The following is a 72,089-nucleotide window of genomic DNA, read 5'->3' on the forward strand; positions in this document are numbered from 1 at the left end:
CTTTAGGAGTTATTGCCCTTCATAGTGAATTTTTTACTATTTTCTAAAATTTTGTAAATTTTTACAAAATATTTTCCTCTGAAACTACTGGGCCAAGTTCATTATAGATAGAAATAATTGAAAGCAGCAAGAATGTTCAGTGAAGTAAGATCTACAAACACATCACCATCACCAAAACACAATTTTGTCATGAATACATGTGTGTCTTTTAATATGCACATAGACCAAGGTGAGCCACACAGGCTCTTTGGAGCCTCTAGTTCTTACTTCAACTCCTGAAACCTGTAGCCCTATGTCATCTTGTGAATTAATTCAATTAATGTTTAGATATGAGGTGCTTTAGAGCATGTCCACCCTTGAAGGCTGTACGGTGCCAATTTTTGGTACCAGTAAACTCTATTCTTTGGTTCTGTCTCATTGCTTTTTACTCTGTACCCATTTCTCCTTTTATTGAGGTGTGTCTTATAGATCATAACTTTCATATAAATGTATTTTCTTAAAACTATCTATACTGTTTTAATACTTAAAACTGAATAAAATAAATCTAAAGAAAAAACAAGAATGTGTCCATAGTACATGGATGCCCCACTCACACATCATTTTCTACATTCAGTGGACCATGAAATTAGGGTAAAACTCTAATTTGGCATTAAAATTAGAAAGATCATATCATAGGGGACATGTATACTAAGTTTCAAGTTGATTGTATTTCAACTTCATCAAAAACTACCATGACCAATTACTTTAACCTGAAATTTACACTATCATTTTCTATGTTCAGTGAACCGTGAAATTGGGGTCAAAACTCTAATTTGGCATTAAAATTAGAGAGATCATATTGTAGGGCACATGTGTACCAAGTTTCAAGTTGATTGGAACTTCAACTTCATCAAAAACTACCTTGACCAAAACCTTTAACCTGAAGCGGGACAGACGGACGAACCGACTGACGGAAGAACGAACGAACACACAGACCAGAAAACATAATGCCCCTCTCCTATCTTAGGTAAGGAAAGAACGGACGCACAGACCAGAAAACATTTTGTCCCTCTTCTATCGTAGGTGGGGCATAAAAATTACACAAATAACTTTGTCAAGACGCTTCAAATTAAATTGATCAATTTGAAGGTCTCTTAACTCATCATTTTTTATTCAATAATAGTTGCTGTGATTTCTGACATCACCAAGACAAATGTTCCCTTCAAAAAATGAATCATATTTTTTGTCATTCAGATAACAGAACAAACAGGGCTTGGATTTTTGTTCATTGGCTAAAAAAAGCAACAAAATGTTTTATATATTTTAATGGTTTTACTTCTTATGCATATACAAGTAATGCAGATGAAAATGTAATGTACGAAAGGAACATTCATAATATCTGCGTAAACAATCAGAAAAGTGCAGTATAGCAACTATTGTAATTGGGAATTTTACATCAAATCTGCAGGAGGTATTGTGATGAAAGGATGAGTAGCAGCACATTTTTACATTGAAAAATTTGCAACAGGTCTGTAAAAGTACATACGAATGGTTTTTCTAAATATTTGTTAATGAAGTTAATGCAGTTAAATGTAATTTTTCTGTATCAGTTCGCAACCCAGAAAATAACATTATTTCTCTGAACACCAATCAACTACTACCTCATGCAAATTTGACAACTGCTAGCTTAGGACTGTTCTAGAAATTATTGTATGTGGAGGAAAAATTAAAAATGGAGGGTGGGGTCCCCACCTTCTGATAATTTTTCCTTCACAAAAAAAAAAAAGAATTTTACAGAATTTTTATATATTGTATTTAGGGTTCTATAAAAAAAACAGATTCCTCCACTTACAATAATTGAACTTACATAAACTAAAATCACAGCTACAGTATGAAAAAAATATAATACATTAATAAGAAAACTAGCAAGACACATTAATCAATAAATGCATTCTGAAGTAAAGTAAAACAAGTTAATTGCAGACACATGTATACATGTATACATGTACATTCAATATAGAAAACAAAGTAATCCATACTTTAAATATTATACAATTTTTTGTAAAACTTCAAACATAAAAGGCAAGAAAGAAGTTGAAATTGGACACTGCACATAATAAATAAATAATTCTATAAATAGATTTTTACATAAAATACTTTTGTGCAGATAAAACTGCATAAATTCATCTATCTAAAAAATTTCTCAGTTTAAAAATATTTCTAAAATTATAACTTTAGAAATTTTATGTGAATAAAATAGTATTCATACGTTATAAAACATTTAGAAAGACATGACAGATAAAAGGTGAAATAGAAAAGTAATAGAAATTAAGGCTGAAGGTAGAAACTATTACGAAAGTGGGTATATTTGAAAGCACAATAGAATTTTGACTTAGTATTTTGTGAGGGTTAGTTTTATAATTATATTTAATGTGTTTCCCTCGGGTTTAGTTTGTTACCCCGATTTTGTTTTTTGTCCATGGATTTATGAGTTTTGAACAGCGGTATACTACTGTTGCCTTTATTTATACATCAAGTATATTAGTAGTATTAAGGCCACCTTTGATATGCTTACAATTGGTTTTATTTATTGTGTGTAAGTTGTTTTATCTGTAAGCATTGCATAACTATTTGCAGTTTTCTTTGTGGAAAGAAAACTGCCAAAATAATTCTTTTCAGCTGTAACTGTTGAAGTCATATTGACAGGCGAAAAAATAATGAAAGATGGTTTCTAAATCTCTAGCAGCATATTACATGGATGTTTTATAGAAATATAAAAAAATGATGGAAAATAATACACTGCATATTTGTTCTTATTTACAAAAAATACATGGATATAAAAGTATACAATTTGTTGATAAATAGTCTTTCATATTTCAGAAAAACAAACAAATCTGCTGCTTATTTAAATTTGAACACATCAACTGGTATTGAGACATAAGTTGTGTAAATGTCTGATTGTACGGTTGTAATACAGGATATTGTAAATTCAGAAATGAATGCATGCATTTATTTTTGCAAGTTTTATGAATCAACAAAAATGCATGTTTAGTTATTGCTATTTTGGAAAAGCTACATATATATTTGATATCAAAATGCGCTTTCTTACTATTGTGATACTCCAGTAGTTGCATTATTCGCATCAATAAAAATCTAGCACTAAATTCTAAACTTTCAGTATCTCAAATGTGGCAGTGAGTTTGACTATATTTTAAGCTTACTTCATGATTTTGTTTTCAAATTATTTTAACCAAATATTTTATGAAAACTCCCTCTTCAAAAAAAATCTATGTGTATACACCCAGTGTTCTCCCCAGAAATTTTGGATAGCATCACATTTTGCGTAAATAAAAATAAATGTTTTTTTTTTAATTTCGTTTGTCGCGTCGCGTTGATGCTCTATTTCTTTAATATGTTTTAGTTTATATTGTTCAATTCATAACTGAGAATACAATTAAACTATAACCACAAAAACAGTTATTTCAGTTTATGTTTTCTTTATTCATTTATAGTTACAGAATTATTTTTTTCCTCTTGTGCCAAATAAAAATAAATATGTGGTTTCAGTTACCCAACAATAAGTCAAATGCATGAATGGTTCATTATAGATCAACCTGTATATATACAAAACTAAATATCTAGAACACAAAATTAACTATTTTTTATAGTATGTCAAGTAAAGATAAAGTAGCAAAAGTATATTTTTTCTGTCTACTGTGCATCTGTTGTCATTATCGTGAAAATGCGGATTTTTGTCATATCTGGTCTGGTTCTGATCCGTAGTTTTCACAAAAATGTGCAATGGCGGCCGTAGAAAAATTTACGAAAATGAGTCCGAGAATAGACATTGTTTGACAAGAGATTGTGAATGAATAAGACGCTTTTAATGCATTAAATGGATTAAACATAAACTTAAGCCAATTATGATAACTTTTTAAAGAAGTATTAAACTTATTTTAGCTCTAAACCAAAATTCTCGCTCTCGCATTACCGGAAGAGAAAGAAAATAATTTTTGGAGAGTTGCACAAATAAACGACCTTTTAAAAAAAAAAAAAAATCGTTTCAATCTTTGAAGTTTCGTAATACAAAATGTAGATTTCGAATTGTTTTGTGATTGCATTTTTCCATGTCGAAATTGATTATTGCAGACACGTGGTATAGTCGTGTCTCAAGTGTCAGCTTGGGATATTCGCATCCAAACAGTTATCACCCTGAGGGCAATTAACACCTAGCTATTTAATCTCTTAATTGCCTTTAGTGTCGGACTTAAAGGGATTACAATTAAAGGTGATATAATTTTTATGATCATAATTGATAATAGATGAAAGTTTAAAATTGAGGACAAGTAAAATAGCATCTTCAAATATAATTATAGCGTCGCGGGAATTATTATAGCATCACGGTGAAAAAATATAGCGTCGCGGTACCGCGACGCTAAAACGGCCTGGGGAGAACACTGTATGCACCTTTATGTGAATATTACATTTTTAATATTTTGGTTTAACTTTTACTCAGTTTTTGAATTTAAAACTAAACTTTTTCACTGGGATCGTAATAATAATAAAATTATCTATAAATTAATACAAACTGAAACAGAACATCAATAGAAGGAAGAGACATACAAAAACATATTTTAAACAATGTTGATAAACTTAATATAACAAACTAACTAGCAGTATACAGTGCTAGAACAAAACATACCATTACAACAACATAAAGCAATATAGCACTACTAAAATATAACATGTATAAGCTGTTATATATTGATACAAAAATAACAATGACTAAAATGCAATTACTGCATAAAGCCTCATCATTGTTAAATTATATTTACAACTCTTGTATACAAATTATTTACAACAAACCAGTAACATTTTCAATACCTCCATAAAACTTAATTAGGCAATTTTACATTAGAATAGATTATCATATGTCTAACATGCACAGAAAGACTGTTCTTCAAATGCCAAAATTTATTTTTGAGTTATCTCCCATTAAAGCAAGTATTTTTGTGAATATTCAAATGTTATTGACTTATTGACTAGAATGGGCAAATCTTAGGAATTACTGTAATAACAATAATAACTCTTATGTAAAAAATAATCAGTATAAAGAATAGTATGTACTTGTAGCTGATAATATACAAAGCAAACACATATATACACATATGAATATTTGAAAAATAGATGCCCTGTATGATAGTGTGATCTTTATGTAATAAAGTGCAATATTGCTTTTCAATTAAAATGAATGAACCTGAACAACAACTTTATAATTTTTGTTTGAATTTTGCATTAAGTACAATGTAGTTCTGGTTTAAACACAATGCAACTGAGTGCTTAGTTTTGGTACAAAACATATACATGTATCAACTACATACATGTATCTCAGACATTTTTAAATGCAAGTCAGAATATGTGGGTAATAACATCATTAAATGCAGGACTCTGTATTAGTCAAAATGCATATGAAATCAATATGCAATGTAGTTTAAAGTCTACTGTGTCATTCAATTTTCTAACAAGTGAACAAAATAAACAAATCTGGTATGAATCAAATTTCCTGAGTCTATATGACACTAGTCTGTAATCAAAAGTCTATTAAAATAGTCATTTCATTCATTAACAATATATACATATAAAACATTTGTACAAATCAAAAATTTACACTGTCAATAATAAATTAGCTGCACCGAGAGTTTGCTGAATCTAACAACTTTACTGATTCTGTGATTTTGCTTGTACATGTATCTTCATCATCAGTTTACTGAAAATAGAAATCATTCATTACTGTACATTTTGCATCAAGCACACACTAATATCAATTATGGCTCCTTTAGTACTAGTACTGATGTTAGAATCTTTATATAAATTTCTAGAAATTAATTTGACAATTTGTGATGTGTTTTTTTGTTGTTATTAAATATCTTTTAAGATCAATGATAAAGTACAGTTAAGAAAGGCTAAGACACAATAATCGACTTGTAAGCAATATCCGGTAATGCCTTTGATGGTACATTACATTTGTCAAACAGTGAATATATGCATGTCTTTTGGTTTAAATGGAAAATGAAATTTTAGTTGTCTATGAAGTTGTACTTTTAAGAATAGTTATAATATAAAAAAGAAAATGAAATACAGAAAATTAAACACTCTCTAAGAGCAATCGGCCTAGCCAAGATCAGATGTGCATTTCATATTGGGTCTATGTTATAGGCTTGTAAAGACAAAAAGATAAACTTTACATAAGTAATACATCTTTGAACTGAAGAAGAGAATGTAGGGTTTCACAATGAATATCAAATATCATGTATAGGTGTTACCGTTTTGAAAAAAAAACACTAAAATACACGCTGAAAATGGGCAAAATTACACGTTATGTTGTTTCATTTAAAATTTACCTGTTTTTATCAATTGATAGTTAATAAGTGAACTTAATTTGAACTACATTATTGGTTCACTGTTATAGACAATTTATTCTTCTTTCTTTTGCTGGTTGTTGCAACAAAAAATCTTCAGTGGTTACAAAGTTATGATAAAAAGTTGAATACTATGCGCTTGTTATGCAATTTTGTACTTTTGTTTTTAGCTTGCTCAGTGTAGTGATAAAAGAGAAAAATAAATCAAATTTATGCTATTATGTGTTTTGTTTTCTCTTCTAGTATATACATTATCAAAAACTACCTCATTTATCAAAATTGCAGTACCCTAGCTGGAGATATATGCCATTAAAGTTGGATATACAAATAAAGTGAAAAAATGTCTTGTCCGTAGACATGCATTCCCTAGTAAACTGGAAGCATAATTACATTAATGTTGCATTGCTAAGTTCCTGTTCTTTTGTAGATATGAAAACACTACTAACATTTTTTGCTACCATCTATTAATAGAGGAAAAAATTCAAAAATATGTCAGAATGTCTTGTCCGTAGACACATGTCTTGTCCGTAGACATGTCTTTTTATCAATATTGCTTGGCTTTATGGGTCTTAATTAGTTCTATGTGTTGTTTAAACTTAGAAATATCTTATTTTTAATAAATAAATGGTAATTTAAGTGTTCTCAATTTTTGTAAAATTACTTTACAGCAGTGGATTTTAAAAAGTGTCAGATTATCAGTCATAAAAAGCATACCTTATTTTACTTCAATATTGTTTATTCCAGTTGATGCATACCTTAAAAGATTAACTGAATCAAATGAAGAAAAAGTATTTCTCTCTCTCTAACTCTGTCTTTTGCATTTCAGTATTAACAGCAGATGAGGAAGTGTCTACGGACAAGACACTTGTACATAACAAGTATTAAATTCAATTATTTGTCTGCTATGGAACTTAAATCTTATTTATAGGTGATGAAAGTTATCTATTCAAATTAAAACTCAGTATTTTCAACATGAATATAGTCACAATTAATTCTAACAGATTTTTTTTTTAACTGAAATTTGTCTTGTCCGTAGACATTACCACAATATATTTGTATCCAATTTCCTTGATTTCGGCCTAATTTGATAGGTAAATTGTATGTTATTTTTTTAAGAGAACACATTCAACTATGTCAAAATTGAGTTTTAATAATAGTTTGATTGTTTTAAGCAGTCAGATATATGGATTTCAGTTAAAAGAATGTCTTCAGTTTGGCTAAATCAATAAATTATTGAGATATGTATATGTAAAGAATTATGGTTACATTTTTATATTTTCCAAAATTTTAAAAACACAGCTTAAAATATAATTAGTAACTTTTAATCTTAACTTTAACAATCATCTTTGAAAGCATTTAATTGAATATCAATAAAATGTCTTGTCCGTAGACATTATCAAAATGTATTTGTTTCCATTTTCCTCGAAGTTAAGCATCATTTGATAGATAAACCTGATAAAATGTATGGTTTTTTTTCAAGAGAACACTTTCAGCTTTATCAAAATTAGGTTTTAATAATGCATTTCATTAAATATGAATACAATGTAGACAAAACATATAAATTGTATTGCTAAGTTTGATTGTTTATTGTAAGAATATGCATCAAGTTATTTTAATGTTCTATACACCAAAAGAAAGGTTTTTTTTGGAAGTTTTGTTATTTATAGATAATTTTAGATACAGTTTTATCAGATAAGATTAATGATCAAAGAAAGCTACTGTTGTTTGAAATAACTGTGAGTTAAACATGTTCTTGTCATTTTTTTTTCAATTAAAATGTTTGATATTCAATAATTCTAAACATATTTTGTTGTCTTTGTCATTGACCTAAAATCTGACACTGGTGACCATGTCTCAAAGCCAACCATTAAAGAAAATTATACAGTTTTTAAACACCATTTATTTAATAAAAATATTAAATATTTCTTCCAAAAACTGCATGTAATTATATAAATGCTTCCAGTGTTAGCCTAACGATAGCAATTTTTCATAATTTAAACCATTTTTGAACCAAAATATCAAAAGAGTTTTTCCCTGAGGTGATACTCATTTTTGACTTCATGTGAAACACAAAATGCACATCTGATCTTGGCTTAGTTGGCTAGGCCGAATATTAATGAATGTGCAGTCATGAGAGAAAAATAAAAATAAAAATATGACTATCCTACTTATATGAGTGGAAACAACATAGATAACTAGGGGAGATAACTCTACCTCCAAAATAAGTTACAAGTATTAGTAAATAATATTTACTTTAACAAGTATCACTCCAGACTATTTTCATGTATTCTTATGACTTTAGACTTAGAGATTTAATTTGTGTTCTATATTGTGAGTGGATTTTGAACAATGACTACACTTTATATGTTAACATTCTATATATAAGTTATGTTGTAAATAATGCATACAAAGACATACATGTAGCATGTACTTACTTGCACAACATTTTAACATCCTTTAACTGATCATACAGATCCTGGTTAATTCTGTCTTGTTCTACCATCTGTCTTCTTAAATCTTCATCATTCTTCTTATACTTCATCAAACTTTCCTTTTGTTCCTTGATTATTGACTTCTGTTCTTCAAGTTCTGCCTTCTGTTCTTCAATCAACTGACTCTGTTCTGCTATAATCTGTTCTTTGGTCTGACCGACATGAACTTCCATATCAATTTTACTTTTCAGATTGTCTATTGCTTTGTCCTTTTGTTCACTCATTTTAATTATGGTTTTACATTTGTCATGATTTTGCTCAATGAGATCATTAATTGTAGCACTCTGTTCATTAATTGTTTTCACATGTTCTTCATTTTTCACATTCAGTTCTTCATTTTTCACATTCAGTTCATTAATTGTTTTCACATGTTCTTCATTTTTCACATTCACTTCATTAATTGTTTTCACATGTTCTTCATTTTTCACATTTATTTCATTTATTGTAGCACTCTGATCATTAATTGTAGCACTCTGTTCATTAATTGTAGCACTCTGTGCCTTCACTTCCTCTTTCTTCTCTTTAATCATTAACTTCTGCCTTTTAATAACCGACCCATACTCTCCCTTAGTATCCTCTAAATCCCTCAACTGACTACACTGATCACATATCTGTCTATCCTTCTGTGTTATTGTCCTCCTTAACTGGTAAACATGTCTACCTTGTATACCAGTTACCTCCCTTAAATGATTAATATCTTCCCTATCTTGTTCTGCTCCGTTTTCTAATTGATGTATATTATCTCTCAGGAAATTATTATCTTGTTCTAAATCATGAACACGCCTCAACTGACCGTTGTAAATATGATTGACCAGTTCCAGTTGAGAATGTAATAATTGCTGCTCATCTCTTTCATGATAAATTTCATCATCTTTCTTCTCTAAAGCTCTCATCATTTCAGCTGCAAAATAGAATTTAAAAGTATGATTTCAAACTTTTAGAAAATTTTCATAAATCTAAAAATGGGGATAACTCTATTTTTAATAACACCAGTTTATTCATTAAATTGAAGAACTTAAAAAACTCTATGCAAATTCGATTTAACAATTTGATTTGATTAGATATAAGAAGATGTGGTATGAGTGTCAATGAGACAACTCTCCATCCAAGTCACAATTTGTAAAGGCAAACCATTTTAGGTCAGATTACGGTCTTCAAGACAGAGCCTTGGCTCACACCAAACACATAAATTTGTTTACATCCATTATCTTTTCCAAGGTTCTACCCTTTGTGAAGAATCTTATAAAATACAGACTTGTCCATTGACATAGTATATACGGAACCTGAAACCACCAATTGAACAAACCTATGACTAGGAAGTTTTGACCTATGCATATGAACTAGTAACTGAAATAGTATGTCCAAAGCTCAAAAGAATACCTTCTCCAAAGAAAATCTTATTAGGTATTATGAGATATTTGTGTTGTAATTTTTTCACACAAACTGATGAAGCTACTTGTATCTGGTTTCAATATTTTAAGTTTGAAAGATATACAAAACTCTGAACATTACAATGAAATCAAAGCATTTGAAATATAAGAATACATGTACAGCATAGTAAAATTATTTGAAATTTCAACCAATTATATCATTTAACATATATTTAAGGATTCTTAACAACAAAGTTTCTATTTTTAAAACAAGAAGATATTTCATGACTATGAAATGTTTGATTTCAATGTACTATCAGAGTTTGGTTGAAAAATCCAAACATTTACTATACCTAATGACTGAGTCCTTCTTTTAGTTTTATTACCTCTCCAGTTGTTGATGAAGATCCTATACTGTGAACAGTTTGGTAGTTCTCCTTGAAATAGAAAATAAAATCAAAAATTAAAAAGAGGTTATTTTGTTCAGAAATATAGGCATCCTTGATTCCTTATTTTTCATCTCTTTACTCTCCTTTGAAGCAATATTGACTTTCAGATAATAAAAAAACATTCATTGTCTCTCCAAACCGCAAAAGAAGAACTGTAAGTGAACTCACAGGACAATGCCCATTCCACATATTACTAATATATTGAGAAAAAAATAATTATCATCCTTTAAACATGTTAGATTTTGATTAAATTCTGTTAGATTATACCTTTATAGTTCTTCACAACCACACTGAGTATCATTAATATCAGTTAAGCTATTTTGCAATGACAAATGGTCAGACAGACTGACAGTTTGAATTCGATTATCTCCCTTTTTACATGTTAAAATGGTAGGATTAAATTTATTGATGCACATCCTCAGGTACTATTCTACAAATGTATATTAAAGGTTCATTAATATCAGTTTAGCTTTTTTGAAGGAATTGTGATTACATGGTACATGAACAGACGGGCCAATGGACAGGGGGAATTCCTACATGGGGATATACATGAACCATCCTCCCTTCTCCCTCTATTGATGTGAAATGAGATAAACAACAAACCAAACAGACACATACCTTACTATTAAGGTCACAAATTAATGTGAACTTAAAACTGGTTCTCAAACTGGTGATAGTTTCAATCTGATCAAATAGATACCTATCAGGGAAATACAGAAGTAAGGTTCTTTTGTAGAAATTTTGACAACAAAGTGATTTTGTAATACTGGGATGAATTGTTTGCAAACAATTGCTTATGAATTTCTTCTGTTAGTAAGATTTCAAAATAGATACAATGGACCATGGGCACTCCAGTTTTAAGTCACTCTATAATTACTGGTGATTATAATTGCTAACTCTCTCCAACTCAAAATTCGAACTACAGACCAATTATAACATCATTTCCATCCATAGTTAAGTTAAGTTTAGTAAGGCTTTCACAGAAAGCAAGGCAGGTATAAAAAATGTGACAGGGTCAGGGAAATCAATTCAAATTACTTGGTTTTCGTTTGCATCCAATGAAACCATCTCCAAAGTGATTTTTTAGTGAATCAACTTTAATTCACTGTCCAAAATAAGGATGGTATACTAATAAAGTGTTAGTCAACCTCTGTCTTAAAATGGTCAAAATGTACTAAGTAAATGGTTGGAAATTGGATTTGACTCCTTAGAAACCTTGCAGTTTATTACATAATGAAGTTTCATTTTTTTTACCTTTCTGTATATAATACTGGTCCCAAGCTAACTGTAAATCTTCTACACTAAATCTTGTTAATAAAAACTCTTTATTCTCATTTTGTTGTTCCTGTGTGAGCGATCTCCAATCTAAAAAAAAGACAGATTCAATGTGGAGAAAAATTCATCATTAATAATCAACAAATTTTTAATTGGATGCCATTAAAATCAAATATCTGTGCATCTCAATATATGGATACCAGTAAAATCAGTTCTTTGAGTGCCCAGAAACTTTTTTTTATTTTGATTGTGTGCCATGTTTTTAAAGATATTAAAAATGTACATGTGTATTTATCAACATGCATAATTAACATGTCAAATGTATTTTTAAATTTCAATATCAACAAAGAACCTTGGAAAAAATGCAGTTTTTATTCGTATGCAAGAAGACCTATATTGTAATTATTTACTGTATGTCAATTTTTGCCCTGATGTTTTAATGAATAATAAGAAACAATTTTGTTCAATTTTTAAATTGTTGATACTCATATGTGTTACCTCATTACTACTGATCAGAACATCTACTGTGTATTTTTGTTAGATGTATTTTTATTTGTATCCATCTGATGAGTTAAGCCTTTTTCAACTTTTATTTATAGTTCGTTTTTATGTTTTGCTGTACGTTACACCACTGTTCTAGGTGAATTGGAGGATTGGGATATAGCCTTCGTGTTTAACCTTGTCACATTCTGTATGAATGTGCCTGTGCAAAGTCAGAAGCCTGTAATTCAGTGGTTGTCGTTTGTAGCTGTATTACATATTTGTTTTTCTTTCATTTTTGGTTACATAAATTAGGCCGTTACATGTAGTTTTCTCATTTGAAATGTTTTGTATTTGTCATAATTCTTAATGCAGCTTTTCTGAAATTGCAAGAAGTAATCTCACATTCATTTTACATATAATTTTTGTCCATTCTTCAAAAGTGGCAATAATAAATGCATGCCATTATTTCTGAGTATAAGGTACATTTAATTTTATTAATTTAACACTGTTTATTTTTGTAGACCCTTCATTCACCTCTAGGTGTCTTTTTGTTTATTTATGTTGTGTTGTTATTTCATTGACAAATACCCCACATCTGTTTTTTTCCATCCCTCATTACCTGGTTGCAATGTTTTACCAATTATAATAATACCTGAAAGTTTCCCCCAAATATCACTATCTACAGGGACTGTCCCACTTGTATTCTGTTGGTGAACTACACCATCCAAGTTTGGATGAGGAAAGGTTTCAATCATATGCTTCACTTCTTCTATATGGCTTGCATCCTTAGGTGGTCTGCCTGTTTTAATGAAATGAAATTTAAATTCACAAAATATCTTGCAGCATTGATTCATTGAAAAATCCTATTGATTATATATTGTACATTGATCATGAACATTTTTATTTGGCAAATATACATTACACAGATTGTTTTATATGAAAAAAAAAAATAAAACCAAAATGTAAGGGAACTTCTATACAAAAAGTCCTTAGTATAATGACAAAATCAAAAGCCCAAACACATCTAACAAATTGAAAACAACAGGCATATAAATTTGTAAACTCCACATGGTGATTCAGATAAAAAAAATAACCACTCTTTGTTGAGGAATTTCAAAAGTGAATGCTGGTGTATGGGTAATTCACTGTAAAACACTGTCATTGGTTAAAAACATTATGTCATTTTAGTTAACAACCTTTTGATTTTAACATATTGAGAATGAATGAAACATCTGAAATTTTGAGACTTATAAGTTTTATTGGAAGAAAAATATACATATATAATAAAAATTTCATAACTACCTGTGAAAGTCATAATTGTCTCCCTTGTCTGTAATATTTTTCTTGTATTTAAGTCCTCTGTAACTTGTGCAACTATAAAAATTAAAAAAGAGAATATATAGCATATCAAAAGTAATAAACCAGAAAAATTAAAATGTGTGACACATGGCTTAAGAGTAAAAAGGCATTTCGTCAAGTTCTGAATTTGTTTGTACCTGTTTTACATACTGTTTCCATATGCATGCATGTACCTACTAGAACTTCATTTACTTCCGTTGAATATCAAGCAACATGTCTTTAAAATAACATGCCAGCTTATCTGATGTATTTTTGCTCTCAAAATTTGCATGTTATTTTATGTATAAACAGTGATGTTAACATACTGTTTACATATGCATGCATGTACCTACTAGAACTTCATTAACTTCCATTGAATATCAAGCAACATGTCTTTAAAATAACATGCCAGCTTATCTGATGAGTGTTTGCCCTCAAAATTTGCATGTTATTTTATGTTTAAACAGTGATGTAAACCTCTTGACTCTTGCACATGTATGTATTTTTGTTCTAAATTTAAAATTATGAAAAGCAGTCAGGCCTGGGGCCATTACTTTGCAATGTAATGAATTACATTACAATTACTTTGTGATTCTTCCATTACAATTACAATTACAATTACATTTTTTCTCACATGTAATGCATTACATTACAATTACTTTGCCTATGTAATGCATTACATTACACATTACTTTTTCAATATAAAAACTAAAAACATTTCAAAAAACAGATTTTTATAAGAAATTGATAAATAATACAGGGGTATATGAAGATATGTATACAGTGTTAGTGACATAGACTTCAAATACTGGTTAATCAATATGTCCATTGAACTTTATTATCATAAGAGGTTCAAAAGTGGTGTCATTAAGAGAACAACGATCAGTTCTATACACCTTTCTGGCAATACTAAAAAGCCTTTCTACAGCAGCTGATGTGTGTGAAATGGCTAAATACTTGATAGCTGTATTAGCCAAAGAAGAAAGGCACACTGAATTTGACTTCCATCATTCCAGTGCATTGATTGAAATTTCTTCACATGGCTCAGACAAGTAGATGTCAACATCATGTACTGCACTATACCTGTGTCTATACTCTTTGATGGAGTAGTAGGAGGCATGAAACTGGAAAAGTCACTTTTAAAATTCTTAGGTGGCGGTAAAAAAATAAATAAATTATCATATAATTTTGTTTCTTACATTGATCACTTAATCATTAAGACATCATTAAAGGATTTCAAAGGAATATAATAAATGTGTCATTAAAGGATTATCTTTTGAAATGCTTAAGGGCTCTGTGAGGCAAACATAAGTTGAGAAGATTTGATTGCAATAAAAACATTTTGATATTAATTAGGTGAAATAACAACACAGACAGGACCCAAACCACAGTTTGGTTTAAAAATGTTGTTTGACATATTCAATCTTTCACTGAAATACATGTAAGGTGTGTATAGAATTATGAAAATTTCATCTTCATGTTTTTTCCATTCATCTAAATTTTTCTTTGATAAATTTTTATAAGACACCAAACCACCAAACAATTCCTAATATCATTTTAAACAAATATCAGAAACCAAAATTCAGACTTGATAATTTTAACCATTTTATATTTATTACCTTAATGTGTGTTTTAAAGATTGATGTAATTTATTTAATACAGTAATTAACTGTGACAAAACTTTTATTCCATACTTTCTTTTGTTTTTGTTAATATTTTATTTTTATTATACAATATTCTTCAATTTAATGTATTTTACCAATTTGTAATGAAAAGTAATGTACTGTAATGGAGGCATTACTTCAATTTTTAACTAAAGTAATCATTACATTACATGTAATTGTAATGCAGAAAATGTGCATTACAAATTACTTTGCATTACATCCAAAAAATGTAATATTACAGTGCATTACAATTACAAATTACCATTACCCCAGGTCTGAAAGCAGTCATGGCAGTGTCATAATCATTTTCAAGAGATTAGCAAAATGTTGATGACCCATATTAATCTATTGAAATATCAATCATACAGCTCTCTCATTAGTATGCAAACTTCCTTAACATATTCATGTACATGTACAAACGTTTTCCTTCTCTTGTAATTTTTTCTCATTTCTAGATTTTAATTATTATGTATATTATCATGTTTCTTCTTCCATATAAACATAATAACATGTATAATATCATATAAGAGTTTGATTCTTAAAGAAATGTTTAAACTCTGAGGGACTCCGCAAGGTGACATTACATATCTAGTTCCCTAAGTTACAATAAAATCAGATTGATACCGTTAAAGCATGTTTACTAGAATAATATTGTTAAATCAAAGTTTGCTACCTTTTCATAACATATAACCAAGCAAGTGTTATTTAACAAACATAATTTCTACATGTCGTATATGAGCAAACATGTACAATGAATCATGCTGTTGTAAACTTCATGTATAGCTTTCCAGAAAGTTTTTCTGTGTTCATGATGTTTGTCAACTTTGTTTCGACATTGTACTACCAAGTTCCAACAAGAAAAAATTATATTGGTACAATTCTATGTGGTTTTCTCGATAATTGGTCTTACATTAATTTTTAGTCTGGTCCCAATTAAAGGCCAAGTCGATTGGGGTCGTAAGGACAATGAGTCGACACTAGATTGAAATTTTTAATTTGTTTGACTAATAGACGTTTTTTTTTAGCTGTGTCGTTTTGTATAAAGATTCATTTTAGATTAGATGAGTGTATATAATAACATTACAAATGCATACGGCAAATATAAACATAACGAAATACATTTTGTAAACAATGTGGAAAAACTCCGGGAAATCTTTGGACGATATTTTTGACTGAAAATCATTAACTGGCAATACTGAGTATGTTTGCATCATTTCATCCATGTATTAAACAAAGCATCCAAGGTGTTTTTAAGACTGTTCATTCTATATTTGCAGAGATATTAAAGAAAAATGTATGTTTACCAAAAGGGATATCCATTTTGATAAACAAATCAAAATCAAACCGGAAGTGCTGTTTCTATTCGACCAATAACCAAATCTTAAAACCGATAAACTTACAACAACGGACGCAAATGAAAATTCATTGTTCTAAAACAGGTTAAAAAGTTGCCAATTTTCAAATTAAAAAAAATGGCAGTATTTTATCCAGTATATAACCACAGGTACTTTGGACATGAATAATTTTGCCCTCCCACTATTAAATTTCAAAATCTGTCATTTTATCTGGGTTTTCTACCCATTTTAGTACTTTTGCAAATTATATCAACTTACTTTGAGACGTACATTGAAAAAGACGAAAATAATAGAAGTTGAAAACATACTTGATTTTGGAAAAAAAAGGGAAGGACAAAAGAAATTATCTTGTCATCAAAAGCTAAAAGCTTGCGGACAAATGGTGCTTAAATCTCTGAAGAAACGAAGCGTCAAAGTGGTGGTATTTGATATTCTTAATTATTAGTTTTCTTTATCATTTTCATTGATTCTGCAGTCAATACGGAATGAAATCATGAACTTTAAATTGATTTAAGGGGGTATGGGAGTTTTAAATAAAAATGATAGAATTTGTTCATACTTTGAAATTGTAGTATCTATTGATATATGTTCAAAAATATAATAAAAATGATAGGCCACCGCGCATTTTCTCAAGCTACAGAATGTGACAAAATGACGCATTTTGTATGGATTATACAGGAAAAAACACCATTTTGTGATTAGAAACTAAAAAAATTGATAGAATTGTAAAATAAACTAGGAAAAGATAGCTTTCAGACAATGCTTTGAGAATATCAAAAGATAAGACAGGGTCACCGTACGTTTTTTCCGCCTAAACTGAATACAAAATAGGAAAATTCCATGTAGATTCCTTCAGAAAATGCACTGTTTTAGAGTTACCTCCCCTTAAAATGCCAACATTAAAACATTTAAAAACAACCTTATTTGATTCGCATGTTTGAGTCAGGCTTGATGCAAATCATAACAAATTCATTTTATAACCCCAACAAAAAAAAAAAAAAAAAAAAAAACAACAGAAAGAGATATTTTATCACGTTCTTTTTTTTTTTTGTAAAATCATACCGTGAAGTGTTGACCGTGAATAGAAAGCAGTGACGTTACGCACGATATTGCGTCTCAAATGGTATTTAGTAAAATTTTTACGTTTTACGTCGATTAATGATTATTGGGGATATGTTTTTATTTCGCTTGCTATTTTTGTTTTGCACATCAATATGGATACTTCTTCATTTTTGGTTGTACTGAATATGCATGAAATATTTCCCACTGAAAGTAACGTAAGCAACAAACAACAAAATATATCGTATTTGCGTAATGCATAAGTCTATATGGAATGAGAAGATATTTACGGTGTGATGAGTATCAATGAGACAACGCTCTACCAGAGACCAATTGACATAATATGTAAAGAAAAATGCAATGTTTCCAAATTAGATCCGAAAAGAAAGAAGATATATATTTTGCTTTAATTAAAAAAGTTTGACGGGAATTAAAAGTTAGACGGGTTTTGTCATAAAATTCATATTACTTTCTTTAAAAACGGAACAATTAAATTAAGAAATGAAAGGATTGTCAGGAAAAAAGTTAGTTTTATTCATCTCATATGTTTACAAGCTTTGTATGAAAAGGAGAGGTATATAGCCACGCGTCAGGCCCAAATTTTATTTTCCCTTTCAAGTTTTCTATACACATGAATTTTGATGTAGAGAAATAAAAAAAAATCGCATTATTACGCTTCCCAAATTTGAAAATTTGAAAAAAAAAGATTTTCTATCCTATCGTAATACACAACCTTTTCACAACTTAAGAACCTCATCTAAACGAAGAACCCCAGTCATCGGAGATTTTTTTTTATACTTTGTGGTCTTGTTGATATTATCTGACTATCAAGAAAATTGTATCTGAGGAAATATATGCAGATGATTCACCATATATAAATAGCGTCCCGAATCGACAACGTTAAAAACGTATCAAAATCGTCCAGTGGATAAACTTGCAAGACATTTCATTTCTTTGAAGACTTGCTTTGGTCTATCTATGTACTTTTATGAGCATGATTTACACGAACGAAATATCATATAATCTTATATTTTAAAACCTATAAATTTTGATAGCTTAACATTTTCCTTAATCTGACCACAATGAACACTATTAGTTTTGCCAACATTTAGCGTTGGTCGTTACAGGAACGCATATTCAGTAATATTGTAATATTCTATATATCAAGGATATCATTCATTCGAATTTTCGCGGATATAACACTGTTTTGAAGAACACAAACACTCCTGCTAAGGTCATTATGTGTATAGTCTGTTACGTCTGACACGCATATTTTTGACGTTTTGTCTATATGTTATCTTTATATATTTTATACTATTGTTAAATATGATACAACAAATTTGTAGTATTTTGGGGAATAGTACTTATACCTGTCTAGTCTACGGATATAAATTTTATATAACTTAACTGTTATGATTTTATAGAAAAACTTTTTATTATTGTGAACTGGTTGATTACACGGTATTGACGCAATAACGTGCTTAACGTCAATAGACAATTTTCTTGCTACTACAAATGAAATACAAACATGAAAACAAATATAACGTTCATTTTTTTCTTGTTATTAATCTAAATAAATATCCTTTATGAATCCTGCTTTGTAATATACCGATATGCACAACCGAGTTTTGAACGTGTAAGTTCACATCATGATTTAACAAGAAGACACGTAAAATTAACTGCCTGGAAAGATTATTCTGACCTCGAACCGAGTAGATTTTGATTTTGAACTTAGTTTATAAAATAGAAATGCAGGTGCCAGTGATGTTTCATTTGGTTAAGCCTCATAAGAACATTCCAGATATCATCATCTATCTTTTAATCTCGATTGATTAGTGTAAACTTTATACTTTGTATAATTCTGTTTATTATTTCCTTTCTTTTTTTTTACCCCAGTTCTATGTGGATTCAATTATACATGAATGCGTAGCTCCTAAACACGTTGCACACACTTCATCAAATGCATTAAATTACACCTAGCGAAGAAGCCCGGGGAAGGTAGAATTGACCCCCTCCCCCCCAAAACACACTCTTGTTGGCTAAAAAAAAAATAAGGCTCCAATAATGAGCCTGTGTCGCTCACTTGATATTTTTATTTACAACATACAATTGATGCGTGAAATATTGCAACCTTTAGACTTTTGCTTTAGTTTAGAGATATAACTTCAAAAACTGTATTTCCTCCTATGTTCCGCTATTTTTAGCCATGGCGGCCATGTTGGTTGGCAGGCCGGGTCTTCGGACACAATTTTTAAACTAGATACCCTATAGTATTGATTGTGACCCAGTTTGGTTATTTGTTTCGGTAGTTTCAGAGAAGAAGATTACAAAAATTGGTTAAAAAATTACTATAAAGGACAATAAATCCTTCAGAGGTCAATTGACCATCAGCGTGTGAACTCTTGTTAAGATTACTTGTACTTATAATTAAATCGTGCTGTGTAAGCCTAGGATCCTTGTTGAAGGCCGTAACTTAACCTATAATGATTTACTTTTATGAATTGTTACTTGGATTGAGAGTTGTCTCATTGGCACTCATACCACATCTTCCTAGCTCTATGTAGATATTGTATTCATGTTATTATTGTAGATGTAGAGAGGTGAGATTAAAGTGAAAAAATTGATTTGATTTTATTTGATACATTCCTCGATCATTTCCGTTTTTAATTTTACCCAAAATGATTTCCCGTGGTATTAAGCGAAAAATCTACGTCGCTTTCAATATTCTACTTTCAAATATTTCAAAACTGTGATCATGTATGAAAAAGTTTTAAAAAGGGACCAGTCTATAACTTGTTTTTTTTTAATGTAAATAAGTCGATAGAAAACATCTTTTTTTTTTATTGGCCACTGATCGTCAACACATATGATTTATTTGTGGAATCATTTGGAAAAGTTTGTTGATTTTTTTACATCGTACGACGACAACATATTGTGTCCTGCATAGCTCCAATAAGAAGTTACTTGTGTTTTTTTTTTTATCCACAAACAGTATACAAATGATCTCATGCATTTATAAGATGTAGGCAAGTCTGTTCGAAAAGTCAGACCAACGTGCATTTAATTTGTTCACACATCGTTGTAAATATAATGGAATTTGATGCGACTGTCATACAAGTGAGAGGTTTAGCGCTATAAAACCAGGTTCAATCCATCATTTTCTACATTCGAAAAAGCCTGTACCAAGTCAGGAATATGGCAGTTGTTGACCATTTGTTTGATGTGTTTTATCATTTGATTTTGCCATTTGATTAGGGACTTTCAGTTTTGAATTTTCCTCGGAGTTTAGTATTTTTGTGATTTTACTTTTCATTTTACATATATAAGTCAGGTAAAACTATGAAGTTACACTAAGTCTTTTTATATCGATGAAATCCTCTACACTCTGAAAAAATAAATAAATCAGTGTACACATGGTAAACATATAACACTACAAAGATGCTTTTAACAATATTTCATCCATTTTGTTGATTGACAGAACTGAAGTTGAAGATCATCATCTCTGTTTTCAATGTGTTTAAAAAAATAAACACAAATTCGGAAAGAAAAAAACCAATTTTCACTGTTAGGTATAAAACTTCAACTATTTTCTATTATTGTGATTTTCTGACCGGAATAATGTTGATTCGCAAGAGGGGATGCACGGTACGCTTCCCACGCTAACGATTCGGGTTTCGCTCCGATCAGAGTTCATGCAATCTTTTTTTCTCTGTTTTTGTTTGTGATCCCGAATTTGTTTCAGTTAAATCGATTTATGAATATTGAACAGCAGTATACTACTATTACCTTTATTTTTCGTGATTTGTATAGTTGTACTGTACATGGTTTGTTTTTCATATAGTTAATCCTCTAAATTTGATAAACTTTCAAAAATTGAGTGAGATTATGCAAAAAGTTTTATTCACCTTTGTTCGCATACTATCAATACGATCTGTAGAAAGTATGTAATATGGTAAGCATCGCAGTTACATTGTACCTTCTTAATTTCATTTTAAATATTAAAAGTGGTGAATGATAACAAGAGGACACTCAGACTCATTAGTCGACGAAAAACTAATATATCGTGGCATAAAACGACGAAAATGCGAACAAGTCAACAAATTACTACATAGAAAAGTTGAGACTGTGCAACACAGACCTCATTAAAAAACCGGGGTTGAACTATTGTACTCCAGAAGGTTATAAAAGACTGGATTGCTTGATCGTGCAATTTCCTAATATAATTGGCTGATATCACAATCGTGGAAAAAAGGACGGCATTGTTGTTACAGCAATTTGTTCATACGCGTGATCATTTTAGACACACATAGTCCATCACTGTTAACAAACTCACCTTCGCGTCCGTTTCAAGCGACCGACATCTTCATTACCAATGGGAAAGTTTACATATAAAAGATATGTTATTTCTACTGTTATCTCTTGATGGTCTATATCAGGCGATTGTCTGCTACTGGTATTCAATTTTGGTTGACTTGATGTGTTTTCATCAGTAAAAACAGATACAAATTTATGGTTATATGCTTCTGCTTTCCCTTTGCTGTCTCCTATTTGAACGATTAGTGGTGCTATTCCACACGAGTCTCTTTTCTTTGATTAAACATATTGCCAAAAAAAAATAAAAAAAAAATCCAACAACGTGTGCTTTTCTCTCACCCTCTTCCGACTAATTCCAATATTTGTGAAATAAAGTTATGATGTGCTTCTTCTAATTCAGTTTTTCATTGTTCGTATGTTTTCCCTGGTTGTAAACCTTTTGTGTAGAGCATGCTCATTTTAGACACAAATACTCCATCACTGTTAACAAACTCACCTTTGCGTCCGTTTCAAGGGACCGACATCTTCATTACCAATGGGAAAGTCTACATATTAAAAACACTGTTATTTCTACTGTTATCTCTTGATGGTCTATATCAGGCGCTGCTTTTACTGAATAAAGAAAAAAAGTAAAAGAAATTACAGAATACGATATGAAGACATCATCTTTTCTCTCAACCTTCTGAATACTTTTCCTCCTGATATTCCCTTAGTTGATCGTAAAAATAATTTGTTAATTTCTCGATCTAGTCCATGACCATGTGTTCTAAAATTTGTCCCTTTAACGTTTTCAATTTGTAAGTATGCAAGGCAATTTGGTGTGCTTTCCTCGAGTTCAGCATTTGAAAGCTGATATAAAACTAAGTTACTTCTAAACCGTATAATTCCGATTTCAAGAAATAAGTTTCCATTTTCTTCTTCAATCTCTATTTTTTTGTAAATAGAATAAGTAATATTTTTGTCTCCAATTTTTGATTCATATAAGTTTCATATTTAAAATTTATTTCTAAACTGCATAATTTATTTCAAGAAATATGTTTCCCTTTTTCCCCTTCAATTTCTGTCTTTTTGTAACTAGAATAAGTAAACAATTTTTTTTTATCAATATTAGTTTCAAGAAATGTTGGCAAATAATTTTTAATTGTATCAAAATTCGCCGAGCGCAGCTGGATAAGACTGTAGAGGTCCAACCACGATCAATTGGGGCAAACATTTACACAAAATTCGCACTTGATACAGGTCTGAATATGGATTGTAATTTAATATTTGACACATAATAAGTGTCTGACACAAAATAACTGTAGCCAAAGAACTTGAATTGGTTATGTGATTTGAATCATATTCAGTTTTTTGCTTTTGTCAGTACACTATGCTTTTTGGGAAATTGCCACCCCCCCAATAACAAATTTATTTTAACCCCCCTTTTTCGCAAAATTTATGAAATCTTGAGAATAAATTGCCCCCCCCCCCCTTCCCCAATTTTTTTTAACCTCTATGCAACCCCCCCCCCCTTTTTACCACAAAAAAATCTTTCCTTCAAGAAATGGTCAAAATCTCAATTCAAATTTCCAATGGATTTTCTTAATAAAGTTTTTTAATACATTATTAAAAACAAAATCCCTATCTCTTGTATTATAATGTATTATTAAGTTTAATTTGTAGTTGCAATAGCCTATATTAAGAATCTAAACAAGATTTTAATGACCACAAATAACATTGGTCATACCATAAAACATTCAGGACTATCCAAATAGACCAATATAATAACACTGTATGGATTTTTTTCTTCCCAAATGCAATACCCAAAAATATTGCTTGCTAAATTTTGGTTCAATACTTCAATATTGCATGTATGGAGCTGTAGCTCTTGAGATACACATGTATTGCCATAGATGGTCTGCAAATTCTCAAAGTTATCATCAGGACATGATAATAAGATATGATTAAGCAACTACCTTTTATGTTGCTGTACAACCATTCATTTTGTGTGTCTGGTATTAATGGTTACAAGTATCAATATTTTTAGTTTTTTATGGTTGATTTTTAATATGCATGTTATAATGTACTTGTTTTTTTACTGACCAAGTTTGCAAATTCTGCCTACAGAAAATCCATCAATTTTGTGTGCCTATTTCTAATCATGTATCTTAGAACATGTTGATTTATAAATTTTCTTGTGTCCATCTATTAGAGCTGAATGTTGATTTCAGGTCCTAAGTCATCTCTTTAGAATTAATCAATAAGTGTATAGATATGTGGTGTGTAAGAGCATGTCCATCCTTGAAGGCTGCATGGGGACACATAACTGTGGAACTGCAGCAAGGTGACACACAGATGTCTATTTTTGGTAAACTCTCGTTCTCTGGTTGTCTCATTGCTTTTTACTCTGTACCCATTTCTACTTTTATTGAGGTGTATCTTATAGATCATAACCAGTGGCAGATTCAGAATTTTTCATAAGTGGGGGCCCACTGACTGCCTTAAGAGGGGGCCCCTCTAGACATGCTTCAGTGATTTCCTGTATAATCAACCAAAATTTTTTTCCAGAAAAGGGGGGCCTAGGCCCCTGGAAAAACCTTCTTAATCAGCCTCTGATAACTTTCATATTACTGTATTTTCTTACAACTATTTAGACAGTTGACTTAAAACTGAATAAATAAAATCTGAAAAAATGACACAAAAATATGGACACCTAAGAACGCTATACTTTAATCTAAACTGAACAATTTGAAGGTCTCTCAACTTGTTATTCAACTCAATGACAGTTGCAGTGAATTCTGACTTCACCCACAAAAATGTTCCATACAAAAAATGAATGATATTTTAGTCATTCAGAAAACAGAACAAAGGGCTAGGTTTAGTTCATTGATTAAACAATAATTTGTATTTATATATTTTAATGGTTTTTACTTCTTATGCATATACAGTTAATGTAAACAATGAAAGTCATGTACTAAATGAATATTCATAATATCTGCATAGACAATTAACAAAAATGCAGTAAAGTATCTATTGTGATTGAGTTATTTTCTTCAAATCTGCATGAGGTATTGTGATGAAATGATGAGTAGCAGCAAATTTTGGCATAATTTTTTTACAATTGGTCTGTAAAAGTACATGTTTATGGCTTTTCTAAATATTTGTTACTGAAGTTAATGAAATTAAATGTATTTTTTCTGTATTGAGCTGGTAGCCCAGAAGAAAATTAATTCTGAGCACCAATCAATTAATACCTCATGCAAATTTGACAACTACTAGCTTATGACTGTCCTAGAAATTATTGTATGGGAAGAGGAAATGAAAAATGGTGGGTGTTGATATTTTTTCAATCATACAACAACAAAATTTTTTTTTTATAAATTCATTTGGGATTCTAAAAAAAATATTTCTCCACTCACATAACTTTGTGGAACAGTCCTTCCAACCCTTTTACAGATAAAAACTAAAAGCACAGCTTCAGTATGAATAAAATGTAATACATTTATTAGAAAACTAACAAGACACATTAACTAATAAATGCATTCTGAAGTAAAGTAAAACAAGTTAATTGAAGTACATGTACTCTCAATATAGAAAACAAAGTAATCAATACTTTTAATATTTTACATTGTTTTGTAAAACTTCAAACTTAAAAGACAAGAGAGAAGTTGAAATTGGGCACTGCACATAATAAATAAATAATTCTATACATAGAATTTTTACATAAAATACTTTTGTACAGATAAAAGTGCATAAATTCATGTATCTAAAAAATTTCTCAGTTAAAATATATTTCTAAAAGTATACCTTCAGCATAGGCATAAAATAGTACATGTAAACCATTTAGAAAGACATGATAGATAAAGATGAAATAGAAAAGAAACAGAAAATCAGATCATAGGTAGATAATAATATGATAATCAGACATTGGACATTTTTTGGTTGAAAAAAAGGGTGGTGGTAATTTCATTCATCTGGTTTATTAGTAGAATTAGGGCATCTTTTCTCTAATTTTTGTGCTATTTTCACATTTCTCGATCGGTGTGAAAAAAATATTTCTCCTCACTAGTGAAAAATCTGTTCTCGGCAAATGATTAGTCGAAATTTGATTATGACGTCTTAATGTTTTGTTTTCTTCTGAATTTTCCTATTGTGACGTCATGAAAAAAGGCGACAATGCCTGATGACGTCGCATATAAAAAACACAAGTTTCTGGAAACTTTGAAAAAGAAGGATAAAAAGCATTAGAGAAACAGATTCCGACACTATAACTCGTGTATTACGATATTTCTCCACTCTCGACAGTTAAATTTTATTATTTAAAGAGCTCTGCAAGCCTCACGCTTTAAATAATAAAATTTAACTGTCTCGAGTGGAGAAATCTCGTAATACACTTGTTACAGTGTAGGAATCTATATTTCATAGTCTTACAATTGGTTATATCTTTTGTGTATTATTGGTTTATTGTTAAGCATAACATACATATTTGCAGTGTTTTTTGTAAGGTGAAATCAGCATAACAATACTATTGCAGTAGTAGATTTTAATTTCATATTGATAGATATAGAATAACCATACCTTGTCTCGAAATATCAATGTTATTTGTACAAGGCTTAGAAACAGGTAGAAAGCGAGGCTGTGCCGAGCATTTCTACCTGTTTCGAGCTGAGTACAAACAACATTGATTTTTCGAGACAAGGTATGGTTATTCTTTATATACTGCAACTTTTAAAATTGTTCTAAATGAAGTATTTAGGGTAAAAACCATCATTTTTTAATTTTGCGCGGAAGACGTAAATTTTCCACGAACCTGTATGTTTTATTGACGTCATAAATAATATACTAAATAATATACTACGGAAACGCATTGTCAACGTCATAAACCAGGCGATATACGTTCAGTGACTGTATATCACATATGAATATACGGTCAATGCAATTTGACTGCTCAAATAGCACAGCTGCAGTATATATGGTGTTAAGATAATAATAGATTAATTGATTGGTGGTTGCTTAATCTCCAATAGCATCTATTACAATTTAAATGCATGTGATTTATAAAAATATAAAAATGATGGAAATTATTATTCACTGCATATATTTATACTTTTATACAAATAATACATGTATATGGATATCAAAGTAAAAAAAAATGTTGGTATTAAAATAGGCTTTCATATTTCAGAAAAACAAACAAATCTGCTGCTTATTCAAATTTGAACACATCAACTGGTACTGAAACATATGTTTGAATGTACGGTTGTAATACTGGATACCTTAAATGTGGCAGTGAGTTTGACTATATTTTATGTGTCTTAATGATTTTCTTTTCAAATTAATTCGACAATATATATTATTAAAACTCCCTCTCATGAAAAAATTCTAATTATTTTAAATTTATGTGAATTTTACATTTTAACTGTTGTGGTTTAACTTTTTACTCAGTTTTAAAACTCTAAACTTAATTTCTTCACTGGGATCATAATTTATATAATTTTTTTTTCATAAATGAAACACAATTAAAACAGTGCAATAAAAGAAAGAAGAGAGACATACAAAAACATATCTTAAACAAAATTAAACTTAATATAAGAAACAAACTAGCAATATACATTACTAGAACAAAACAAAAGGATTACAACAGCATTCAGAAAAATAGCACTACTAAATTATAACAAATGTTTAAGCTGTTATATATTGATACAAAAATAATAATGACTAAAATGCAATTACTGTATAAAGCCTCGTCAATGTGAAATAATATCTAAAATTCTTGTTTACAAATTATCTACAACAAACCATCTGCATTTTCAATACTTCCATAAAACTTATTCCAGCTGCTTTCCAACAGAACAGGTGATCCTAGATCTAACCTATGGTTGCACAGAATGCCAAAATTTATTTTTGAGTTATCTCCCATTAAAGCAAGAATTTTTGTGAAAATTTAAATTTTATTGAATGGACTTGGTAAAGCTTAAGGATTACTGTAATAACTATAATAACTCTTCAATAAAAACTGTAAATCTTAAGCTCTGTCCATTCAGAAAGATCAACGCATTATAACATATCATACAACCATGAATTGGTATGGAACAAGCTGAATTCTTTTTTAATAACTGAATTCTTTTTTTGATAACTGAATTTTGAATACTATACAAATCATCAAGGGTCCGGAAACGGTCATATATGCCAGACATGACCGATTCGGACACTCAAAAGTCCTAAATCATTTATTGGGATTTAGGTCAAATTTTATTTTTCAACAGAAATAATTTCGGTCATTTCGTTGAGATTGAGTTTCAAATCGCCATTTTAAACATATTTTTTTTTGTTATCAATTTCATGTAATTAAACTGCCACTCCAGTAAAGTGTTATAATCCTGAGGGCCCTTCTAATAACTATATTAATGCCTCGGGGAGCTATTGGCTAATGATCGCTAATCTCTTTACCTGTGTTTTCAGTTCACAACTGGCTATTTTAATCACAAGCTCCGAACTAATATTATAAAGAAATTAAAATTCTATACCAACTGTCTTCATTATTTAATTACTTTTCAGCTAAGACAATTGTCAATAATGATTTAAAATTAAATTAAAACTTGATTTAATTTACGGATTTTTTTCACTACTAACACGTGCTTTGTTTACTATGATACGCATGCCTGAAATTCTCTTCCGCAGATTTGACACTAAATCGTAAATTTAAAATGATTTCTTGCTAAATAAAGCAAGTGCAACTATTTTCATTAATATTCTTACACTATTAAAGGTAAATATTAAAAAAACGATGTTTTCCTGTGAATTTGATAAACAAAACTAATCCCGGAAATAAGTCCGGAATTGTTCGTTTTAGTATTGTCGTATTACATCCGGTTTGAATTTCGACTTCAGAATCGAAAGAAACGTAAGCGATGACTGAGAAAATTACGATATTGAGTCATTAAAATCATTTTATTCTTAAACTGTTGCCTTGCCTTAATTGCTTTTGATCGATTTTAGGAAAATGGTAGGATAAATCATGAAGTAAACGCGATGCAACAGTGAAACAAGTTCGTTGATGCTACGAGTATGAGCATACTCGTGCAGTAATGAGATTTTGACAATCTGTTTTTGAAAAGGGGCACCAACTTTTATGTTATATGAAAATGACCGAAATTAGGTGAAAAAATTTCCGGATCCTTGCAAATCATAACATAAAACTTTTTGGGATTCAGCCTTATGTAAAATAATCAGTATTAAGAATAGTATATATGTACATGATGCTGCTAATATACAAAGCAAACACATATATACACGTATGAATATTTGAAAATAGATGCCCTATATGATAGTGTGATCTTTATGTAATTAAGTGCAATATTGCTTTTCAATTAAAATGAATGAATCTGAACAACAACTTTATAATGTTATTGATTTTTGCATAATGTAGCAACATAATGCTTCTACAGAGATAAATTTTTTGTAAAAAAACATATATGTATCAAGACAACTATATATATCTCACACATTTTTAAATGCAATATTCAAATTATAAGCATGACAGAATCGATCATCAAATGCAGGATTCTGTATTTGCTAAAACACATATGAAATTAATATTATTTCAAGTCTACTGTACCATTAAAATTTCTAACAAGTGAAGGAAATAAACAAAACTGGTATGAATGAAGAACACAAGTTTCCTGAGAGTCTATATGACACCTAGTCTGTAATCCAAATTTTTATAAAATGGCCATTTCATTCATAACAAAATATACATATACATATATACATTTGTCCAAAGTAAAAATTTACACTGTCATTAATAAATTAGCTGCACCAAGAGTTTGCTGAACATAACAACTGCTACTGATTCTGTGATTTGGCTTGTATTTTCATCATCAGCTTACTGAAAATAGAAATCATTCATGAATGACATTTTGCAACAAGCACAAACAATGATATCAGTTATATTTCTCCTATATTCAATAATGTTTGAATACTTATAAACGCTGAGTCTGACTGTACCTTTGTTTGATTGGTTTTCAGAGAAGTTCATAAAATTGATAGAATTCATTTAAAGTCAGTTGTACAACTTATACAAGTATTTTCTTATTTATCCTTGAAGACATTTACTGGCATGTGTGAACAATTTTCTCAGATTTCTTTTCAATGTTTTGAATTATCTCCCCTCATCCTTCTCCACAGATTTACTTTTCCAGTAATTCTCCTGATATTAAATGTTTAATTTGTTGTAAGCAGGTATTTATTTAACATGTAAAAGTGAGGACACTGTATATATTAATATTATATACATAAATGTTGTAAATGGTACATACTAAGGTGCAGCATGTACTTACTTGCACAACATTTTAACATCCCTTAACTGATCATACAGATCCTGATTAATTCTGTCTTGTTCCACCATCTGTCTTCTTAAATCTTCATCATTCTTCTTATACTTCCGTAAACTTTCCTTCTGATCTTCAATTATTGACTTCTGTTCTTCAAGTTTTGCATTCTGTTCTTCAATCACCTGACTTTGTTCTGCAATTATCTGTTCTTTGGTTTGTCCAACATGAACTTCCATATCTATTTTACTTTTCAAATTGTCTATTTCATTTGTTTTGCTGTCATTTTGTTCTGTGAGTTCATTATTATTTTCAATGAGTTCCTTGATGGTTTTACATCTGTCATGATTTTGCTCAATGAGATCATTAATTGTAACACTTTGTTCTTCATTTTTCACATTTAGTTCATTTATTGTAGCACTTTGTTCTTCATTTTTCACATTCAGTTCTTCATTTTTCACATTTATTTCATTAATTGTAGCACTCTGTACTTTATTTTCCTCTTTTTTCTCTTTAATCATTAACTTCTGCCTTTTAATAACCAATCCATACTCTCCCTTTGTATCCTCTAAATCCCTCAACTGACTACACTGATCACATATCTGTCTATCCTTCTGTGTTATTGTCCTCCTTAACTGGTACACATGTCTACCCTGTACTTCAGTAATGTCCCTTATTCGATTAATATCTTCTGACTTTTGCTCTACTTGGTTTTCTAGTTGGTGTACATTATCTCTCAAGAAATTGTTATCTTGTTCTAGATCCTGAACTCGCCTCAACTGCCCGTTGTAAATATGTGTGACCAGATCCATTTGAGAATGTAATAATTGCTGCTCATCTCTTTCTTGGTAAATTTCATCATCTTTCTTCTCTAAAGCTCTCATCATTTCAGCTGTAATAAATTTTCAAACTATGATTTCAAAGTATAGTATATTTTGCAAGACAGACATTTTTCATCAATCTTAAAATAGGGGATAACTCTATTTTCACACGTAACAAAAGCTCAATCATCAAATTGAAGAATTTTGGTAATGTACATGTAAATGCAATATGATTGCTAGATCTTTTAAGTTTGTTTTTATCCATCATATCTTACAAAAGAGTCTTTCCTTTGTGTTGAATCTTAAGAAAAGAAATTGTCCATTGATTAAATATATACATAACATGAAACCCCAAATCTCATCAATCTATAGCTTTAGTGTGAAATCTTATGAAAAAAAAATTTCTCGCTTGATTTAATAAATACAGAACATGAAATCCCAAGTGAACAAACCCATAAATTAGAAGTTTTGAAAATCTGCATATAGAATTTCAAAAACATTCTGCCATAAACCTTATAGAATAACTAGTTCAAAGACACTCTGGTTCGCTTGTAAAAAAGTATGAAATACTTTTGTTACAAATTTTTCAAACAAACTAAAAAAAAACTGTCTGATTGGAATTTTTTTGGAACTCTGTATATATCAATGAAATCAAAGCATTTATACACAGCATAGTAAACTGATTTGAACTTTCAACCAATTATATCATTAACAGAATATACACATTTTTTAGCATTTTTTTAAGCAACTAGATTTTTTAATACTATGAAATGTTTGATTTCATTGTAATTTCAGAGTTTGGTTGAACAATCCAAACATTTACTATACCTAGTGACTGAGTTCTTCTTTTAGTTTTATTACCTCTCCAGTTGTTGATAAAAATTCTATACTGTAAACAGTTTGGGATTTCACCTGAAACAACAAAAATGAAAATTATTAAATGAGCATAAGTTTGTTTATAAGAAATACAGTCGACTCTTGTTATGAAGAAGTCAGCTGGAACCAAAAATATTAAAAGTTACCCGTTGTTCGACTGAAGTTTGACAAACCAAGGGACACAACTCTTGCTTAGCCTGGTAAAACTAAAATAAATCTGGATGAATATGGGAAGGGGATTAATATTCTGGTCTCAGATTGATGTATTTGCATGTCAAGGTTTTTCATTATTATAATAACATTGTTTCACTTATTTAATTATTCAGTGTATTGTCAGACATTTAAATCCTGGAGCTCATTTTTCGACATATGTGTATTTTTTTTAGTTCGAGTTGAATAATGAAACCTTGGGACTGTAAATTTAGCTAGACTCAAACAAAATTTCAACTCATCCAGTTTTGACTTATCAGGAGTAGAAATATATACATTTATATGAAACAAAGTTTGGGAAAACTTCGACTCATCCAAAATTTTGAGTTGACAGAGTTTGAGACAACAGTATAGGCATTATCATTTTTCACTTCTATAACCAACAAATATAAACATTCTTCATCTTTCCCAACAATAAAACAGATAAACCTTTTTTTTCTAGTAAATATCAAGTATTGACAAATGCCATTTCTGTTTTTTTTTAAATCATCCTATGAATATAAAACAATTAGTCTGCAAACCCACAAAACACATGAACAAAATCTTAAATTCACAAATGTACACGAGTTTATAACCGTAACTCAAAGTGGTGGTAGTGTTATCAGAAAAATTAAAGGCAATAAGGCCTTCATTGTTTTGTACAAACTTTGGGGAAAGAGATTGTATTATTGTGATACTGAGATGAATGTTGACATACAAAAGCTAATTTATCATAAATCTACAAAATATGTATTTTTGTTTTAAAGATTCTATGATACAAATAATGTAGTTTTATCTTTAAGTAACTCTTACTGGTGATTAGTTCTGATTCTGAAATTTATCTGATATATCTTTCATTATCAGTTGTACCTAGTTTTATTGAATCTAATTGTGTCTAAACTTAGATCAGCAAATTATCCCCATTGCATTGCTTTCTGTTTTTATAAATTTTTGTTTGTAAATATGAGCTTTTATAAATTGTTATTTGGATGGAGAGTTGTCTCATTGACATTAATACCACATCTTCCTATATCTATTTGGAGATTTTAATATAAAGCCTATTTTGCACATCAAACAAATTACATACTAAGTTGAAATACAAAGCTTACTATCACACACACAAACATGTTTAATTCTATATTTGAATTGATAAATTTTTTTTTTACCTTTCTGCACAAAATATTGGTCCAAAGCTAACTGTAAATCTTCTACACTAAATCTCATTAACAGAAACTCTTTGGTTTCTCTTTGTTGTTCCTCAGTGAGGGATCTAAAATCTGAAAAAAAGAAGTAGATTGAATGTGTAAACTTATTTCTAATTGAGATCTTTTAAAATTAATTACAGCTGCCGGTAAAACTAGTCCCTTCAGTACCATATAACTTTTATTATTTTGAGCTATGTACTTAAAGATATTCAAAATGTATATTTACGCACATGTGTAATTGACATAATAATACAGATCTAGAGCAGTCATTAAATATGTCAACAATGTAATATGAACTAAGTATCTTTAACAAATGCACTGTTAATTTATAAAATTGAGAATGGAAATGGGGAATGTGTCAAAGAGACAACAACCGGACCAAATAAAAAACAACAGCAGAGGGTCACCAACAGGTCTTCAATGTAGCGAGAAATTCCCGCACCCGGAGGCGTCCTTCAGCTGGCCCCTAAACAAATATATACTAGTCCAGTGATAACGAACGCCATACTAATTTCCAAATTGTACACAAGAAACTAAAATTAAAATAATACAAGACCAACAAAGGCCAGAGGCTCCTGACTTGGGACAGGCGCAAAAATGCGGCAGGGTTAAACATGTTTGTGAGATCTCAACCCTCCCCCTATACCTCTAACCAATGTAGTAAAGTAAACTCATAACAATACGCACATTAAAATTCAGTTCAAGAGAAATCCGAGTCTGATGTCAGAAGATGTAACCAAAGAAAATAAACAAAATGACAATAATACATAAATAACAACAGACTACTAGCAGTTAACTGACATGCCAGCTCCAGACTTCAATTAAACTGACTGAAAGATTATGATTTCATCATATGAACATCAGGCACAATCCTTCCCGTTAGGGGTTTAGTATCATACCATCATAACATATATGAGAAGAACATAACCCGTGTCATGCCAACAACTGTACATGAATGTAACATTGATTGTATTATTTTGTTAACTGTGTGTAAATTATGGCACATATGTTTAAAAGAAGTCCATGAAACAATTTCAAATTAATATTCACACTGAAATACAATAATACATGTACATATGCTATTAACATCTATACTCAATATTAAAAGCTATGCAAGTGCATGAAGTGTAAATCCCAAATTTGATGTTTGGGTGGTGCTCCCGATAATTCAGAATCATAAAACTGTATTTTTGTGTGAGAATTTGGTGCAGTGGCGGATTCAGAACTTTTCATAAAAGGGGGGGGGGGGGGGGGGGGGGCCCTCTCCAGTCATGCTTCAGTGATTCTCTATATAATCAACCAAATTTACCAAAGGGGGGAACATCCCCCCCCCCCTGGATCCGGTGTTACATGTAATTGCAGATGTGCATGTGTATGTAGACACATGGCAATTAATTTTTACCTCTATTTGGGTCTTATCATTCTTATATGGTTTAAATAGTGTTTAGTTGTTGCTTCACTGACATATACTTCACCATGATCACATCTCCAGTTATGCTCCTCTTCTTTTTCTTAACTGGTTGTAATGTTATACCTACATTTTGTATATAGCTATGAAATTACCTGATAGTTTTCCCCAAATATCACTATCTACAGGAACTGTTCCACCTGTGTTCTGTTGGTGAACTACACCTTCCAAGTTTGGATGTGGAAAGGTTTCAATCATATGCTTCACTTCTTCTATATGGCTTGCATCCTTGGGTGGCCTGCCTGTTTTAATGAAATAAAATTTAAATTCACAAAATATCTTGCAGCATTGATTAATATTCATTGAAAAATCCTATTGATTATACATTGTACTTTGATCATGAACATTTTTATTTGGCAAATATATATTACACAGAATGTTTTATATAAAAAAAACCACTGAACTGCAAGGAAAATTGAAAAATATACAAAAAGTCCTTAATATAATGGCAAAATCAAAAGCCCAACCACATCTAACAAAAGGAAAACAACTGTCATATAAATTTGTAAACTCCACATGGTGATTCAGTTAAAATAACCACTCTTTGTTGTGGAATTTCAAAGTGAATGCTGGTGAATTCACTGTAAAACACTGTGGTTGGTTAAAAAAAATATGTGTCATTTTAGTTAACAACCTTTTGATTTTAGCTTATTGAGAATGAATGAAACATCTGAAATTCTGTGACTTATGAGTTTTATTGGAAGAAAAATATACAGATATAATAAAAATTTCATAACTACCTGTGAAAGTCATAATTGTCTCCCTTGTCTGTAATATTTTTCTTGTGTTTAAGTCTTCTGTAACTTGTGCAACTACAAAAAAACAGAGAATATAAAGCATATCAAAAGTATTTAACCAAAAAAATTAAAATGTGTGACACATGGCTTAAGAGTAACAAGGCATTTCGTCATGTTTTGAATTTGTTTGGACCATTTGTGGACCTGTTTTATATACATGTATATATACTGTTTACATGTACCTAGAACTTCATTTACTTCTATTGAATATTGAGCAACATGCCTTTACAATAACATGCCAGCTTATCTGATGAGTGTCTACCCTCAAAATATGCATGTTATTTTATGTATAAACAGTGATGATAACCTCTTGATGCTTGCACATGTATGTATTTGTGTTCTAAATTTAATAGTGCGAAAAGCAGTGTCATAAACATTTTCAAGAGATTAACAAAATGTTGATGGTCCATTTATCCACTGATATATCAATTATACAGATCTCTCATTAATATTCAAACTACTTTAATATGTTCATGTACAAACATTTTCATTCTCTTGTAACTTTTTCTTCTGGTTTATCATCATTGATCATGTTTCTTCTTCCATAAAATTGTATATTTATATACACATGTAAGAGTTTAATTCTGTACTATGCATAGGGTGACATAACATACATTTATGTATCTAGTCCCCTAAGGATATTCAGTATTTACAATAAAATCAGACTGATACAGTTAAAGCATGTTTTATAGAATAATATTGTTACAAATGTAGATTGTACATGTAAATCAAAGTTTGTTACTGTTTTTATAAAATATATGATATAATCAAGCAAGTGTTATTTTATTAACAGAATGTCTATATGTATTATATGAGCATACATATACAATGTATTGTGCTGTTGAAAACTTCATTAGCTTTCCAACAAGAAATATTTCTGTGACAGTCAGTCTGTGTTCATCATGTTTGTCTACAATGTTTCGATATTCTGCAACCACGTTGCTAGTGAGTATTTTGTATAGCTGTGGCGTTTTATATAAAGCTTAGTTTAAGAATTGATCTAGTGTACATGAAAACTGCATACAGCAATCATAAATATAGTCAAATACATTTTGTAAACAATGTGGAAAAACTCCGGGAAATCTTTGGACGATATTTTTGACTGAAAATCATTAACTGGCAATACTGAGTATATTTGCATCATTTCATCCATGGATTAAACAAAGTGACTAATGTGTTTTTAAGACTGTATATACAATATCTGCAGAGATATTAAAGAAAAATGTATTTTTACCGAATGGGGTATCCATTTTGATAAACAAATCAATCGGAAGTGCTCTTGAAATCAATTAATAGCCGAAATCCAACAACTGGCAAACAATTCAACAACGGACGCAAATGAAAATTCATCGCTTTAAACAAGGATTTGTATAGTATCTTACTATACAAATGCTTGCTTTAAAACAGGTTAAAAAGTCGCTATTTTCAATATTTGTTAAAAATAAAGTGTTTTATCCAGTATATATAGGCAGTGGCTATCTGACCGGCACCGGCAAAATAGCAAATTTGCTATTTGACCGGCACCGGCTAAATAGCAATAATTTAAAATCATTTTATCACAATATCAAGCATTAAAAATATATTACAATAAAAAATAAGATTTTCATAAATAAATAATTTATAACTTTATAATATTAATCAAAAGCATGAAAACACATTTGTAAATACATTATTAAATATATTTTTTCTAAAATATTTATAACAAAATGTTGATTTTCAAATTTAAATCTGTGTAAAATCTATAGTTTAAATATTCTGCCAGTGATAAAAATAGTGTTATGCAAAACTACATCATAAAACAGATATGACAGACAATATTAATAGTTGTTTGCTATGAATTTCAAATGGACACATGATTTAACATTTGCAATTGTTACAAAACCAAGTCTTTGCCTTTGGAAGTTGTTTAGTCTAGCACAAGATAAATGTTGCCACCCAAAACGTTAACAGGAACTACACATTACACTGGCTTCCTTTGAATCTACATCTTGTGTGCATATGTTACATATGTAGATAGGGTTCTTTTTCTCCTCTTTATATACACTCTAACCAGCCAGGGGTGTAGCTAGGCCAAAATGATATGTACTCAAAGCTGGGGTAAGTCATATGGCGAGGGTCTTGGGGCCCCTCAAGGCCCCTGGAAGCTCTTGTGTTAATAGTGAAAAATTCTGCTTTTAAACAAGCTGCACATACTTCAATCAATTACATTATTACTAGCGAAGAAATCCGGCGGGGAAGGTGGATAGGCCCCCCTTCTCATCACTTTTTGGCTACACCGAAAAAACTGAAAGACGACAGGATGTAACTCCTAGACCATTATCATATATGCTTAACTTGTCACTTTACGAAGTTTGCCCTAGGTTGAGTCTACTACTCCACCACTTATATTCATATCTCCAGTGAGAGCACACTTGTACAATGAAAGTACAAAAAAAAAAACAATAAGTGTGTGTGTTTTTTCATTTACTATATAGCTAGAAACTGAAAGACCAATGTCAGACGTCTCCATAAAAAGAAGACGTGATGTGATTGCCAATCTCTTCCTATGAAAAGTTTACTGACCGGGTATACTGAGTATAAAGTTTATAATAAACCATATAGAGAGTCACTGACTGCCTGTATTCAGATTATAATAGTCAAGGGGACATAACTCCTACTTTAATTTACTAATTGTGAAACAAGCAAAAAAAAAAGAAGAAACAAACAAATTCGCAACACAAAAATACATGTAAAAAGGTAACTGATTTACAGATGCAATGTATATGTTCTTCAGAGTTTGAAAAACATACATGTAATAACTGCGACTGGACGTTTAGCAGTCATCAATCATGGCAATTAGTTAATGACCGATATAGGTATACACCTGAAAATTGCCTTGAGTTGTATATGGAAATTTAGTTTTGATTATACATGCATTGGTTTTATAGTTACCCAAATCGGAACGAAATATTCCTTTTTGAACGATTATCCATGTAGGAGTTTTAAAAGGGAGCAGTCTAGATCTGCAACTTGTTTTCTTTTTATGTAAATGAAGAAGACATTTTTTATATTGGCCGCTTGATCTTTACGTATTTATAAGCATAATAAAGACAAGTACTGAAGAAGGGATCTCCTCGGACCAATTAATGTGTATTCAATTCTGAATTGTAGAAATCTATATATGTATGTATATATTAAAGCGAGTAAGGATTTGAGTAACAAGATACCAACTATAATTTAGATTGACGCCTTTTTACTCGAATCTACCCTATACTGACGGCAATGCATATATATTCATAATCAACTAATAAGCCAATCTTTTGACAAATATATGTATGTGATTTTAAAATGAATAGAAATACGAATAAAAATAGGAATATTTTAATCAAAGTAATATATGTACGATTAGAGCAATCGGACAGTTTGGCGAGATAAAGGGGAATTTTGTGAGTGAGACAAGTGCTAGATGTTGACTTCTCCTTTTTATAAGGCAAAACATACAAAGAGAAAATTGTGAAAGAAAAAAAAAGGATAAAAAAGTAAGTTAAAGTTATGACATTAACTTCATGAGGGTTGGATTTTACCATTATATAATTATATATGCGTTTCACAACGATTTTAAACGACTAAATGTAGAAATGCAACACCTCGAAGTCACATTTCTTTACAGGATTGTGAATTGAAAATGTAAGAACCAATCATTTTACATTGACAAAATAGAAATTGATATTATATATATGCAACTTTGTCATGCGGGTTAGGAAAAACCAACAGCGTGTACTTTAATTTATAATTGTAGATCAATTTTCTTTTTAAATTTCTTTTGTTCGCTTATTGGAAAGAATTTTCTGCTCCGATTCACTGAAAATCGGTACATTTGGACTTCCTTGTTGAGGTAGTTCCACATTAATCAGGATCTATAATTCAACGTTACAAGATGTCTAAACTACCAATAATTTGTATTTTGTTGGTGATTATTGTAGTCAGTGTTGATGTTGAAGGCCATAAAAGGTATATATTTTCATTTTAGTTCATTTGACATAGCAATGTATAGAGGTATACTTTCGTTCTTTAATATCTATTTCTCTTAGAGAATATTTATAAAAGTTGATATCTATAATTTGAATACAATATACTTTTAAAAAGTCAATCTACAAAGCTTAAGTTTGTATCAATATTCATTTCCAAAATGTAAATCGGTAAGTGTAATGCACATTTTTAGCGGCACTTTTGATTTTGAATTTGAAATTTTTACGATTTTTTTGTAAACTTTACCACTGATTATAATTAGAAGGGCATCACATAAAGAATGAATGAGTTTGTATTTATAAAACAACAACAAAAAAAAAAACAACAAAAAAAAAAACAAGAAAAGCAATATATAATTTCCTTTCCGATAAAAGTAGGTCTATTATTTTTTTTTCTTATTTTTGTCCTTTAGAGAATAAGATTTTACTGACATAAATTTCAATGAAGGAGATGTGGGATAGCCGTCATGCACACGTCTTTTTAGTAGTTTTCGTTTTAAATATTCACATATTATATTGACTCTAAGCTATTTGAAGGTAAATACGATGTTTGTCTGTTGTTATAGACACTGATGTCTACACTGGTTTTATAGTTTTGTTCGGTTGCTGTCTTACTAAACATTACCCCACGCACCGCCGCTTCTCAGTATCAGATTATAATACGAAAGCCAACTTTCATATGGAGGGTTAAAATAATTACGTATGAGACATTCCCTTAACCACAGAGAAAGTCGCAAGGAAAACAAAGATCAATTTAGGGGCATCATAAACTGCATCCGAAATGAACCAGGTTTTCTCTAAATTATGAAAAATTAAAAGACAGACATCGTCAGAACAAATAGTTATAAATGTGATCATCAAAATATGATTGTATTTGTGCTAATGCAGAATTAGATGATATACCAAACACCATTTATATATGTATATACAAATATAAAGCTGGATAATCGAGTTTCTGTGCCAAGAATTTTACACAAGTATTTTAAACATAGCGAAGTCAAAGTGTTAATTTAAATTGAATTACAGTCTACTTTTGGGACTAGTAAGTAAACAAATATTTTAAAGTTCAAAGATTTTAATGATTTAAAAACCCTAAAAAATGAAATACGATATCGATATGCATATATTTTCTTATACTTGCAGTCAAATGGATTAAATATCGATTTATTGCTACGTTTTAATCATGGCACCCTCAACAGAGTTGGGGAGACGTTTTGTTATTCTACGTTTCTTTTTCTTTTTCTTCCACACTTTTTTGTCCACTCTGGAATTCGGAATTGAATGGACCCAAGTTGGTGGAACTATATACTATCATACCACCATGCCGGTGAAGATGTGTTTGGGAGTTGGCATATTTAAAATGGATGCCGTTGCCATGGAATTGACAAAAATGCTAAAAAAATAATGGAAAGTGTTCCAAACTTTTTCAAAATGGCTGCCGTTACCCTGGCAATGGGGGAATGGGGTGCCATCCGTTATTGCTAGCAATTACAAATCTAGTTTTGGTTTACATTTTAACTATTATTTTTTAACCTTTGGACTTCTATCTCGTTTTCTAGCTATTCACAGGTTATTTGTGATTTTTCATAGGATAGAAAAGAGAATTTGGCGACAAGAGAGATGTTTTTTTTTTATTGCAATGCACAAAATACAAGACACAGTCGCCACAAGTCTTGAATTATTATCGCATTGAATCAGATCGACGATTAAAACATACTTTTCCATTTGAACTATTTTTAGGGCGAAAAAAAAGTAAAAATAAATCTTTACTTAAGGAACTTTGTAAATTAAAAACTTAGCCTTGTTAAAAATTACAAGGAACTGTGAACAGAATATAAACCAATTCATTTTCTGAATACACAAAAAAATATATCATGTCACTGTTTCACGTTTGAGTATGAAAAGAATCAATTTTAAGTACAACCCATATTTCAGTCACAATCAATTTCTTTTGTAAACTTAAATTTTTCACGTTTATATAACTTAAAATTAACCTTCTTTATGTCATATTTGTCTTGGACGTGTACCATACAAGATGTCCAAACTTCCAATAATTTGTATTTTGTTAGTGATTATTTTCATCAGTGTTGAAGTTGACGGCCACAGACGGTAAATTATGACATTTTTATAAACTGTAAAATTTTATTTTGTATTTAATTTTGATTACAGTCTCACTAATATTAAAATACTATATTTGCTGCTACCGTAATAATGTAAATATAACATGCAATATGAAAACGAAAATATATGATATAAACGTTTAAGAAATATGGAAATGTAGTTCCACATGTTTTAGAGGGACACTAGCTGTCAAATTCATGTTCACCAATTTGACTCAAATTCTCATATTTGATTAAAAACCATATTAAATATTTATGAAAACTATAAACAGTCTAAAATAAACAATTTACAGGGCATGGACTCGATTATATGTAGTTTCGTTTCGTGTGTATTTTAGTCTTGAAGCCATCTAATTAACTATCGGTTTGACCTCCGAATACCTCTGATGGGTGTGGTCACGTTTCTCCAACATTTGGTAATTAGACTAAAACAACATTAGGGATTATGGGGTCCTCTTCAGGAATGGATCTTGATATCTACCTGTAATTCACCTGTTCTTGACCAAAATATTGTTAAAAAAGGTATACATTTTTTAACGATATATATATATTTTTAATAGTCTCCCAAAATTGTAAAAGTCCATATAGTCTAACACAGTCACTCAGTGATGTAATTTTTTATTTTATATAAAAAAAAAAAAAGATGTGCATGGTATGATAGACAATGAGACAACTCTCTACAAGAGACCAAATGAAACAGAAGTAAACAATTATACATAAAAAAGAAGATGTGGTATGATTGCCAATGAAACAACTATTCACAAGAGACCAAATGACACATACATTAACAAATATATATCACCGTACGGCCTTCAACAATGAGCAAAGTCATACCGCATAGTCAGCTTTAAAAGGACCCGAGAAAACAAATGTTTAACAATTCAAACGAGAAAACAAACGGTCAAATTTATGAACAAAAAACATATTACACAGCAACGACAACCACCGAATTGCATGCTCCAACTCTCCCCTTATCTTGAGACATTGGTGCAACAGAACAATAAAAAACTGTACAAAAACATACATAAACAAGCAACAAATAATCTAAGACTAAATTATAAATCACTACACATCCATTACAATGTTGCGATCTTGAATAAAAATTATCATTTTATATTTTGATAGCTATTAAGTTTATATATCGTGAGTCATTAATCTTATATAAAAGTACAAAACGCAGCTTATTATCACCGATACAGTTTATTCAAAATTCTTAGGCAACTTGCATTAATTGTCCAAAGCTTAAGTAACAAATCGAAAATACTAGTAGTGCACAATATTCACCAAGCCAGTTCCCGACACTATACTAGATCACGACGCAACGTGATGTACCTAATTTGTATCAGCTCCGTTTTCGTTGAAAAAGTGGACAGATATAGTACGACTGACTATTTCATCTGCTAAGACAGCATACCACGAAAACTGGCTTCGGCTTTCTTTAGTGATATACAGACAGAACGACTAGGTAGATATATGGTTCTTCGCACTAGAAGACAATCGCTTTTCGTGACTTTTTACATAAATAAAACTTGGCTGTTTTGCATCGGTTTAGATTTTAACATCTACATGTAACACAAATACAAAAATATATAAAGTAATTATAGAATAACTTACTAAAATGAGGTACAGTCAGTGAACATTTCGATTTTTCATGTTACTTCTAATAAAAAAATAATTTCGAGATTATTTCTGACTTCATAATTTTTTATGAAATTTACAGTTTGATTAGAATTTCCCTTGTTTTTAAGGATTTTTTTGTTACATAAACCTTTTTAATTTTGTTAATCAAATACGGATGAAAATAATTACGTAACCGTTTCGGGTTATACTCGACCAAAAATATATGGTTTGTTAATGTTTTGATATAAATATATTTTTTTAAATACCCCTTTTTACAATATTTCAGTTAAGACCTGATAAAGGTGAATTACAGGTAATTATCACGCTGCAAGTCCTGATGAGGACCCCCTAATCCCTTATGTTGTTTTAGTCTAATTATCAAATGTTGGAGAAACGTGACTAAACCCTCTGATGGGGCGCATTACGTTTGCGCGCATTTGGGGATTAAAATGTTTTACGTTTGCTCGCAGCTTTCGATTACATTTGCGCGCACTCATTTTACAGGTAAACTCAGGTAAAAATATAAATAAAAATTAAATCAAATTGTAATTGACTATATATTATTTTTATTTTCATAAAAATATATATTGTTCATTGTGAATATTTCAGGATGAAAAGTGTTTCAACTTATAGTGTTCGTTTTTAAAATTAGTAAATAATTCAAATTAGTTTGTGAAGTTACACCAAGGTACAAACGTGGAGTTTCGGCACGTACCGACATGTAAAGTAATGAATTTATCAATACTTTTAACTTTATTAAAGATAACAGCTATGTTTTAACATTTTAACATTTTCATATGTATATGTATAAGTATTTCTAGGATTTAGTGCTTGTGCATAATAAAACGGACTTATCTTGCTCGAAATCCCACTTCCATCTCATCGTTGGTGAGCAGGGGACTATGACTAACAGGATTGAGTACTTATACTTATAAATAATTGAACAAATTATAAATAAATAAGTGTTATTACCTGGATTTACCTGAGTTCACCTGTCAAAAAAATGCGCGCAATTGTAATCAAAAGCTGCGCGCAAACGTAATGATTTTTGCGCGCAAATGTAATGGTAATGCGCGCAAACGTAATGCACCGCTCTGATGACCATATAAGCGATATAAACATAAATATAGCTATAAATGTAAAGCCAATAGTACTGTACGTTTGCGCGCATTTGGGGATTAAAATATTTTACGTTTGCACGCAGCTTTTGATTACATTTGCGCGCAATCATTTTACAGGTAAACTCAGGTAAAAATATAAATAAAAATTAAATTAATTATAAGTGACTATATCATAATAAATATGACTATCAATTATCAATTTTGAAAATATTTCTTAATTCAAATTATATATTTTCATATTAAATTCTAAAGCAAATTATAAAGTGATCTTTATAAACTCGTATAGCTTAAGACATACATCTAACTTCATTGCGAATATCTCAGTTAAAAGTGTTTCAACGAATAGTGATCGTTTTTAAAATTAGTAAATAATTTAAGTTAGTTTGTAGAGTTACACTAAGGCACTACATGGAGTTTCGGCATGTATACCGACATGTAAAGTAATGAATTTATCAACACTTTAACCTTTAAGATTAGGTATGTTTTAGCATTTTAGAATTTTTATCTTTATATATTTCTGGGATTTAGTGCTTGTGCAAAATAAAACGGACTTATCTTTCTCGAAATCCCACTTCAACCTCATCGTTGGTAAGCTGCGGACTAACACTAACGGAATAAGAACTTATACTTGTTAATAATTGAACAAGTTATAATTAAATAAGTATTATTACCTGTATTTTACCTGGGTTTACCTGCCAAAAAAAAATGCGCGGAATTGTAATCAAAAGCTGCGCGCAAACGTAATGATTTTTGCGCGCAAATGTAATGGTAATGCGCGCAAACGTAATGCACCGTGATTTTTCTAGGTCAGTTTTAATTTCATATTATAGATTACGTTTTTACCTGTATAAGAATGATTTGTTTGTGGATTACACAAGTCAATGAAAATTTATAGGTTGGCTTAATATTTGGTATATTGTTGATGAGATGATATTCCGTCAACTTCAGCTGAGGACCCCATTTTTCCCCTCGAAAATAACCGTGTAGATATAAAAATAATTGATACCTTTGGAATAAGATGTTCATTCATTCTTTGTTAGTTATTTGTTTAGCTCATGTAGTCGTTTCTTATGTTAGAATAGACTCAATAAAATAAAATATCTTGTTGATTAAATAAATGCTTGTTTATAAACAAAAGTGTATTTATACCTTGTTACAGAAAAGTTTCTAAAAAGTACACCGAGTATATATAATTATAATAAAAACATAATGACCGCAAAGCATAAACATTTTAAATCATAATAGGAATTTGAATACCCGTGGAGTAATGTGACAGGTACAGTTCAGCATGTCAAGTTTTGAAAAGTATTATACTTAGATCAAATTAAAGATAGGCGTATTGTAAGTTTGTAATTTGATAAATTTTCAATTACTTGGTACAATTATATATAAAAATGGAGAGTAACACTGTAAAGTATTACTATCTTTTTTTTTTTTTATCATAATCGGTCAAAAGAATATATTTGTTATTGTAATTCTAATTATGAATTCGGGTTAAATTGAAAATCAATTGAAAGTGACATAATAGCATTTGCAACGAATATATAAAACTTAAACAAGAACATTTATACTAAACCCCATATATACATTTATTTATTTATTATAAAGTATCATATTTTTTATTTTACTATGTACTTCCAGTGCATTTCCTTCATTTTACAATACATTTGCTAGGGTTAAGTGCATGTTTTCATGTTTTGATGCTAGATATACATGTCTCTCGTATCTTTGTCGATTTTTATTAGTCTATAACCAACCTTTTTACTCAGTTTGTTAATTTGATAACTTTTACAGAGGCGGTAGAAAGAACGGCAAAGACAAAGCAACTGAGTGAGTATTTTGAATTCTTAGAGTCTATAAGATTTTCAAACGGCACATATAACTTTTTCGACCATGAATTTTGTTAGAAGAACATATTAACTTATATAAAATAGTACATGTATATCAAAATGATATGATCTCTGGCCTTCAGATTGATTGATTACGTTTTCCTTGCTCAGTGTCCAGCTTCAAATATTTTCATGCATATTTGGGCTGAGAACAAATTAACAAGCAAGGTTCTGATTGACACTGGAGGACATGGGTAGAAGTTTTGCCTTAGATTAGGCCACCAACTAAGTTAAGATTGTAATTAACACGTGTTCGTCACAGATTTGTACATACAGGTCAATGTATAAACTTAAAATTTGAAGTTGGCTTGGAAATATTATTGCAGATCATTAGATTTTAAAAAAAGTAACTCAAATCATGATGTTGTTCGTTCTAATGCTCTCGAATATAAGAGGGAGTAAGTATTTCGAAGCTCTCTCTTTTATGTACGTATTATTACTGACAATTTTATGTTCCTACGAGAGCAACGGTTTAGAACATAAGAGAGTTTTTCTATTGTTGACCTTGAAAGCTGATAATAATGACAAGACTCTAAACAAATGTTGCAATGAAGGTTGCCATCTATTAATCAGCATTAATATTTTTAATTTTACTTGCGTTTAAATATATTGTTTTTATTTTTCAGGACAGAAGTTAGTGAGAGTAGCGAGTGAGTTTCTTTATCCGTGTTATATTTTCTTTTTTTAATCCAAACACTTTTATTTTTATACACATGTCTTAAAGTCTTAAAAGTAAATTAATAAATGGAAACTTGTATCAATATAATGCAAGAACAAAATGAGAACAACTGCAGAAGAGCAACTTCCAAAGGTATTCATGCCTCATACGCCTGGATGCGAAACACCGTGGCTTATTAAAGCAAAGTCGTACTCTAGATAACATGATTTTGTTTTTTTTTATTTGTAGAAAAAGTCCTGGTAGTCAAAAGAAGGGTAAACAACAAACTGGGTAAGTGTGCCGTTCGGAATTCAATGAAATTTATTAATAGGATAGAGAATGGAAACGAGGAATGTGTCAAAGAGACAACAACCCAATTAAAGGGCACACAAAAAGGCAACAGTAGTATACTGCTGTTCAAAAGTCATAAATCGATTGACAGAGAAAAAAATCCGGGTTACAAACCAAAACCGGGGGGAACTCATCAGCTATAAGAGGAAAACAACAGAAACAACAGGAAACAGTTCAAGATCATCGATAGGTCTTCATTACAGTGAGAATATTCCGCTCCTTGAGGCTAACTGCAGCTGCTCTATTAACAATAAGGTTTATTAGTTCAGCAAAATGGACATAACTTTGAAACAAACAAAGGAACCACATTTAAAAAACAATCACGACTAACAAATGCTAGAGGCTCCCGACTCGGAACAATCGTAGACATATTTTGAGATGTCACCACCTTTCCCCTTTACAGTTAAATAACCAAACACACAGCAATGCGCACGGTTAAATTCAGTTCAATTAAAAGAAATTTGTGTATGTGAATAAAGAGCACTGTAGACGAAGAGTAATCACAGTCAATAATCGATTTGACGGCCGCAAACGTAATTTTTTCTTACACGACTACAGAACTGTTTCGATTCTAAGGTATTGCAAAAAATAAATGGTACGTTAGAGTTTGAACAAATGAACTGAAATAAATTCAATTGCCGCCAAACATCATGAATGAATTTTGCGCCTAAACATAGATAGATTTTAGCCAATTAAAAATGTTTGCGTAAAAATGCATTTAATACTGTGATATTCTTCCACCAAAATGACACAAAGAATAAAAAAAATAAATCATTTGTTTGTATACCTACTGAAAAAATAATCTGTTTCGATTACAGCAGTAATGCAGCTAAAAAAGGAAATAGGTAATATATATATATATATATATATACTGTAGTTATACAAAAATTTATTTTTTTTCAACAAAATTTTGATTTTTCAGAAACAAGTATTTCATTATATATTTTTTTGAAATTTGATTTTTAGAACTATGCATACAACAGTTAATTTATAAATAAAACTATTACTTATACGAAACATTGTAATTAATCAATAGTTTTATTTTTTTTATCCTCAGATTGATTTGTAAGTTTACAGTGTATCGATCGTAGCATCCGAGTGGTAATGACCCAGGAATGCATAGTTTGTTTATACTTTTTTTGTAACATCACCACAGGGCAAGTTTTCCGGCCAGTACTACAAAATATATTTTTTAAACGTAGCCATACAGTGCATATCATAAAATGTAATACTTCAGTACTTCATATATAAATTATTTCAAATATAAAAGCATAGAAAAACAACAACATTTGCATTGACCATTTTCCCCCTTCATTTTTACAGCGGAAGAAAAGGCAAAAGAAACAAGAAACGGTAACATTATGTAGATTTTCTACACCCGTTAAAGAATTAATGGATAAAATCTAAATGATAAGCAGATCAGAATTCGATGTTGGAAAGAAATGGATTTTTAGTGCAATTGATAATTATTTTTTTTCTAAAATTCTATAACCAACTTACCGAATATTTTAGTTTAAGATTTTTTTTTATCAATTAACCGTTTTCATCTTTTATTTTTACAGCGGAAGAAAAGGCAAAAGAAACAAGAAACGGTAAAATTAGTTTTATCTCTTTCGTATGAGAATTTCAACCCATTATGGCGAAACATATTCCATTTTCCTTGAATTTCATTGGTTAATGACAGTATTGATTGATTTTGAATTGATAAATCTTGTAAGATGTTTAATTTGTATATATTTCTGTATATTATTTGTCTAACAGCATCCCCAAATCTGAAGGTAGGCATGGAAAATGTCTTTTACACATGTGCAGACAAACTTACTAGTTTTAAGATCCGTTAAAAGCAATCATTGAAATTATATCAAACTAGCAAAAAATGAAAACAACACTTGATACACCTTCTTGATTTATCTTGCTCGTAGCCGAAGATTTGAAAGCCATTGATGTAAAAGAACAGAAACAGTTGTAGAGATATATGACAGAAAATGACCTGAAAATATTAGCCGATTCTAACTAAGGTCAACTTTCCCTAAAAGAGTTGAAACATTAGTTTCTTAAAAAATTCAAAAAATCTAAAATCCGGCAATTTGTTGACCCTCGTCATCTTTTTTTCAATAGAACAACCGAACACAGACAGTAAAAGTTCATTCAATATTTCACCATGAGAATGATTGGCAACAACTATAACCTACCCACAGTTAAGAAACCATATGATGAACTCTAATGATATTTATATCGTTGTGTAATATCAATATTAATATTTAACAGACGATGTCAATGTAAAGTTGCTTCTGTGAGGACCCTCAGCAAATGTAGAAAAAACGGAAGAAGGAGGACCTGTTCCAAGTCAGTATTAATTGTTTTCATTTAATCTTAGGAATAGTTGCATAGTTACCATTGTTAGGAGCTTTTGATTATTTAAACGATTGGCATACCTAAACACAATCAAATCTTAAACAATAATACAATTGGCTAACTTTTATATTGCGAATATTTTTATCTGTACATCCGCAAACTCCTATGTTTTATTGAAGTTCTTCATTTATGAGTTCCAAAATTAAAAAAAAAATAATAGAAGACTATCTCTTATTTCAATACAGTCATTATTTAACAGTGTCTTTCTTTCATTGTAATAACCATCTCAGTGACTGACAAAAACAGTCATTTTGATATAAAAGAAACAAATATGTAATTCAAATATGTATGTAACTTACTAATTAAACTAACTTATAAAAAATAATTTTAATAACAATAAATGTGTTTCCTTTATATTGTTATTTACATGTGTGATAAATTTATCTACAGGGTAAAACAGTACTTCTTTACGAAAAAACAATGCAACTACCCATTTGATGGTATGTAACTTTACAGTTTTATATTCCATGTTAAGCAAATCTCTTCGTTGTGCATTCAGGTATACATTAGATACCTTACACTTTTTGACAATTACAGATTATTTTCCCCATGTATGATATTTACATTGTATGAAAACAGTGATACATTTAGAGTTATTCCGCTTTGAGAAACATCGTAATATATAATTCTATTGGATCTGAAAAGAATGTAATCGGGTATCGCAGTATTTAAAATCATAAACGCAAATAGCAGAACAGTTCGAATTAATTTGTAAAATATTGACTGGGCTCTAAAAATAACCCCCATGGTTTAATTCAGAAATTTGTTCTTTCAAAAACACAGTTGATATGATTCCTTGGGCCTTGGTTTCCTAAGATATTTATGAAAGAGGCGGCTGTTTATAAGGCAACTTTTGAAGCTTGTTTTTTTATGGTAAAGTTAAAGTCTTTTTTTCAAAAAGTATTAAGGTCAAACAGACTCAATCATAACTATGTTGACACCAATATAAGGCTATTGGATATCTGCTTCACAATTTCGACAAAAAACAAGCATTACACATAGTTTGTTGTAAAACAGTTTTTTTTTTTATTTTGTTCTTTTTTTTAATTAGTTTATGGACCAATCCTTATATTTCATAAATTTGGATTATAGATTTAAACGTTGGAGAGACTGATGATTCGGGATCAAATGACGGATCAGATGACGGATCAGATGACGGATCAGATGACTGGACAGATCCTAACGATGGAACAGGATCAGACGATGGCACGGACCCTGACGATGAAACTGGATCGGACGATGGGAATGACGATGGAGCAGGAACTGGCGGTGGACTTGAAGCAGATCCGGGCGAAACACTACCTGGAGATGGAGTAGACGACGACCAAGTCGACATCATTCTGATAGGTGACTGTACAGATACTGAAAACCCAGAGGGTGAGTATCCGGAAGTTAAGAAGATATCTGTAAAATCGTTGTTTTTCATTACCATTCTTTTTCAGGGCGAGATATATACCAGTTTTCACTATTTTGTATTGCTTGAGGTTAAGGAAGCTGGCTTATCATGTTTTTGATTTTTTGTCAGATTTTCGGAATCCTCTGGTTTTATCCATTTGAATGTCTTGAAAAAAATTGCCCGGTAACCCCCATTTTTCTTTTTGAAATTCTTTTACATGTATAATGATAAGCCACCTTTAAAAGTCTTATAAAACTTTGATTTTTTTAATAGTTTTTGAGAACTTAAACTTGTCAATGATAAAGCTATGAAAATATTTTCTCGCCAAAATATCAATGGCTAATATCTCGAAAACAAGCACGGTGACCTATATATTTTATTTGCTCTTTGGAATCCTTCATTATGCCCCTATCAATATAAACTGGTGTTTTGAAAAGTTAATTACTTTGAAACTGAGAAGCAAACTCCCTTAAATGTATATAATTATGATTGTTGCCTTATTATGAACATACATACCCAATATAAATCATCTTTCTTTGTAGAAAAAACGGTGCTTTTGTTATGAGCTCTAAGTTTGATTTCATAATTATTGTCATAAACGTTCTATCATGATATAAACTAACCTAAAAAATGACCATATGGTTATCATTGTAGATGCGTTGCAAAAATGTGCTGCCAGTATCAAACAAGACCCACCACTGTATTACTTAGAAACCAGCTGTTCTACGCACTTCATTCAGTGTGACGAGCATGGAGGCGCAGATATAAAACCATGTGCACCTGAGACTGAATGGTGCCAACAAAAGTTAACATGTGACCATGTTGGCAGTTGTAATACTTAATTATATACTATTAGGTATGATATGTATCCATGTAAATAATCATCTACAAAAAGCTAAACAAACTGTTCTAAAACACTGTACTTTGGAATTCATTTGCAATTATCGGCCAACAAAAGCAATAAAAAAATATTACACTTAAAATGAATTCAGGTGTCTTCATATAAAAGAAATTGTTCTTAGACGTAAACAATAAAGATAAGCATTAGATACACCAACTTCCGCCGGACCGACAATCTCTCGGTGTTTCATATTGTTTTAACTTTCGAAGGTAAATACAAAGTTGAATAAAATATAGAACTTCGAGGCAAATTCAATAAGGCGTTGTCATTTTTTTTCCGCAAATAAGTTTTGAATTATTCCATGGTATAAGCCACCACTTTTTGAAATATAATATTTAAAATGATTTTAAGGGTATACGATGTAGATGCATGTTGCAGAGCATTTTGCACTTTCGACAGATCGTCAGTAAACAATTCAAGAGAAATAACACCTATTCATCTGTTAGTCTCACTCAATTTTTGAAAAATGGAAATAACAATTTAACGATATGAAAGTACAGGTACTGTAAAACTATACGAATCACAATAAAAGATTGCATAAACACCAAATCGGAGCAAAACCGTTGTAGTCAACAGGGGGAAGCGTATCGTGCAAAAACTCGCCTTCTTGCGATTCCACATTATTCCGGTCAGAAAGGCTCAATAGTAGAAACAAGTGGAAGTTAGATACTTCATAGTAAAAATTGGGTTATTCGTTCCACATATATGTTGTTTTTTTAAAAAATCACATTAAAAAAAAAAGATCTTCAAATATATTAATAAAACCATCCTTTGTGTTATATGTTAACAATGATCTTTATTTTTCAGAACGTTGAGAGCTTCATCGATATAATCAGATTCCGTGTAACTTCATAAAATGTTAATTCTAGTTTTACCTGACTTGTGTTATATGAATATATTGGAAAATTAACTTTAATAGATCACTGTATTTTCCTCTGCATAACCATATTGACTTACATTAGAAATACCGTGTGCATTAACAACATTAATGTTTTATTAATAAATATATTTCTGTGTCGTTTCGTTATACTTTTAACGAATGTGAGAAATTGGATAAAACGCATTTAGTCTCAAATACAACAGTACTGCATATAAACTGTTAATTCAGAGTTATTTTAAGCATAACCTTTTATAACTAGAACAAAATCTGCATGGTTGACAAGGTAAAAACATTATCATTGATACCAGGCTTGTAGGCTAGACTACAATAGACTCATCAGTGACGATTTGTTTAGAGTGTTGCAAATGACTTTATCTGATTCCCTGTGTATACACGGTTTAAAATATTACACATTTGCAAAGAAGATTGGCTATCGGTCTATGCCATTTGTAATCGAAATCTTTTGGACTAAATCGACACAAAATTGAACGCTTTGAAGTTTTGTATTTTAAAAAAAAATTTAATGTTAATTTCCAATGACATATTTACATTTGAAAGATGCTAAATCGCACATTTCCAGCTCTGTCGATGTTCCTGTTGTGGTTCTCTGTATCCTATATGAATGCTGTTTTCATATCAAGGTACACACCAGGAATTTCTAAAACGCGGAAAGATCTACTTCACCATCGTCGTCATCATCAAAAACTGTTAGAACTTAGTTCATTTGCTTTTACGTCACTCTATTATAACATTTAAAATTTTCAACCTCAACCAACACTTAACCTCTCATAAAAACCTCTGATTTAAGGTACACCTTACAATAATTTAACTAGAAAAGGTCGAGAAAAAATATTACGTTCTTATTCATAATTTACATATCAACCAGATATTCGGACTACCACTGAAAAATTACTGATAGGAGCAGGTATTTTTTACTTACAAATTTCAACAAGAAGGAGTCGTTGGTCATTTTTTTAAAGATGAAATATGAATATGAGAGTAGGTACTGACTTAATTTTAGACTATTAGACTACGAAAGTCACCCTAAAGTACAATGGTGATATTAACAGTTATCTGGAAATCCCATTACATGTACTTGGCATTATTCAGGAGAAATTTATGATTCTGGCTATATAAGACTGCTTAAAGTATAAATAAAAAGGGATTTTCTAAAGAAATATATGACAGTTCAACAAACCAAACCATTAAAAAACACCCGACTCTTTCGAAAAAAAAAGACACACAATAAAAAAACGAACAACAACGAACAACGCACGGTCCAGATAACTTGATAAGCATTCATATACTGGTACTATATATGCACCACATCATATAAAACTACTCGCATACATGTATAAAATCTAATGTTATAGATGAATGTTTTATTATATGATGTTATGTTCTGCCATTTGTTTGATAAAGGTCATACGCTTCTGATTTTTTGTAAAAAAGAAAAGAAATAAAATATTTCCCTGCTCATAATTTTCAATGTGTCATATTTCTTTTGAACGATTGTAAATTACTTTTGATTTTAATTAACATGTGCCCAGCTAACACATAATATTTTCATGATATTATTGACTGGTTATATATGTTTTTCAAAAATATTCACCAAAAAATATTTTAAAGACATTTTTTTTACATCAGAAATTATGCATTAATGATATTTTAACAATAATATTTCGTCCCAATGTTTGATTGCTAATATAAACACATTTTTTGTAAATATTCTTTTATAATGAATAATAAATATTCTTTGCTGATGTTTTTAAAACGTTAACTAGACAGTTTTATAAATGAGAACAATTGTGTGTCGAGGAGATATTTCTTTGCAATATTCAATCAATATCTGATGGACATTTTTATATAACATTTAATATATATATTTTTTAGATGTGTAAAAAAAATATTTATAAAACATTTTTGATTTACATCTATGTAAAGCATAGGTTTGATGTATAATAAAATATCTTTTTGATGTAACATCAATATACTTTTCTTGTCCTAATCAAAATTATAAAAATGGTAATATCTAATGAATATTTCAATAACATCATAACAATATATTTTTTCGATTTTATTTAGAAAATATTAGTTAAAGACTGTTTCATAATAGTTTTAAGATAATATGTTTAATAGATATTTGTAAGATGTATACTAGAAATGTTCTCCAAATGTTTGTCAGTGATATTTGAGTGAAGCACATGTTTGATATGAAAAAAGAAATATTTTATAAACATTTTTACATAATATTTTTAATTGATATTTGTAAGATGTACGACAAATGTTTTTCTTATGTTTGTTAGTGGTATTTGTGTGAAGTCCATGATGTTTGATATGAAAAAGAAAATATTTTTTATATAATTTTTTAATCAGATTAACATGAATGTCTCCTCATTTTTGATAGAAAAGTCTTAACAATTCTAATCTAACTTAAATGAAAATTCAAATCAAGTCAAAAGAAAAATTATCTAGCGTTCTAAGAGCATTGAGGACCCAGTAAAAAATCAAAATGATAAAGTCATACCAAATAGGACTACGATAATCTGTGCCTAGAACTAGAAAATTCTTTGTATTTTTCAATTCAAAGTTTTTTAAACAGTGTTTATAAAAAAATATCATTGATATTTCATGCCAATAAAGAAATATAAGCCAACATTGTGCCAACAATATGCCAACGTATTAGGTACTTATCTCCCCCCTTTATACCAGATACTTGAAAATTATATTATTCCAATGTTCTAACAAAAAATGTGCTCTTCCTTCTCTTTATCTAACATTTTCAAATCTGTGTAGTCATTTAAATGTATTTACCTAAATGATTGAATAATTTTATGCACAAACAATAAATATTTGAAACCAGCCCAAAACAACAATTACAATTTGAATATACTTTCATTTTTATTTTATTTTCTTGTATATGAACACATGATTGATACGAGTGAATTTTCTTACTCTCCAATTGATAGTTGTTAATCTACTGAATATATATATTATAATATCAACCAGAAGTATTTGTGAATTGACTTATAATCATTCAATTCAATGCCTCATTTTTTTTTATTAAAATGAGAATAAGGTTGACAGACTGTATTTAAAAAAAAAAAATTAGGTAGACATCAATAAAATATATCCTAGACATTAGAAGAATATTTTGTCCAGATTTTTGAAAGATGTTGTCTGGATATTTTCAATTGAAACTGAATTATATCAAAATTATGTTATTTCAATATAAAATCAAGATAGTTAAAAATAATGCTTTTTAAACATTCAGAACAAATATTTCCAGAAAATATGCTATTCACATGAGTACAGCCAGACATATCACGTCAAAAACATGTTTTTGAATGATATTTTGGTGATATTTTGCCATATATTTTAAAAAAATGTGTTTGTGCTACCTGGGTGGTGCCCCTCTACTCCCGTTATCACACATGTCTTCATATTAAAACACATTTATATCAATCAAAGACATTTTACCCCCAATGTACTTTTATTGTAAACATAAAATTTTATCTGTTCTCCGTTATGTTGATCTTTCTGTACCGGGACATGCGTGATCTGAATCAATTTTTAATTATGTCATGATGCAATAATAGCTTTGATCCATTCTTTGTCTTTAAAATTACAAACAACCTTATACTGATACATTGGAAAATAAGAAACACTTTAAACAAAACGTGATTTCAATTTTGTTTCTTCATCACTTTCTTAAAATACTTCAAAAATAAATAAAAGAGCAAACCGATGTACCCGTTCAAAAAAAATGTCGATCTAATTTTATGTACATCTTTCCGTATTCATAGATTTCAGTTAATGCTTTCCTCACATACAGGGTAATTGAACGTAACAAATTGATGGTTTAATTTGAAAATAATCTAATAAAAGAGGGATGACAGATACCAGAGGGACAGTCAAAAGTTTAACTCATAAATCGACAATACACTGAAAACGCCATGGCTAAAAATGAAAAGGACAAACAGACAAACAATAGTACACACAACACAACATAGAAAACTAAAGAATAAACAACACGAACCTCACCAAAAACTAGGGGTGATCTTATGTGCTCCGGAAGGGTAATCAGATAAACTGGCTTTTAAATTATTTTCAGTCGGAGCTCTATGTATGATTTGTTTTATTGAGGTACATTCCTTTGACTATATGAAGATCACCGTAAGTCATCATTTTGGTTAATAACGCACTTGTTATAATATAAAATGAATACATTTTACAATTGCACATCTTCACGTCGGTCAATTAATTGAAAACATGATGAGATTTTACGACCGTTTAATTAAAAATTACTAGACGAAAAAAAAAAAAACCTAAAAAAACCTAAAAAAACCTAATTTTTTTATAATGAAATTATAGCTTGATGGTTAATGCATTCCTTCCTTCTGTGCTGTTGTCCGTTTCATCAGACGATAAACATAGCTACTTTCTGATGTAATAGGTTATAGTGTAAAACGTATACGTAGTGCCTCTTTATTTGATATATGTTCAAGTTCTTGAGCTTTATATGAAATGTTTGTTAATTGCCGTTATATAGAATATATCATGTCTGTTTGAAGACTATTAAAAACGTTAAAGAACACGTGTTTTAAAAATTCAAAATGCAAACGTTTCTTTTATCCTGCAAACTGAATTTGATTGAATATACCAGAAATGAAACAAACATTATCAATCCGAGGATAAAATCATCCTTATAATTGAATTGTGTCCTGCGTAACCGGAGAACGGTGTTATCTTATGAGGACAATATTTGAAAGGAAAAACTAACAATAATTTTGATCAAGTTCAAATGCTTATTTTATGAGGTGATATTAGAATATATCATGTCTGCTTGAAGACTATTAAAAACGTTAAAGAACACGTGTTTTATTTCAGCTTGGTGAAAATTTCAGATGATCAGATCTCGTTACTTCCCCGTTATGCCTGAATTTGTGTTTCTTTGTTGAAACAGTTATTTGTTTTAACAGTGATTTATATTATATAACATGTTGACTGTTGTACCTTCATTTTTGACATTCTACATATAACGCCTGTTTGTTTAGCTCACACATTGTTGTCACTATAATGGCTATAATGGAAATCTCTGCGAATGTCATTTAATGGAGAGCTTTACCTAGCTATCAAACCAGGTTTAATCTAACATTTTTTCAAGTAAGGGTGTACCAAGTCGGGAATTTAAACGTTGTTTTCCATTCGCGTGATGTCTTTCAGCTTTTGATGGTGCTATTTTATAAAAAGACTTTCCGTTTTGAATTTCACATGGAGTTCATTATTAGGTCTTTCCACCTTTCCGTGGAAAGACCTATTGAATTTGTTCTGATTATTATTATTATTATTATTTTTTTTTTTTTTTTTCTTCCGCCTAATTTTTTTTCTTGCGTATTATTGATGTTTCAAAAGATGTCGCTTAGATATTTGGAATATGGTATCGTATAGTTTATACGCTTTAAAAATTTACAACTGTGTAACAAAATACTTTACGTTGTAAGAGTTATCTCCCCAAACACTGTTTTTCTTGTGGCCACTACTCCTTCGCAACCGTTAAAGATTACGACAAATTTATTTTACCAAATTGCTCGTTACATCTTCAGGATTAGGATATTCATTTGGACCGAAGCTTTACGGAGACTCCATATGAGAGTTATTCCCCCTTTTCCCTTAAATTAAGTGATATGCATTTCTAAATGGTAAACCATAAGTGATAAAGACATAGGGTCTTTAGATTTGGGGTCCTTGGTCGAAAATAATAAAAATGAGGTCAAGGTCAAAGGTCAAGGTCATATTCTAAATTTTGATTTTGGCTTATTTTCATTTATTTTCAAATACCTTATGACATATCGACAAATAATTTTTCATAAATTGTTAGTTGCGACATGTCCTTACTTGTATATTTTGATTGAAAGGGTGCGCAGACAATAAATAGGAGTTTTTGCCCATCTTACATTTAGAATTACGCGTAAAGTGATATTACTAATAAACCAAACATATTAAAGACCTTGGGTCTTTTGATTTAAGGTCCTTGGTTTGTGAACTTGAAATTGAGGTCAAGGTAATAGGTTAATATGACGTTCTTAATTTTGACCTTTGCTTTAAATTCATATAAATACATCATACAGCCATAGGAACTAACATTTTAAACTGATTTTTAATATTTCAATATCAAAAAAGATCTTTTCTAGTGGAAAGACCTACAATTGTTCTCTGAACAATTGGTTTTTAATTTTGATTATTTCACTTTTTATCTAACAGGTTTTAGTTAGAAAAAAAGCTTTTCATAATCATAGTCAATTTCTCATCCAATCGAGGATAATTATTTTACTGTATGACTGCTTACACCCTGTCGTATTTCTTTTAGTAAAATCATACAATTTATAACTTTCATGCACGAAGTTTGTAAATTTTGAAAATGGTTATTCAATGTTTAGTGCTGTCAAACAATAACTCTAAACAGATGCGAATCCAGGATTGTAATAATGTAGATAATTAGGACCCATTTCCGCCGAAAATGCATTCATAGAGAGGCTGATTTTTCATATAACACTCAATAAATGTTTTGCATATTCTATATAAAAAAGCAATATGCTAACTTTAGTTGGTGTGTGGTGTAAAGTGTATATAAAAAACAAAGAATATTGGTTATCCATTCATGACACAAAATCACTACATGCACAGCAAAAAAACACACAAAAACGCAGGAGCAGTGTTTTTATTTCTTAACTTCATCTTAAGGTTTCAGAGAATTTTTAACAAGGATAAAGAAAAAGTCTCACCGCAGTGCAATTTTAGGACGACGCCTTATATTGGTTTGAGATTCATGTTTGTCTGGCAGGTTTTTATCATCTGTTTTTTCTTAATTTCTTAAAGTCTTATTTGTACAGCCCACTTTGAGAAATGGAACTATTTTAATTATAAAATCACTATTCAGAATCGGAGCAGACAGTTCAGAAAAGTTGGAGTTCAGGCAGTCACAACTTGAAAAAAATTGTATTCAAGCATTTAGACAAATATAATGATAAGAAATTGATGAAAATGTCGTTAACTTGGGCTGTTAAAAGTATATCCATTTTTTAACATAAAACTAAATTAAATTAATTAGATCTGTAAATTTGCTTTCGCAAATTTTGGGTTCTTTCCTCGCCGGGATTCGAACCAATGCTACTGTGATATCGTGACACCAAATCGTCTGCACTGCAGCCGTCCCGCTAGACCACACGACCACCTGGGCTCTCAAAAAAAGAGCTTTCGCTGGCCGTGTGTTACCTTTCTTCGTCAGTTTTAATCTAGAGGCATTCTACAGTACATGATATATAAGGCATGAAGATGTTATTGTTACAGATCAGCTAAATTATCTATAGTAAAGGATCCTACAAATTAATGTAATATACAGTCACAGAAAATAATTATATTTATAAGTACGTCTGAGTCAGTGACAACTCTACAACAGATGTATCCATCGGATCGCCATCAATGATGGTGATACATGGCTGTGTACATAATGTATATACAACTCGTCTAAACATCAACCCAACAATGTTAGATCTGTAAATTTGCTTTCGCAAATTTTTGGTTCTTCCCTCGCCGGGATTCGAACCCATGCTACTGTGATATCGTGACACCAAATCGCCTGCACTGCAGCCGTCCCGCTAGACCACACGACCACCTGGGTTCTCAAAAAAGAGCTTTCGCTGGCCGTGTGTTACCTTTCCTCGTCAGTTTTAATCTAGCGGCGTACTACAGTACATGATATATAAGGCATGACGATGTTATTGTTACAGATCAGCTAAATTATCTATAGTAAAGGATCCTACAAATTTATGTAATATACAGTCACAGAATATATATATATATATATAAAACATTTGCATATGCATTGATTCTATTTTACTTAATACATTGCTAGCGAACTGTGCAGATCTTTGTAAACCAATCCATGGTGTTAAAACTGTCTACATATAACAAACATATAATAAACACACAGCGTAATAGAAACTAAAACGATTAAAAAAAAACCATTGGGTATTATTATAATTCGCTCTTACCCCAAATGGAATTTACTGACCCCTTATATATCGTATTAGGTCACTAACACCCTCTGTGAAAAGATTTAACTTACCGACTATATAAACAGGTGGTATTTAGACTACTGTCCTATCAAAGTAATTAGGTTTTCAATACTTAGAGTTAAGAAGCTACCTTAAGTTGTCTATACAAAAACAAATTGCAACAATAACAACTTTAAATGAGTGTTTTGAATTGATTGCAATCGTCCATTACCGATTTCTTCGTCTCTTGAAACCATTCAGATCTCCCCTCAACACCATGTACTTTTCATAAAGGGACGTAACACCACTCAACGCGGTTGCTTTTCACCGATCATATTCCAAGAAATTTATTGGAGGCAAGATAAATGTACATATGAATTGATTAATACCTGCAGAGAAATTACGTATCTTTAAAAACCAGACAATTTTAAACTTTAAAAATTTTGTTCTCCATTTCTTACTTTGACAATTAAGACAGGATGGTACTATATATAAATGAAACATGTAAAGACATCTGGAGGGTCTCGTTGTTTATGTGAACATCTTCAAAAACATCCATGTTTTCAAAAAAACTCCCAACTGAGTTTTCTATGATGGTAACACTATATCATGAAATACTACAAAGCGTTTTTCATCCGGAGAGATTGTAAACGATTCCACTTTTAAAAACTAATAAAATTGCATCCAGAGACTCTCTGACTTTTTGAAAACAATAAAGCAAGAGCAAGCATAGTTTAAACAAATAAATAGCATGAAAGGGAGGAATTAATTGAATTATTTGAAAAAAAATTGTCATTTGTTGCAAGACAGTATTTATTGATTCTCAAACGAGTATATGTGTGTTACAGTAAATATATATATATATAACTATGGGTTATGTATTATAAAGGATTATATATAATCCTTGACATTTCTAGGGACTATACCTAATCACTGGTAGCTTTAGTAATTATACATAACCAATACAATTTTCAGGAATTATGCACAATCACTAGAGAAATTCAAGGATTAAACATTATAACTGGAATGTAGAAACAATGATTAAAAGTCAGATAATTAATTCTATAAAAACACTTTAAATCATCTTTAGAAACAGGAATATTTAAAAATGTTAAGTACTTTACCCTGATAGGAACATTTATTTTTACAAACGGATTCATTGAAACCTTGAAGCAAAGAAATTAACTTTGAATCTGCAATTTCTTGTTATGCATTTTTAAAATGTATGGTGGAGGAGGCGAAGGAGGAAGTGGAGGTGGTAGAGGAGAAGGTGGTGGGTGGGGTCAACAGGACACTATTATTATTAATTCAGGGAGAGGCAACAGACAAGGAGGCGGAAGACAGTGGGGCGGCGAAAGACAATTTAATGGCGGTCGAAAATTTGGCGGCGGTCAACGAAATTTCATAGGTGGCCGACGAAATTTCGGAGGTGGACGAGGTGGAGGAAGTCATAGAAGATGGTAAACACAAAGTTTTGGTCAAACCGTCATTTTTGATGATGGTAAGTTTTTGATAACACTGTGAATTTGATCTGTGATCTAATGTTTGTTATAGGCGGTGTTTTGCCATCTTAAAGCATTTATCATAATGGTCATCATTTATTTCTCTTAATTACAGAAAGAAATTTACGGCTTATAAATCATAACCTATTAAACTAAGGAGATGTGGTATGATTGCATAAGAGGCAATTATCCACCAAAGTTCAAATTATGGGTAACCTTATGGCCTTCAACAATTTATAAATCCAAAATAATCGACTATAATAGTTATCAAAGGTACCAGGATTTAAATTTAATACGCCAGACGCGCGTTTCGTCTACATAAGACTCATAAAAAACGCCCCTACATAAAAATATAAAACAATTCAATTGAGAAACCTATGGCCTAATTTTTACAAAGCAGTTTACGGGAAACAAATATAACCGACACGAACCAACGAACACAACTGGACTAATGGTTTCTGACATGGAGAGACAAAAAGGGATTATGGAGGGGTTTAATATGTACAATACAAATTTTATATTATGAATTTAATTTTGATTTTCAATATAAATGTAACCATATTTAAGGAAAAAAATACTGTTTTACAAATGAAATCACTAAATAAAGATTGGAATACATTATTTCGAATTAGATGGAAACAACCTTACCGATTGAGCTGGTAGATGAAAACCACCAACCTACCATTTAGACCACGTTAGTGATAGAGACAGTGGAAGAACTTTCAAAATTGTTTTCTATACATTTTTCTATTATGTATGTTTGAATTAAAATCTTTGAATAAATTGACATGCTCTTATTTGCCTCTTGAAAGTATATTTTAGCAAAATAGACAAAATATGTTTGAGTCCAACCTTATTTATGAAACAAAAAGTGTACTTAATAAAGTCAACAATAGTTTACCGCTGTGCAAAAGTTATAAATCGATCGATAGAAAACATATCCTGGTTATAAACTGAAACTGTGGGCAACACATTAACTATAAGAGGAAATCAGCGAAGCAACAAAAATACTGAAATGCAACAAAAAAAACCCAAACGACATTGCAACATACATAGCAACGAACTATAAGATAACAACTGCCATATTCCTAAATTTGTATAGGACATTTTAGATTTTTGCGCTTTATGGTAATGTAATATACCGCTAATTTAAAAACATTATAGAAATTCAGCACACACAAATGCATGAACACTCATGACAGAGAAATACATAAATAAATAATATAATAGTTATTCCTTTCAGTTCAATATCTTTTTACTAAATTCTAATGATTTAGTTTTAACTGCTTAGCAGGAACTACTCTCCAATATGCTTTCGAAACATTACTGGAACTTTTTCAGTTGAAAATTGTTTTGTGAAACGGCTGCCAAATCTGCAGATTGTCTGTCAATCGACGAAACAATACATGTGCATTGCACTTTTATAATGTAATAATAAAATAATAAATTGACCTTTATTTTCAGGAAATAATATTAATTATGATTTTGCATAGATGCCAAGTGCTAAGAGATTTGAATACGTTATAAAACATTGTTTCATCGTTGTCTCCCCTTATACTAGTTCTGGAATAATAACTTTGACATTTTTTCAAAATTTCTATTGATGATTAAATATTGGTACAATTTGTCTATATTTGTTCAGTTTGTTTTTGATCGAAATAAACTCTTATTTTCGATTCATGTCGTTCCCGCTGAAAATTTGTTTTGGAGTTAAAAAACTATATTATAGAAAACCTCTGATAATATGTTATATATAAACTTAAAATAAATCCTAATTGTTACGGAGATGTTGTTTACCAAAACAGGAAAGTTGGAAACAATCAGGGTAAACTTATCGATCCTTCAAGTACACTTATCGTAAAAGGTTACCAATTCAGCATTCAGTGTTAAAGGCGAAACGGTGACTAGTAGTTCTTCATTTTTTGTCGCTTGGTCTTTTTTGGAGAGTTGTATCATTGACAATCATACCAAATCTTCTTTTGTTTTTATTTATAAGACAGGAAATTGTTTTATTATAAATTGAAATTCCGCTATGAAACATATTCGTTAATTAAAAGGGTCACAGAAAAATGCCACTAGTTTGATAGAAAAGGGAAAAATTGAATAGATAGAATTTAGCCAAGAAAGCACCAAATAAACATGTAAACTCAGAGAGAAAAGATTCTTTGGTATAGAATGAAAGAACAACGTTCAGTATGTGTTCTACGTAAATATTGAACTCTACAGAAAAAAATCGATATGGTATCGGAAACATGGTAATAGAGTAGCGGCAGCATTGCAATCGTCAATGGAATCTATAGAGGAAAGCAACATCGGATAGCTATACTTTATTGCAGTTTTAACATGGGTTGACATTATATTCGTGATTATTTTTGCCCGACCGATAGTGAGTGCTTAAATAACACGAATATGATGCCTATTCATGTTTAAACTACAATAAAATATAGCTTGTATCAATTATTTATGAAATATTCCATGAATCTCCCTTTTCTGTTTGTAAACAAGCAAACGACTGACAATGTGATTTTTCAGAGCATGAACGGTTGTCGTATCTATTTCAAATATGTCGATCTCGAATTGCAACACGTTACAGTCATAATAAATGAATCAGGAACAGCATGTGCATCCTTTAAAGTCTTTTAAGTTAATGAAATATATTAAATGCATGCCAATTTGATAAAATTCATTCTTCTTAGGTAGTTAAAATACACATATGCAAACAAATGTTATTGGATTTAGAGCATGGTTTTTTCACAAAGCGAAAGAAGCACGTCATCTTAGAATTGTTTGTTTTATAGTGATTAAGATTATAACACAATGTTGACTGCTGTACCCCTATGTTTGACATTTTTACCTGTTATGTCTTTATAAAAAAAGAATATGTATAATCAATATTCTGATCAATACGCTTTTTTAGTATATAATAGATATATGAAGATGTGGTATGATTGTCAATGAGGCAACTCTCTACAAGAAACCAAATGACACAGAAATTATCAACTTCTGTGATGACATGACGTGAATATCAATAATGCTGTCATTTTTATAAATTTCATGTTTACAAAACGAATGTAAAAAAAATGTAGACGAAAAGCGATTGTTGAGTACTAAATTATAATCCTGGTCCATTTGATAACTATATGACAGTTAATATCCATTCGTTTGCTGAGTTTGACCTTCTGATTTTGCCATTTGATTAGGGACTTTCTGTTTGAATTTTCCTCGGAGTTCGATAGTTTTGTCATTTTACTTTGGATTGAGAGTTTTCTCATTGTCACTCATACCACATCTTCATATGTTTTATACATTAAAAATGCGTATTTGATCAGCATATTCCTTTAGCAGAATGTATAACTTTTTTGCGAAAGCCTCATATAAATATCCTATGTCTTAAACTTTCTGGGTTGATTTATTGGAACTTGCAAACATCTCAACTCTATTCATAAAGTGTACCGATTGGTTTTGGAACGTTTGAAATATTTATGTGTTAGGGATAACAGCTTATAAAAAACAAACAAACCAAAGCTATGCAAATCTAAGAAAACTGAGGTTACCATGTGAAATGTGGTTTTTGATGACAGCATTCTCAAAAAAACATCACATCATTATTATCAAATATTTGACATGTATACAAAACAAAACTATATAGAACCTGTTGAGTCCGGATTTATTTGTTGTTATTATCTGGATTAATGTAATGTGTCCAAAATGACATCCTTTAATATTTGTCATGGTCAAAATTATAACAAATCTCTTTAGTATAGTATTTCGCAGCGAAGATTATTTATAGTTTACTTTTGAATGAAGTAGGTTATTTGGTAAAACACACGCATAAGTTAAAACTCTAATAAAATTGCATTTTGTTGTCAATTTGAAAGGAAAGACTTGACAACTAAATGAAAATCAATCTTCGAAGGCAAATCCGGTGACAAAAAAGCACGGCTCCCGTAAAACATGTATCCTATAATATCATAATCTAGAGAAATGTGAATTGACCGTAAAAAGGCGATTAACTGACCATAGTATGCGGATCAATTATTTTAAATCTCTTCTCTTTGATACTTCCAGAAAAACTTTTCTATGACTGTTAATAACGTACTTACACTAAATCTGTTAGATGTTGGATGGTTACTAATTGATATCTTAGTATTAGATGCATGATTTTTAATCAGATGTAATTGACTTTGAACTAGCTTTCAGTAACTGCGAGTACTTTCAGATCTGTACTTAGTGGTTTTCTGTTGTTGGATGTATAAGTATTCTGCTACCTGTATTCTGTGTTTTGTTAGATAAATTTCAGCTTTGTATCGATCTGATGACAAAAATCCATTTCAATTGATTTTTATTGTTTGTTTTTATGATTTACTGTTACAAAACTGTCCCAGGTCAAAGGGAAAGGGGAAGGGTTCTAACTATTCAGCACCGTCACAATTTGTATGTGCCTGGCCTAAGCCAGGAGTCTGTTAAGCAGTTGTTGTCGTTTGTTGCATATAGTTTTTGTTTTTTGCTGATTGTTTTGTACATGAATCAAACCGTATGTTTGTGCGTTTGAATTGTTTAAACATGTTATTTTGGGGCATTTTATAATTGACTAAGCTTACTATGCGGTATGGGTTTAACGCATTGCAAAATGCCGCACGGTGAACTTTATTTGTTAATTTCGGTATTTTTTTGTTTCTTGTGGAGAGTTGTGTCATTCCACATCTTATTCTTTTATTTATTGTATTTGTTTCGAAGATCAATGATAATATATGAGACATAGTTGCACTAGCTATAAATTTAAACATTTTCATTCTGATATGAAATAAGAAGGGATTTATACTTGGTGTAGAAAAAAGTTTGAGTATTTGATAATTATTTAATTGTTTGAGGCTTTATTCTCTGAATTTCATATATATCTATTTTTTCATTATACCTTTTTTATCAATTATAAGTGGGTTTCTCCCTACAGTTGGAATTATTTGTACGCAAATCATTTAGCAATATTCAATTGTTTCATTGAAAGCTTTAAATGTGGTGTCAATGAGGGGTAACAAGGAGTTGCTCTCACTGACAGTTTATCACATCAGAAATAATAGATATTAAGTATACGTCAATGTGACAGCAACATAATGACAATAAATACAAAAAGGTATATATATTGCTAAAATCGTCTACCATCAAAAACAAATATTGGTACAATATGCAAACCGCTTAATCGCCTCTAAATAAGAAAATAGAAAAAGTTGAACAGAAATTAACCAAGATGCCATGTATTTTTGAAAATTCCCGATGGACAAAAGCATGATGATGTTATTAGAGGAAACTATTAATGAGGTCCTATCAGCACATGCAAATACGTTGGGCTAGACTACATAGTACTCCTTATATATAATTACCACATTTGCATATCAAATTTCGAGTTTATATTTCGAATCTGGAATATAATTTAAAGTTTTAAATCTCTAATTCAAATTTTTAATGACAATTTTTTGCTTTCATGAACATTCGAGAGTTTTATCCATCAAGAAGACATCAATCGATATCTTTCGTTTTATTATTGTGTACAAAGCTGTGACTTGATAAAAAAATGTTTAAAAAATCATTACGTCTTATCCATGAAAAATAATTCATTTGGTAATTTTTGGTCTAAACTTAGACTTCTAATTCACTTTCGGGTTTTGGTGTAAGTTTTTACTTATCATGACCCTGATAAACAATTATCACACAGTCATAGAGAACGTGTAAATAATTGGAACTAGCCGTTTATTTGGTTTTTTTTTTTAAATATATTTTCCGTATAGCAATGGCCTCAGTTCATTGTTTTTTTCAGACTTATTTGATACTATATTTTACCTCCCAGTTTGTTTCCGTTCACTTCCATCATGCACTGTGCGTTTTTCGAATTTCTACCGAAAGTTGCATGGTTAAGGTGACTGCATATGTCAAATCTGTTTAAAAAAATAGAATACGGGAAGATGATTATTCAATATCAGTATATTTCTGAAAATTGAGATAAAATAAGGAAAGTTTTCTTTCTTAATAAATCCGTGTACATGTGTTTTTTAAGTTAAACGTAGCCATTCAAGCATACAAAGCATGTTCATATTTTCTATTAAGTTTGAAGGATCATAATGAATTAAATTGGATGACTGTAAAGGCAATTCAAATACCGAGAACAGAGTGATATACTGTTTTGGTAAGCACTGTTTGTGTCTTTTTTTAATTGGCTACAAGTTACTCTAGCTTTAACCATGACAATGTGTTTGTATTGAGTTAAAAAAAAATCCACTGACGACACATTTATTTTGTTTAACGAAAATCAAATGATGGCTAGATGTTAGTTGTTGAGCAATGTCCATGAAAATTAAATGTACAAGCAAAACCTGAAATCACTCTCGTTTCTAATTGGAATTCGTTTAGGTAAAACCCCGACCCGGTTCCAACGAAGGAATCATGCTCCGTGGGAATTGGATCCATATAATACATACTCACCTACCAACAAATTTTTCATTAATTTCTCTTCCGGTTTTTATGAAAAAAATCACGGATAACTTGGGGATGGTAAAATTATGTGCACCTGTCCTAAATAAAAACCAGTTGTTCAATAGTTGTCTTTCGGAGAAGTGATTCATCAGTGTTTCTCGTTTTTTTATGTTTAAATATGAGACCGTTGGTTTCATTGTTTTAGTTGTGTTACACTAGCCATTTTGGGACCTTTATGACTTTTTATAGCCAGCTGGCTATTCAATGTGAGACAAGGCTCCTTGATAAAGTTGTACTTTGACCTATTATAATTTATTGATTTTTATACATTGGGAGATTTGTCTCTTTGACACACATACCACATATTCTTATTTATAATACTAACCTTTGGAGTAGAACCTGCCTATCCTACTGGAGAACACGAGTTCAACCTTGGTTTTTATAAAGTATGCGTTGCGAATTCTTCAATGTCTATGTAGTTTTTGTAGAAATGTTCGTTTTATTCCATAACATACCTCTCGATATCTTCCGCATTTATTTACTTATAAAATAGTAAAACTATATTTTTTAAACAGGGAATGCCAACTTCAGTTCTATGAATGATTGAAAAAAGGATGAAATATTGAAAAAACTAGTGCTTGTGTGTTGAATGTTTACATTGATGTCATTGATTTATCATTTCTTTTATAGAAAGTAACATGAGAGTACCAAAAGTTGACCTATTTTGACATGTTTTACACGTTATTTATGATCAAAATAAAACTTCCATGTTGACTTTATTTGAAGATATATAGTTCCGCCAATTTAATTTTGAATCCATTACCTATCATAGAAAATTGATGTTAACCGACCTCCAAACGATCCATGCTTCTGTAATGAGGAGTATCCAAATTGCATCCATGGTTAAATTCACATCTTTAAAAATCGTTTTATTTCTTCAAATGTGTAGAATACTTTCACATTAGTTCCTGCTTACTTTTCAAATTTCAAGATGGGTGCCTGTAACCTATTTTATTTGCTCTTTAAAAAAAGAAAATGACTTTTGGTGAACGTCGCATGGTGATGTTTCTACCTTTTTCCAGTGGAAAATCATCTGTTTATATATACTGCGAAAGAGTTTGTGTTTATCTACATAAAATCAGCTACGTTAAAAGACGTACAAAATGTCAAATCAAAAGATTAAAATTGTTAAATCTGTGGATAAAAGTGTAATATTTCCGCTGCCTTTTTTGCAATTTGGGTACTTTGACGTTAGAGGACTATATCGATATAACTTCTAAAAATGTTGATTATAGTTTTTAATCGGTGTTAAAGAAATCTATGAGAAAATGAATTAACATATCTCTTTATTTTCATCCGCATAATTGTCTTACATATTAATATTCAGTGTTCATCGACAGCATTATATATATTTATAAATGTATTTCTGTAATTTTTTTCTCTTTACGCTTTATGCTTTTATAAAAATGGAGGACATGGGATTAAAAAAAGCGTTATTCCTCGTGTATACAGCAATATTGTATGGGTGTATATATCACAGTTGGTTCACAACTCAACACCAACTGCTCATTCAGAGCTATTTTAAGCATAAACTAGTATCAATAAAACAACATCTTTATGGTCGCCATGGCACAAACACACCTTTTATACACAAAGTATGCAATTTATATACGAAGTCTTCGAGATTCAATTTGCGCACAAACTAACTGCACGAAGTATCCTCTTTTTGTCTTTTTAATATATAGTAATATTGTTTAAACGACATCTTTACCATTAGAGATATGATAAAACGTACACCTTTTTTACCATTTGTCAGTTTTGACGATGATTTGTTAGTTTGATATTTATTAAATATTAGGACAGAATAGAATGATGAAATTATTCATTTATATCAAGTTCACACATCTATCAACTTGTTTTTTTCTTTCAAATCGATTCTTTATATCAATTATTGTAATCTAACATAGACTTTTAAATTGTTGAATGTTTGACATCGTCAACATTGAAAACGTTTATTATTTATAAAAAAAAGGTGATGTGATATTAGTTTATTTATACTTTCTCGTCATTCTGTCAGATCTAAAGGCTTTTGCCTCAATTTATATTGGTTAACAGTTTTCAAAGTAAAACGTTTGCTTAACGAAAATGACGCATGTAGCGTTTTGGAAAGAGACCAAACAAATTTATAATTTTCATATCGTTATAAAGTCGTTTGTACTGAGAAACTTCAATTGAAATGACAACGAAAAAACGATTTTTGGTCTTTTTGTTCATTCATGAGAGAAAACAAATCGGGGTTACAAACTAGATTCGAGGGAACCACATCAACTATAAGGAGAAAACAACAGAAACACTGAAGTACAACAAAAACAAATGACAATGCAATACTCAAATAAAAAAACTGTAAGATAACAGCTGTCATTTTCCTGACTTAATATATACTCGAGAATATTAAAAGCAATTCAAAGAGCGGTGCTATTGTTGTTCCGTATCTCAAAGTCCCAGTGAAACATTGAACACGAAGCTTAAGCTTACAACTCAATGCAAGTTCAAAAACAACCAAAACATGTAGACAACCAAGTGATCCTACTGTGGATTTATTTATTTTCGTGGGTACCAATTTTCGTGGATTGATTAGAATTTACATGTTCGTGGATATTGAATTTCGTGGTTTTGCCAAAGTACGCATACAAGCCTATGGAAATTTTTGTATTCGTTGAATTTTAATTTCATGGTTCACCTGTTCCCACGAAATCGTCGAAAATTGGTATCCAACGATGAATAATGAATTCACAGTACTTTAGTCAATGCTACTTCTAGTGAACGTTTCGACCTCGAGGGTATC

General features: G+C 30.4%; 3 protein-coding genes across 21 annotated transcripts; 1 reads left to right on the plus strand and 2 right to left on the minus strand.

Annotated features, from left to right (window-relative positions):
• Positions 1–5,296: 5,296 nt before the first annotated feature.
• Positions 5,297–37,131, minus strand: LOC143078636 (uncharacterized). Its single transcript, XM_076253487.1, has 8 exons — positions 37,097–37,131; positions 35,806–35,877; positions 35,161–35,307; positions 33,559–33,669; positions 32,156–32,239; positions 30,516–31,398; positions 30,012–30,064; positions 5,297–5,688 (listed from the first exon to the last, which is right to left on the minus strand). The coding sequence occupies exons 1-7, from the start codon at positions 37,110–37,112 to the stop codon at positions 30,022–30,024; spliced, it is 1,356 nt and encodes a 451-aa protein (XP_076109602.1). The 5' UTR covers positions 37,113–37,131; the 3' UTR covers positions 5,297–5,688; positions 30,012–30,021.
• On the minus strand, positions 5,698–16,801 carry LOC143061406 (uncharacterized). Its single transcript, XM_076233735.1, has 7 exons — positions 16,774–16,801; positions 13,770–13,841; positions 13,087–13,266; positions 11,964–12,074; positions 10,614–10,697; positions 8,834–9,791; positions 5,698–5,746 (listed from the first exon to the last, which is right to left on the minus strand). The coding sequence occupies exons 1-7, from the start codon at positions 16,787–16,789 to the stop codon at positions 5,698–5,700; spliced, it is 1,470 nt and encodes a 489-aa protein (XP_076089850.1). The 5' UTR covers positions 16,790–16,801.
• A 2,540-nt stretch (positions 37,132–39,671) lies between the features above and the next one.
• On the plus strand, positions 39,672–53,357 carry LOC143078645 (uncharacterized). 19 transcript variants are annotated; one of them, XM_076253519.1, is made up of 12 exons: positions 39,672–39,852; positions 46,525–46,560; positions 47,246–47,269; positions 47,527–47,568; positions 48,450–48,473; positions 48,952–48,981; positions 49,191–49,220; positions 49,897–49,974; positions 50,434–50,483; positions 51,136–51,420; positions 52,094–52,295; positions 53,148–53,357. In XM_076253519.1, the coding sequence occupies exons 1-11, from the start codon at positions 39,779–39,781 to the stop codon at positions 52,279–52,281; spliced, it is 861 nt and encodes a 286-aa protein (XP_076109634.1). In that variant the 5' UTR covers positions 39,672–39,778; the 3' UTR covers positions 52,282–52,295; positions 53,148–53,357. The 19 variants fall into 19 exon arrangements, with proteins under 19 accessions (XP_076109634.1, XP_076109614.1, XP_076109650.1 ...); XM_076253499.1 differs by having other exon boundaries at positions 39,673–39,852; positions 48,447–48,473; XM_076253509.1 differs by lacking the exon at positions 39,672–39,852 and adding an exon at positions 41,887–41,978 and having other exon boundaries at positions 48,447–48,473.
• Positions 53,358–72,089: the final 18,732 nt, after the last annotated feature.

This window comes from Mytilus galloprovincialis, chromosome 1, assembly GCF_965363235.1.
Source record: "Mytilus galloprovincialis chromosome 1, xbMytGall1.hap1.1, whole genome shotgun sequence".
In the NCBI taxonomy this organism is placed as follows: domain Eukaryota; kingdom Metazoa; phylum Mollusca; class Bivalvia; order Mytilida; family Mytilidae; genus Mytilus; species Mytilus galloprovincialis.

Coding starts and splice junctions, on each gene's coding strand:
- LOC143061406 (XM_076233735.1), bottom strand. Junction 12,075..13,086: donor TGGTAAAACATTGCAACCAG/GTAATGAGGGAT, acceptor TCTTTTTTTTAG/ATTGGAGATCGCTCACACAG. Junction 10,698..11,963: donor CCAGTATTATATACAGAAAG/GTAAAAAAAATG, acceptor TTCTATTTCAAG/GAGAACTACCAAACTGTTCA.
- LOC143078636 (XM_076253487.1), bottom strand. Junction 35,308..35,805: donor GACAATTATGACTTTCACAG/GTAGTTATGAAA, acceptor TCATTAAAACAG/GCAGGCCACCCAAGGATGCA. Junction 31,399..32,155: donor AAGAAGAACTCAGTCACTAG/GTATAGTAAATG, acceptor AATTTATTACAG/CTGAAATGATGAGAGCTTTA.
- LOC143078645 (XM_076253499.1), top strand. CDS start 39,779: ATGTCTAAACTACCAATAATTTGTATTTTGTTGGTGATTATTGTAGTC. Junction 46,561..47,245: donor GGCAAAGACAAAGCAACTGA/GTGAGTATTTTG, acceptor TTTATTTTTCAG/GACAGAAGTTAGTGAGAGTA. Junction 49,221..49,896: donor GGCAAAAGAAACAAGAAACG/GTAAAATTAGTT, acceptor AATATTTAACAG/ACGATGTCAATGTAAAGTTG.